This window comes from Bidens hawaiensis, unplaced genomic scaffold (assembly GCF_021521415.1).
Source record: "Bidens hawaiensis isolate Kalapana, Puna unplaced genomic scaffold, B.hawaiensis_p1.1 tig00010983_1, whole genome shotgun sequence".
Classification (NCBI taxonomy): Eukaryota; Viridiplantae; Streptophyta; class Magnoliopsida; order Asterales; family Asteraceae; genus Bidens; species Bidens hawaiensis.
In genome coordinates, this window is record NW_027491848.1 from 725749 (window position 1) to 797837 (window position 72089).

Sequence of the window (72089 nt, forward strand, 5' to 3'; positions counted from 1 at the left end):
TGGATCTTGAAAGCCCCTACAAGACTTAAGCGGTTAGTGAAACAAGGTAACCTAGCCTAATTGGTCTTGGGTTGTTTCATTTTATCAAAGCTATAATCATCAAAGTTATCATCATCACAATCAGTTAACGATTCAACTTATGAGCATGATTTAAACGAATTAGAATTAGAAGGCTCAGATTTTAAAGACTCAACATCTTTTTCATTGGTTGAATTAACTAGTTTATCTTTTATTTTACCCTTAACAACCCAATTCTTCCCAACAGAACTTGTTTTCTTATAAAAACCAACATTGGATCTTCTTTAACTTTGATGACTCACCAACTTCAAAATCGTTTTTCAAAAGTTCCTTCTCCACACCCCGTTTTTAAAATCTTTCTCTTCCTCAGAGGTCTCACCTTTAACAAAAACAATCTTTCGAAAACCATCTTTGGTTTCACATACTCTTTGTTAAAACCAGTTGATTTACCCTCTTTGAACCCAATACAATGTCTTTTGTGATAAAAACTAGCAAATTTGAATTTTTTTTTGCCGGTATTATCACTTGATTTACTTTCTGGTTTTGCTTCAGACAACATATGTTCTGCAGCTTTCTTACCCACCTCGCTCTCACATTTAGAGTTGTTGAAAGACTTAACAAGTTGCTCTTCACATGAAAGAGATGATGAAATATCATTATGTGGTGCACCAGTCACCACATTCATCGCCTTGAAGAACCCTTCCGGTTCTTTTGGAGCATAAGAACTCCATAGGAGGCGGTACAGAATGTTATTTCGGATCATCCTTTCTGTCCCTTGAAATATCAACAGATGGTTTTGGGACAAAGTGATCAAGAGGGCATATGATGAAGTGGAATAACTTTTCAATTTAGTGTCAACTCTTTCAGTTTCAATTTAAATTAGCTGAAGTTCCTTTTCAAGTTCCGCTTTCTCATCAATATGACTATTAATAGCAATCTGTTTATCCTCAACCGTCTGTTTAAGCATAGAGATCGTTTTCTCATCTAGTAGGATTTTCACCCACAAGTTTTTCTCACACGTTTTAAGCTTATCATAAGCTTCTTTAATACTTTTATAATCAAGAAACACATTATTGTAGTCGGATTTTAATGAATCAATAATAAAATATTTTTCAACACACGACTCACGAACATGTTTAACCATTTTAGTAAAAAATGTTACCTGCCCAGCCATGTAAGCATAATGAGAGGACTCTTCTTCAACATCATCAATACTCACTTCATCAATTGTCGTTGGAACACCTTTAGTTGGCATAGTTGGATCACTAATTTCTTCAATTTTTACAGCTGGAATTTCATCAGTTGTCTCAATCTCATCTTCTTCATCAACTCCAAAGTCAATCTTTCCGTGAGGCACTTCCTCTTTATTAAACCAACCTGAAAAACTTTCAAACACATCAGGTAGCAAAAATGATTTAAAAAATTAATTTGAAATTGAATCAAAACTCTTAGGAGATTATGTCTCCTCAGGATCACTTGACATCTCATCAGTGTTGTTCTCCTCTTGATCAGCAAGATTAGCTATTTTGATCTCAGCAATATCTTCCACATATTTCATTGCTTCACCTGCATTCACAACACATACATGTTCTCCAGCTTGTTGAACCTCACCAATTAACTCAGCTACATTTGCTCGGTGAACAATAGAATTCCAGTTGAAATCTTCATTTACTTGTGTGTGACAAGCTTTTGATGACGAAGCCTCGAGTTTTTGTAATGATTTTGCTGATGCAGGAGAGATTTGATGATAAATGGGTTACCTATTGTAGTCCCTACCAAAAGGATTATGACTAATTCCTCCAGCTTCTGGGTTCGTGCATTCCCTCTTGAAATTCTCTTTCTCCTTGCATCGAATACATCGGACCTTTGACTTGTCAAATCCGAGTTTTGAAGTCGTCCCATCCAGACGATTCTTTCCAATAATTTCCCTAAATCTTTGAGCTCTTCTGACAACAATAGCCATACACCAACGAATATGCAACATCTCCATCTCTTCAGGATCTATTTGGTCATAATCCTACTTTGTCATGTTGTAGTTTCCAATTCGCCCAGCTATTGAGCATTCATATGACTCGAGGATGGATCATAGGAAAGCCATATGTTCTTGAACATTCTTGACAGTAAGTCCATTGTTGTTTTTTAGGTTAACAGCTATGTTGCATTGCACAACATAAAATGATGGACTTGGAGGTTTTGATGCTTGATCAGGAGCAGAGTTAGTTCCAGTGTAAGAGCTTGTGTAGTGTGGTATGTTAGGTGGTTGACTTGATTGAGAACTACCACCAAAACTACTATTCGTGACAAAAGCGGTTTGGATTTTCGGGTTAGGAGCTACCACAGATTGTTATGAATTGAAATATAACCTGATGTCTTGAGTTACCATAGTACTCTTCATTTTCTGCTTCTTGCGAACTTCGAGTTCTTGTGCTTCCAATTTTTCAATGAATCGAGCTAGAGTTAATATGGAATATGCAATCGGGTTTGAATGTTGGATCATAATGAATGTCTCCCATTCTTCAGATAAAGAATCAGCAAGTTTGTCAATATACTCATACTCTTGCTTATCAATGCTCAATCTCTTCATTTCATTCACCAGATGGTAGTATCTCTGGATCAATTGAGCCATTGATTCTCCTTTGACCATTGTGAAGATATCAAATTCCTTCTTCAGCAGAGCTATTTTAGACTTTCTCATATCTGGATTCCCTCTGTCTTTGTTCAATAAAGCTTACCAAATCGAATGACATGAGCCATTGTGTTGTAATAGTTGAAAAATCTCAAACTTAATGGCTTGTTGGAAAATATTCATCATCTTCTTCTCTCGAATAAATCTTGCTTTATCACCCTCAGGAATTTGCGATAACCGATAGCTGGTACCATTCTTAGTACGTGGAATGGTGTATTCCACTTCAACCGCTTCCCATGCCTCATAATTCACAGCTTGCACATAAGGCTCATATTTATCCGCCCAACTTGGATAATCTTCCATCCTCAACAGCTTCGGGGGCTTAATAGGCATTCCCATTTCATTCTCTAGATTGATATTATGAAGTATTAGCGAAGGGTGTGTCACGAAAGCATTCAATTCTTCTATTATTGCACGAAAATCAAGAAAAACAGCTTTAACAACGTGTGTGTGTGTGTATATATATAATAGCGTGTAAGTAATGAAAGCGTATAAGTCTTTATAGCGTGTAAGTCTCTTATACGTTTATACTGGAACTTATACGGCGTATAACACTCATACGGAGAACAATCTGATACATATAACCCACTTATACGGCACGCACAATTTTATACGCCTCACTCGCTTATACGGCGAAACAACTTATACGTTCAGATAATCTTATATGTTGAAGCTGAACACTTATACGATGCACACACTGTGGACATGAAACATGATATGATTTTGATGAATCTGATTGAATTGATTAAATAAACTCTTGTAGAAATGATCCTTAGATGATTGCGAACATGATTCCAGATTGAATTCGAAATTAATCCATAAATGAGTGTGTAATTGAAGAATAAGAACCAGTTTATAACTTTGACTCTTCAAATCTTCAAATATAAACGAGTTGATGTGTTCAATTCAGTAGTAAACATGAGCCATATGCTCTGATACCACTTGAAAGACCAGGAGTCGGATCATCATATGTCATCAAATAGGTGTAGATACAACATGAAACGGATCGAAAATGTTGCGTTTACTATACTATGCTAAATGATGGAAACACGTAGCAGAGGAACTAAACACATGTCAACTCACTGTAACAATCACTAATATTCATATAACAATTTAGTACAAAGTTATTTCCAAAGATTACAAAACTGTTACAAAATATGACAATTCTAAGCATATATATACACATTTCCTATGAACCGTATAAGTTGATTGGCGTATAAGACTTATAAAGTGCGTATAGGTCTTATACGTTGGTTATTCAACTTATACGCTCCTTAAAAAAACTAATATGGCATATTCAGCTCGTTTTAACTATACAAGACCTAGCGTTAGACATTTTGCACTAACAATTTTGTTAGCTAAACCGACGTTTTGTTGATGATACGCCATAAAATTTTGATATCCTAATGGTAGTTCACGTACAACATGAGCTGAAAGTAAATACTCACACATGAGTACATAAGACTACCTGTAGTTGGCGACAAATCCCCCACTTTTGGGGCAATTTTAAGTTGTAGCATCGCCCCCAGGCGATAAGCGGGCCGATAGGGGGGGGGGGCGAGAGGAATTTGCCGACAGTGAATGTTAAAGGAATATTTTTATTTTATTTAATGGACCAATGGCAAGCTTTGGGGTTCATTTTTAGGCTACAACACTGCCACAACCCTAATATAAAAATCGCATCTTTGCTAATGTGGCGTCACATGTCATAAATCGTCCCCCTTTTGTAGCCCTCCTTTACACATAACCTTTAGATTATAGGAGTAGTAGTTATCTAACATAACCATAAATCTATGTCTATCTATCACACACACACACACACACACACACACACACACACATATATATATATATATATATATATATATGTGTGTGTGTGTGTGTGTGGGGGTGGGATCTAGAGAGAACTAGAGAACTACTCTTAATACCATTGATTTTAATAAACCAAAGGATTAAAAAAAAAAGAAAGGAAGGTGGAAAGGAACAAAAAAGGGGTTTTAATGAAGAAGGGTAATAATGTCTTTAACTTTCCATTGTTTCCTCTCAATTCTCATGCCTCTCATTCCCGTCGTTCATATCTTTCTATCAATCTAGGGTTTTAGTTGTAGATCATCGATATGGGTGCACAATCAAACAAATTGATTGTGAAATCAAGCACAAATACAAAGAACTCCATCAGGTAAATGAGTGTAATAGCTAATTTCACACATTCTATGATCCGATTAGGTGTATCACATGGAAATCAAGCCGATAATCCCTGCTTTTGTGTTTTTTCTTTAATCGAAGAACAATATAATGTAATAGATACATATAAAAGTCATGAACAATGCGTATGTTGACATCAGTTCATCTATATTTTGATTATTAGTCGAATATTGCATATATGTAGCATAAATGTATACGTTTATTTTTAATACATATGTGTAAATGATCTCGTTTTTGTTTTATTGCATATATTATTGTTCAATTTTGGTATGTATCTAAATTTATATGATTAATTTATCGTTTCATTTTGTATGCCCTCCAACTATTTGATGAAATGTCTAAATGAACACGTTTGGATAATAACGTGTTTGATTGATTATTTTTTAAATAATTCTTGTTTAAGACTTCAAGCTACCTATTCGTCAGGGTAAAACAACTTAAATAAAAATTATTATGGTTATAGTTGTACACTTCGGTTGTTTGTAATTGAATCATAACTCGTTGTACAACTTATTCATCACTAATTTTTCTAGAATATGCAGCAACATGGCAGGGGAGATACTGGCAGCACATCGGTAGAATCTCAGCTCACCTAAGGCCTCACAAACTGTAGGTTTTCTTCTAATCTAATTATTTGTTTTCGTCAATTTAGATGCTCGATACATATGTATGCTGGGAAACATAAATGCAGTAATATTGTATAACATATGTACAATAATGTTGTATAGCATACGTTCAACGCTATTGTATTACATATATGCAACACCATTGCATATATGTATTACTATTGTTTTAAGAAAATAATGACAAATATAGGAGTGCTGATGGCATGGTTTAGATAAGCTGATACATTTCATATATATAGTATTGTGATTACATATATTTGAATCGGTTATATTATATATATGTCATAGACATAAAGACCACGAAAATGTCAAAAAAAAAACTCTGTTTCAGAAACTCTGTTTTGATCGTCTAGTTTGTCCAAATCTGCTTCAAAATCAAACATAAATTAGAAGAAAAATAACAATTAAACGATTGTAATGTTTAATTTCACACATTTGTACCTCGTATAGTGTAATACATACTAAACATTTACATGTAATACATGAATTATTACATATATGAATTACTAATGTATTACGTATATGCATTAATGATGTATCACGTATACGCGATTATGGTGTATTACATATATGTATTATAGATGCATTACTTTCATTATTAATGCACTAAATGTATGCATTACTAATATATACATGTATACGCAGTTCTTGTGTATTACATATATGCAATACATCTTTGTATTGCAATACATCTGTGTATTGCAGATATGCACTACATCTGTATTTCATGTATATGCAATACTGATGTATAACACGTATTCGCAGTTCTGGTGTATGACATATATGAAATGCCAGATATATTACATATACGTAATACATGTTACATGTATATGCATTACCAATATGTATTACACATATACGTTGTCCAAATATATTGCATATATGCAATACAGATGCATTTCTTATGTATTACATGCATACGCGGTACTTCGGTTAATATTGGGTTGACCGTATTGTACTAATATATTGCATATGTGTATTGCTAATTGTTTCTTTTAATTTATAATCAGGTTATGAAGCGCATAAACCAGAGAAGGTGCAAATAAAAAAAAACACAATGTTGGGAAAAAAATTGGAGTTAAAAATAAAGGCGTGATAAAAAAAATACATTATTTGAAATGCGAACACGTTTGTCTCCATTCCAAGGTTTGTTGGTGTTAATGCGAGTTCAAATAAACGACGAGATTAAATGACGAGATGTTATCAAAAGCTTAGGAGTTGGAATTGAACAAGTCAAGACAATACGAATGTTAATATGAAACTTATGATATTTTTATATGATGGTGTTAGCTAATTTGATGATAATATTAATTCAACATTTTTTTAGGTATACAACGTATTATATTACATAAAACCTTGCACCGCTCAATCGTTCCGCCATCATCGCTCTCTGCCTCAAACCATCACTATTCGCATTGCTCGTCTTCAAATCGGTCGTCTAGGGTTTCAGTTAGTTCAATCTGATGCGAATGTTGAATATGTGAACGTTGTTAGAATATGATATGTTATAACGACATGAATAGGAATGTTGCATTACTTTTATGTGTTGGTGTTAATTGTTATATGATACACCGTGTTGAGTATATATTACACTATTATAAAGCATATACTCGGTACAATTATAATACATGTTCACTGGTTAAATCAACATAATAACAAAAAAAGACAGTAGAGTTTTGCACCAACTACAAGTAGGAAAAAAAATACTAATCCTCATTTGAGTAAAAAACAACACATGTTACACAAGATGGAAGATATAAAGTTGCGCTGAAGTAAATGAGCTATCTTTGATTTCATTCAAAATTGTTATTTGACTTGAAGCGCCCATAGTTCAACCAATCCCTACACACACAAAAATAAATAAATAAAACTTTAATTTATTTCACAAATTAAATTCTATACGATCTCAATAATTATGAAAGAAACCAATGGCCCTTACTTGTGTATGTCATCAAAGTCGACAATATCATTCCATATTACAGATGAAATAAAATCCAACGAAACAATGTTGGCATATGGCTTCTTTGTGGTCAATTGTTGGTTTGATTCAACTTGCTTCCAGCTTTTATACGAGTCTCGTGTATAAAGTTGTGAAGTAAGTAGAAACCAGAAATATAAAATTTGAAAAATGGAAATAGCATCAGTTTCTTATCACAAACTATAAGTATATACAGAACCAAACAAACTGAAATCTAATCAAAGAAATTGAGATTTCTTGTTGATCATAACTGTGTTATAGGAGTTGTATCCTTGTTGTTTTGTAAACCTCTAAGTCTTATGCTATCTAGTTGTCACCATAACTCAACATTTATGAAAAGATTGTAATACAAACCATCTAATCTGCAAAAGGGAAACGGGCCAGCCACGCATTCAAAGGCAAATTCAAATTGTAATGCATAAACATAATGATACATCGTAGCTCAACACCAATAAAATGCCTGGAATATATATACATATAATTTCCAGAATTTGAAGCAAAATAGGTGATGAACTGATTTATGCACTTATATAAAAAAAATATGGATTTTTCCTTGAGTAATAGGCGTTTATGACCTAGAAGCGCTAATATTTAAATCAATTTTACAGTAAAATGATTGAAATACCTTTAATTAACATGTTCAACGTCTTATATCGAATATTACATATATGTAATATATAAATAAAATGTTACATAGCCGCTTAACACGAATAATATGCAAGTAATACCTATAGAATTGATAGAATTTAACGCAAAATTAGTAGATGAACTCATTTAATGACTCCGATAAAACAAAATATAGTTTTTTTCCTCGACTAATAGTCGTTTCTGACATAGAATTACCAATATCAAATCAATTTCATTGTAAAAAAATTAACAACATCACAATAAATTAGCTGTAACATGACATGATAGCAAGTATACGTGTGAGCAAAAATACGTTAATCAGGTATATTATATTACATATATGTAATACTTTACATTATAATACATATATGCATCATATAATAAGATGTTATCATGTTGTCAAAACGACCAAATTGTATTAGAATACCATTAGAATTGCCATATATTGATTTAATATCGACATATGAGCTCGACTGGGCACACCAATCAACAAATTAGGTATCTACGTCAAGTAAAAATGGTGTCTAACCTTAAATCACCCAATTCTTGACTTATAGGGTTAATTTCGATTGTAAAACTGTCAAACGAAGCAACACTTAATCAATTTAACAGTGAAACAATTGCAAATCAGTAAAGAAAAACATGAATCAGTAGGATAACAATTGAATCTGAAATACCTTAAATTTCCATGTTAAACGATTGAAATCCTTTTGAATCGATCTCCAATAGAAATTGAGTTGTAACGATGCACAGATAGGGAATCGATCTTCAATAGAAATCGATCTGTTTGTTGAAACCATCACACATGGTTAGGGTTTTGTCAAACATGAACAGGGGAAAACATCGAGCGTGTCTCCAGGTCTATTGAAATACGAATTTACAATTATAACCCTTTAGTTAGGAGTTCCTTAGTTCTCTCCCAAATATAGAGTTCTCTCTAGATCATTCCCCTATATATATATATATATATATATATATATATATATAAACGAAACCTTTAAAAGCTCTCTGGTTACTTCCTACTTTTTCTCAAGCCACCATATTGTTTTATATGTAAATTGTGAATTCTCATGCATTTGACCCAAATTCACGTTTATAGGTCTCACCAAACAAAGATAATCCTTAAATGGGTTATAACATCTCATTATATTAAAAATAAATCTCACCAAATATTTGATATGAAAAATCTATAAAATAGGGATAAACAAAAAATTAATATGCATTTTTTTAAAAATATATATTATTTATAATTAGAGTTAATGGCCATTTTCGTCCCTGTGGTTTGCTACTTTCGCCACTTCAGTCCAAAATTTGTATTTTTGTTAATTTAGTCCTCATAGTTTTAAATATTAGCCAATTACGTCCTATCCTTCTAACGACATCCAGATATGCCGTTAGTTTAAGGGTATTTTTGTCTTTCTCCCTTTTATTTTGAGTTATTGGTCATTTTCGTCCCCGTGGTTTGATACTTTTGCCAATTCAGTCCAAAGTTTGAAATTTTGTCAGTTCAAGTCAGTTTTTTTTCTATAACCCTAGAGAGCGTTATCCAAGCCCAAAACAAGTCTGCATTTACTCTGTCGACAACAGTAATCATACCCCCTCCTCTCGTATTTAGTTTCTAGACGGTTCCTAAACTCTCCCCCATGGTGGAATTCAATGGTAAAGTGGTCAAAGCAATTCCGTGAAACCGAATTGTACGGAAAAAACTAAAAATCGTTTCTTTGATGAATGCATAATATTTAGGGTTTAGAGATTAACATATCATAACGAAATCTGGGTCGTAATCAACTATTATACATTAATCAACAAAACAATTTTTAGTTTTTTCTATATAATTCGGTTTCAGGGAAACCTTGACCACTTTACCATTGAATTCCACCATGAAGAAGATTTTAGGAAATGTCTAAAAACTAAATATATGGGGGGTATGATTACTGTTGTCACCAGAGTAAATGCATACCAGTATTTGAGGTTGCTCGATGGTTTTGGGCTTGAATTATGCTCTTCAGGGTTATAATAAAAAAATAAAAAAAACTGAATTAAACTGAACATTAAATTGACAAATTTTCAAACTTTGGACTGAATTGACAAAGATATCAAACCACAGGGACTAAAATGACCATTAACTCAAAATTAAAAGGAGAAAGACAAAAATACCCTTAAACTAACGGCATAGCTGGATGCCGTTAGACGGATGGGACGTAATTGGCTAATATTTAAAACTATGAGGACTAAATTGACAAAATTAAAAATTTTGGACCGAAGTGGCGAAAGTAGCAAACTACAGGGACTAAATTTACAATTATAACCCTTTAGTTAGGAGTTCCTTAGTTCTCTCCCAAATATAGAGTTCTCTCTAGATCATTCCCCTATATATATATATATATATATATATATATATAAACGAAACCTTTAAAAGCTCTCTGGTTACTTCCTACTTTTTCTCAAGCCACCATATTGTTTTATATGTAAATTGTGAATTCTCATGCATTTGACCCAAATTCACGTTTATAGGTCTCACCAAACAAAGATAATCCTTAAATGGGTTATAACATCTCATTATATTAAAAATAAATCTCACCAAATATTTGATATGAAAAATCTATAAAATAGGGATAAACAAAAAATTAATATGCATTTTTTTAAAAATATATATTATTTATAATTAATAAACAATTTTATAGTAAAAAAAATAAGTGGATCATGGGTCTCACCAAACCCAAATAACTTTTAGACAAGTTATAACATCTTATTTATTTGTAAAACCCTTCAATCATTAAACCTTAAGTATATTATTCACTCACTTATAATAAATAAAATTAAAATAAAAAATATTTAAATATTATAAACGAAAAAAACAATCCCCTAATACGGGGTGATAAAATCTAGTATATAATATATTTTCGAAAAGCTAATGCTCTAGTGATTCTTTTTAAATAGTTGAACCGTGTTTTTGAAAAATCAAATGTGAATAATATTTAGTTGATTTACTGGAAAATCTTTTTCTTTTAAAATTTCAGTAAGGTTTTTTTTTAGAAACTCACCAATCAAACTTTTAAATCTATACATTTTTCCATCAAATGACTGAAACCTCAACCACATAAAAAGAAACACCGCTATGTATATACTTGATATCGCTGTATTATAATTCTTTGATTACAGTGACTAACAGTTATATAATATGTGGCTTTGTTATAGGATTTATTGTCCTCTATTACGCGAATCATATGACTAGAACCCTCAATCATATGAAAAGAAACACCACTATGTATATACCTTGATATCACAGGATTGTAATTCTTTGATTACAGTAATTAATAGTTATATAATATTTGGCTTTGTTATAGGATTTATTACTCCCCTTTATTATGCGATTATTATGCGAATCATATGACTGGAATCCTCAACCACATGAAAAGAAATACCATGTATATATCTTGATATCACTTGATTAAAAATTTTATATTACAGTAAGTAATAGTTATATAATATGTGGATTTGTTATAGGATTTATTCTTATTTGATTCTTTTTTACATTTTTTTATTTACATTCTTATTTGTTTTTTTTATTTTTTTCAAATATGTTTTTTGTCTTTCTGTTTAAATATATTCATTTTACGAATTTTATTTTTGGTATAGTTTTGTATTGTAACAAACCTAATCGATATCGATCAAGTTCATGTTAAATAGCCGCCACAATGTCTGCTTTTTACCAATGTTCGGGTTTTACCGATTTAAATGTATTTTATTTTGTTTTAATTATGCGCATTTTAAGAGTATATATTTTTTTTTATTTAGATCCAATACCATAATAAAACTGAATGATACTGACCAAATTTGCGTTGAATAACCGCCATGACTCCTGGTTGTTACCAATGCTCGTGCTTTAGCAATTTTTTTATATTAAACATGATAATTTTATGAATTTATTTTTAGGTTTAGTTCCGGTACTGTAACGAACAAAGCTAATACTAACAAAATTCTCCTCGAATAGTCGTTGCAACGCTTGTGTTTTGTCAACGTCTGGGTTTCACTGATTTTTGTTGTTTTTTTTCAACATGAACATTTAAGCGAATCAAATTTAATTACACGTTTTCTTTTTTAATTAAAAGAAAAAATTAAGAACGAATTAGCAAAAATATATAAATGTTGACTATTAAAAAAAAGCTATTTTGGTTCGATTGGATATAAAATATATAAGAAATATGATATAAAATTAGATAATCGATTAACCAAATCCAAATGAAAAGTAAATAATATGTTAATAAAATGAATATAATTAAAAGAAAGGATTTAGAACGAGTTAGTTAAAATAATAGAAAAGGATGATTGATAACAAATATAAAAAATAAGTTGCTGGATTTATCGGATAAAAAATGTATAAGAAATATGAGACAAAAATAAATAATAGATTAACTAATAGAAAAACTAGATTTAAAAGTAAAAGGTGAATAAAAATAAATGAAAATATTTTTTGCTACCTACACTTGTTTGATAAATATTTTTTTATTATTACTAGAATGGTAAATATTTTTCCAAACACTAGAAGGACCCACACACCCACCTATTAAACTTTTAGATATATTCTATTATACGAATCATATGACTGGAACCCTTAACACATGAAAAGAAACACCATTAGGCTGAGGGGTGTGGAGCGCGAGAAAGGGCGCAAGAGGACAGCCGCTCGCGCCCGGGGCGCGAGCACCACACCACCGAGGCGCGAGAGGGGCGCGAGCGCGGAAAAAGAGGCAGGCGCAAGGGGGTTCGCGGGACCTGTGTGGCGTTTAGGGCTTGGGGAATGGTGAAAAGAGCCGTTTGAAAACTTAAATGAGCCGTTGGCTCTTTAATTTTTAAAAAAAAAAATTTTTTCTACTCCTATATATTACCCATTTTATACAACACTTAACACAACTTCAAAAAAAACCAAACTTACCCATTTCTTTATACAACACTTCCTATATATTACCCATTTCTTTCAAACTTTTTTAAAAAAACCTTTACAAAATCCTATATAATACCCCTAAATCAACCCATTTTTACCATATCAAACACAACTTCAATCTCCAAACAACCCATCGTCCCATTTTTTTTTTTAAAATAATGTCGTCGTACTCGTCTGATTCCGACTCCTCCGAAGAGGATGATTTGCTTCTTCATGTAGGGGGAGTTTTGACCGCAACCGTGGTCAATCTCTTGCAAAATCAAGCCCATCAACCCCGACTCCCGAGGGTTAGAGCACCACCTCGTGATCGTGATCGATCGGGTGCTAACGATACTTTGATGAGGCATTATTTTAGCCCTCAACCGGTATACGCGGAGTCGGATTTTCGAACTCGTTTTCGAATGAGCAGGCAATTGTTCACGCGTATAGCGAGTGATTTAGAGGCACGGTATCCCTTTTTCCAACAAAGGGAGGATGCTAGGGGTCTTCCCGGTTTTACCCCTCTTCAAAAATGCACGGCTGCTATCCGTCAATTAGCGTACGGCATCTCGTCGGACGCTTTGGATGAGTATTTACAGATGTCGAAAAGGGTTGCACGTGAATCCCTTCATTTTTTCTGCCAAGGTAAAAAACATTAATTTTACTTTTTATTAAATATTTATTACATTTTTTAATATATATTGTACGTATGAGTCATATCGACTTACGCTCGGAGATATCTGCGTAAACCTACAACGTATGACATCCAACGCATATATGAGGTGCACGTAGAAAAACATGGTTTTCCTGGGATGCTAGGTAGCATCGATTGTACGCATGATGGATGGGCTATGTGTCCAACGGCCTGGCGAGGTCAGTTCCACCGTGGTGATCATGAAGGGCCGACCCTCATACTTGAGGCGGCGGTGTCACAGGATCTTTGGTTTTGGCATGCTTTTTTTGGTGTTGCTGGGTCAAATAACGACCTTAATGTTATCGATCAGTCACATTTGATCAACGACCTTATCGACGGGGTTGAACCACCTCAATCTTTTCTTGCAAATGAAGAACTCTTCAAGTACGGGTACTATCTGGTCGATGGTATTTACAACGAATGGGCTGTGTTAGTTCAAGCTTTTACAGATCCAGTCGCCGACAAACGGAAGTATTTTACGAAGAAGCAAGAGTCTGCTAGAAAAGATATTGAAAGAGCTTTTGGAGCTATAAAAAAACAATATTATGTTCTGGCGAACCCGATACGTTATTGGACTCGGGAGAGGATAATGGACGTCGTCTACACGTGTCTTATCCTACACAACATGACGTTAGAAGACGAGGGCAAAGCTATATGCCAAAACTACCAAGGTGACATTCCGCCACAACCGTTCACAATCAGTGATCAACAAAAACTTCATAACATAGCAAATATCAAGAGCCGTGAGATACACGGGGATCTTCGACATGAGTTGGTTGAACATTTGTGGGCGAGGCGACCAGATGATCTTGTATTAGATTAGTTTTATTATTAAATATTATTGTTTGTTTAATTTTTAGTATGTTTTTTTTATTATGAATTTTCAAAAAAATGTGTGTTTTTTTAAATAATTTTTGAGTTTTTTTAATAATACGTTTTTTTAATACATTTATAAAAAAATAAAAAAAAACCGCTCGCGCCCCCTCTCGCGCCCCTCCACACCATGTCCCGGGGCGCGAGCACCACTACCAACACCCATCTTATCAAGTTTCTCTCTCTGTCACACGTCACAATATTATTGGCTGGCGCCCCCACTCGCGCCCCCTCTCGCGCCCCCCACACCCCTCAGCCTTATATATATTTCATGATATAAGTGGATTAGAAATCTTTAATTATAATAAGTAATAATATGTCGCTTTGTTATAGGATTTAGTGTCCCCCTTTATTATATTACACTAAGAGCATTCCCATCCCATCCCATCCCATCCCATCCCATCCCATCCCATCCCTCGTAATTATGTGAGGGGGATTGGTAAATTATAGGGTGAGGTTTTGAATGAATGTGAGTGTAAATTATAGGGTGGAAAGAAATATGTAGTGTTTTTTTGTAAATTTGGGGAAACATTTGGGGAAAATTGTTTGCCCCTATTTATTTTTTAATATTTGTTGGATTGGTTGTGAGTAGAGGAGAGAGAAAACTGTAATGATAAAAGTATTATTTAATTTAACAGGAAAGAGAAATGTAGTGTTTTGTAATGTAATTATAGAGATAAGGATGAAGAACGAGATGTGAATGCTCTAAATAACAAGTTAAAAAAAGTTAGATTAAAAAGAATTTCAACAAAACTTATGTGGTTGGTGACAAAGTTCCAAATTACATATTTTATTATATTTTCCATAACTCATAACTAAATGAAATGTGAAATATAGAAGTATATTATCTAATACATAAGTTATCTAAATATAACCTTACAATAATCTTTTAATGCTAATCTATACACACATGATATATGATCTTCAAACATGTACATATCGTATAAGTTTTGGCTCTTATGATTTGATTCGATTTGATATGATTTCGATCAGGGCGGCGGAGTCCCCTATGGTTGCAAAAGTCAAGTTTTCCTGTTGATTCGTCGTTGTATAAGGCGGTGATTGACTAATCAAGCGCTTGTGAGAAGACGAGGACAACATGTGTCAACTTTTACATTTAAGAGAAACAACGTTTCCGATGGGACACTCATTGTTGTGGTGTATGTTAAGAATGTGGTGGTCCCATGCAAGACAAGACAATAATATCAAGCTCGTTTATACTATGCACGTTGCTTTTGGTTTAACGTTTGATTAAGAAAGTGTGTTTTCTTCTTCAAATGCACGTGCCTTAATTCTTGTATATACCATATGCTTAATGATTTTTTGATGTGCCTTTTGGGGTTATAAAATAGAGTTTCATTTTCTTATTCTTCTTTGAAAACTTCAATTATTGATTTTTTTTTTATTTATTAACTATTTATTTTTAATCTTAGGCCGAGATGTAACTTTTAGGATTGTAGTTTGACTTTCTTCTATGCTAGGGCTTATTTCACCGCTATTTTCTTTTATAAACACACAAAACTTAAGTCAATGCTACGTTAATAAGGAGTGTTTAAGATTGGTACCGTAAATAAGCCACGGTTATCTCGTCAACCACTTGAGATCGGATAGTTAAAATCTTGAATCTAACCTATTGGAGCTCGAACTTTAAAGTAAGCTTATTTTATAAACAATTAAAAACTCAAGTTTCACTTGTCAAGCTCAAGTACACTATGAACCTACACAAACCTATAATTTATATTATTTAGTATTAAATATAAATCTACATAATACTTTTCCTTATATATAAAAGTATTATAAAAATAAATAATACATCTTATCTTATATGAAAATTATAAATATAACTAAAAATTTAAAAAAGTATGTATAAATAGATTAATAAATAATTAAAAATAGTAATAGCGCCAAGCCTATGCCGAGCTCAAGTTTTAAAACTACTTATGAGCCAAACTCAAACGCTAGAAATAGAAACAGAAACAAGCGAGCTCATGCTCTCATATGTTAGTGAACAGAGCTCGCGAGCCCAAATTAGCATAGTATTATTTACATTTAATATATTAAACTAGGTTTAAAACCATCGCGTTGCGGCGGTGGTTTGACCCAAATTCGGTTGGTATTGGTTAAGTTCGTCACGCCACCTGCACTAAATCAAAAAATTATATGTGAACGCCCAAAATAGTGTTAGCACGCGTACAACTTATGATGAAAGAGACACATATACGGTTGGTATCTAATAGAAAAATAAATTAGTAAACGTATAGCTTATGACACACAAAATAATATAAGTAAAACGACGTTTATTCGGTTGGAAAATTACAGGAGTTGTGACAAAAATTTGGTTGGCATCTATAGGTTCGCCACAATAATGGAACTAAACCCAAAAAATAATTTTGAAAAATTGACATATTTAAAAAAAACAAACAAACACGGGAGTTGCAGTGGCGAGTCAACATACATGGGGTCAGTAATGATTTACCATAAGTAAACATATAAACGAATTTCGTTATTTGCTAGGTTTGTTACGGTATTGAAACTGAATAAACAATAACACGGTATCAAAACTGAATAAACAATAACACGGGTGTTGCAGCGACGATGCGTTGCGTTTTTAGTTAGCATCGCTTAAATTCGTTACGACACCGAAACTAAATCTAAAACTCAATAATACTTAAAAAAAACATTGAAAATAATCTATATTGAAATGCCTTTAAAAAATGTGATGTGATAAAATAACAAAAAGATAAAAAAATGATGTATATACACAGCCAAAGGGATTCGAACCCTGGCAGACAACATAACCACCAAGAACTTAGCAAAACAGACTTGAGCCAACACACCAACACTAATAAGCTTATTTAAAGGATGAAACTAAATTCCTAAATACTAAAAAAGTGAGTTTTTTAAAAGTAGTTGTGACACAAAAATTTGATCTTTATCTATATATATATAATATATATTTATATAATAATAATAACAACAACAACGATATAATAATAATAATAATAATACAACACAAAAAAGCATCTATGATTTCAATGTGAAGTAGTAATGAAGTTTTAAATATGTTTCAATTTGGTAATTCATATACTTTTTGTCTAAATAAGGTCACCAAATCTTCAAATCTAGCCGCATCAGATTTTTTATGCGTTAAAAAAGCAACGGCGAAGAAGTTGCGGGGGTCCAGATTTGCAACATATGTAGTTATGTTTAAAAAACTAGAAATAAAAAACATTAATTATATTGAAAATAAAAACAAGAATCCATCGCACCTCCACATCAACATAAAAAACAATAAAAAGGTTTCCTCATTAAAACAAATAAAAAAAAAGAAAAAAAAAACATGTTAAAACCTATAATTTAAATAAAATATGAACATTGAGTGACTTAATTACGGAAAATGGAACGAGATCTCGATTACCTCATCTCAAAGGGGCTTACCGAAGAGGCTGCATTATTGGAAGAACTAGAAGTTCAAAAAATATGCGAAGTTTACAACCTAGGAAAATAATTTTTAGTTTTATTGGGTTTTTTTGTTTTGTATTTTTTTATTTCGGTATTTCTTTTTTAATTTTAATGAATTTATTTATTTACTTAATTTAATGAGTTTTTATTTGTTTAATTTAAATATAAAAAGAAAATAAAAAAGATGACGTGACGATGTGATGAGACTACAAACTACTACACTCTTAAAATCAAAATCTCATCTCTGCTGACGTGGCGTCACGTGTCGAAAATCCCCCTATTTTATAGTCTCTACACACTCTTATTATATATGTACCCAAAAACGTACTCATACATGTCATTAACCAACCCCTATGCACACTATCCAAAAAACATGTATAAAAAGGATCTAGAACTCACATATTCTCTCAAACTTTTATAAGACGTGTGAATTCCTTCTATGCCGAACACTTGAAAAACTTTACAAGGTTCATGTGTGAAATAATCATTAATGTTGTTTATAACCATCAATGTTCAAGCTTTAAAGCCCATGTATTTCATGGGATATGTCAATGTGAAAATTAATACAGTGAATTATTTATAAAAAGATAAATAAATGTTAAATATAAGAACTGTTTTGGACAAAAATCTACTAAGGATAATATATCCAAATCTGTAATTGTGAGGTTTAGTGCAACGATAATAATAATAATAATAATAATAATAATAATAATAATAATAATAATAATAATAATAATAATTGTATCAACGAAATAAGGATGAACACCGTGATTTGTTGCGAGGAAAACCCCTTTAATTTTAATCAAATTAAAGGAAAAAAAAACCCCGGGTGATGACAAATCGTCTATCACCACTTTATTAATGTAAAAATCGGGTTACAAGAGTTGGAGATTATGATCATAAATACAATACTTGCTATGTGTGTGTGTATGTTGCTAGAGAGAATTATGAGCACTGCTGGAGTGTGTGAGGTGATAATTGTGTAACCCTAGCTGATCACAATCTCGTTTATAAAACAAAAAATAACAATACCTAATGTCCTATTTATCTGCCACCTTCCCACTAGCTTAGTCCATCACTTTGACCACGTGTTGAATAAGACTTGTAGCGAAATCTTAGGTGGAACAGGTCCTAGAGCCGTTATATCTATCAACTATTAATCTACACATGAGATACAATCGTTAGTAAATAATAAGTACTGAGGATCCTTGATCCTGACAGGATCTGACTAAGGATAACTGATCCAAGAACATATGCCAGGATAACGTATCCACAGTGTCAAATTTCTGTGCCCTAACAATTGCCCCCAAAATAGCGATTGTGATAAGATCACAGCTGTCATTTTGCCTTTGAATTCAGACTTCCTGCAAAAATAGATGAGATTTGACAAGCTAGATATAATTATCATATAGCTATATAGTTTCCTTGAGAACTTCCCTTCAAGCTATATATCCAAAACTTCTTATTCTCCCTGCAAATCATGGACAACCAGTAACACCTGTTTAACCCGGGTGGATGGTCCATCTTTAAATGGTGAAGTCTGGGTTAGCTTTTGGTAATTTTAAGTAAGTTTTTAACGAACAATATCTTTTGACTATTTGCTTGTTACTTATTATTTTGAAAGTTTGTTTGATATAGCTTTAGATTTAATAATAGTTTTGAGAAAAATTCAAGGGTAAATTATCCTTATAAAAACAGGTTAAGAATAGTGTATCCTTACGTCTATAAAGATATAAAGATTAAAACCGAATAAATATAAATTGATAAGTAGAAATCATACCATAAGATATAATTAGTTCTAAGTTACCATAAGCATTGATCCTTCTGCGATCCTTGTAGTTGAACTTAGGATACCTTATGCAAATAACTTATGATATTAACTGGGATTAACCCAAACAAACTGGGGACAAGCCCACAAAATAAACTGGGGACAAGCCCGTGCAACTGGGGACAAGCCCGTGTAATCTGGGGAGAAGCCCGTGAACTGGGGACAAGCCGAAAAACTAGGGGCAAGCCCAAACTGGTGTTAAACTGGGGACAAGCCCAAACTGGTGTTAAACTGGGGACAAGCCCAAACTGGTGTTAAACTAGGGACAAGCCCAAAAACTGGGGACAAACCCAAACTGGGGACCGGCCCAAAGATACGGATGTCAACTGGGGACTCGCCCAAACCGGGATTTAGCCCAAACATGAGTGACGTGAAAACGTCAAAACCTTAGCTAACATGAAAATATTAGAAACCTTTGTCTTGAGATAACGTGAAAACGTTATAAACCGGTGGTATGGTACGTCTACCATAAATCGTAGGATCCTCCATATAGCCAAAAACAACGAAATTGTTAGCCACTAAGCGTGTACTGGTCCCGTTGCCCCGTACTATACGTTGGATAGCGTGCGCTCCAGGCGAGAGTGTAGAAACTCTAATTTATAAGAAATGTGAAAACCTTTAAACCTTGGAGGATATGACCATCGGGGGTCATACCCAATCATGGGCTAGGCCAAGGGAAATAGTAAAGTACCTTAAATGTAAAGGAGAGGTGGCCAACCTCTTGATCATCGAACATATTACTAGAACCCTGCATTGTTACTTAAAACTTGGAAAAAAAATAAATGTTAAGAATATATTATCCTTGAATTAACAATAAGAATCTGAAAAGAATAAGTAATACCAATTTAGGATCCTTGATCCTTAGAGGATATTTGATCCTGATCAGAAAAAAGTACTTCTTGAGGTGGATAGCATTCCATGCTCTTGGCAACCTGTTGCCTTCCATAATGAGCAAATGATATGCCCCCTTCCCAGCTTCTGACTCGATCAAATAGGGACCTTCCCACTTAGGAGCTAACTTCCCATATGCCGGATCGGTTGTGTTTTGGAAGGCTTTTCTCAAGACCAGATCTCCTTCTTGAAATATTATGATCCTTGCCCCAGCTACCTTTTGTTGGTATGCTGTCATTCTGATCTTGGCTAGATCTCTGAGTTCTTCAACAGTATCCAAGTCTTCTAGGAGGATCCCATTGTTAGTTTCAGGATCACAGATGCTAGTTCTGGCAGTGGGAACTACCATCTCCGTAGGGATTACTGCTTCTGAGCCAAACACCAATGAGAAAGGTGTTTGACATGTTGCATTCTTTGGCGTTGTCCTATCTGCCCACTTTCCTTTCTTGGATCCTAGTTTCTTCTTCAAGTTGTTGATGATTATCTTGTTGCTAGACTCCGCTTGACCATTCGCTTGAGGATGCACTGGAGTAAAGGTAATCATCTTGATGCCCCAACTGTCACAAAAGTTAGTGGTTCTTTTCCCGATAAACGGGGAACCATTGTTGCAAATAATTTTTGAAGGGATACCAAATCTAGTAATAATATTTCTTTTAATGAAAGATATCACCTCTTTTTTGCGTACTTGAACAAAAGCTTATGCTTCTATCCATTTTGAAAAGTAGTCAGTCATTGCAAGCATGAATACTTTTCCTCCTGGTGCCTTAGGCAGTTTACCCACAATATCCATCCCCCACTTCATGAAATGCCATGATGAGGATATAGGATACATAGATTCCGCTGGTTGATGTAGGATGTTCGCATGTCTTTGACAAGCATCACACTTCTTTGAGTATTCCATGACATCTCTTTTCATTGTTGGCCAGAGTATCCTGTTCTTAGAATCCTAGAAAACAGAGCTCTACCTCTGGTGTGATTACCACAATCACCTTCGTGAAAGTCTTTGAGAATCTCTTGGATTTCAGGATCCTCGATGCACCTCAAGTATGGACCTGCAAGAGATTTCCTATACAGCATATCATGTAATAAAATGTATTGTGATACCTTGAGTTTGAAAGATTTAGGATTCTCTGTTGCTGGAATCTCTCCAGTTTGAATGTATTTTTTTATTGGGAGGATCCAGGATCCTTGGTTGTCTGAGGATGATGGATCCCAAAGTACGATTTGTTTGTCAGTTGTTATCTCCTCAACTTCTTGTTCTCCTATTGCTGGCGAGAGTATATGAATGATTGGGATCTTCGTGTCTTATGGAATCTTCAAAGATGAGGCTAAATTTGTCAAAGCATATGCCCCAGCATTCTCTATCCTTGGTACCTGTATAATACTAAACAATTCGAAGGATTTTGATAATTCCTTCACAACATCTAGATATTTGATTAGTTTTTCACCTTTAATAGCATATGAGCCATTAAAGTGGTTAGCTATCAATAATGAATCTATATATACTTGAAGATACCTGATCCTCATGCATTTAGCTAATTGAAAACCTGCGATCAGAGCTTCAAACTCTGCTTCATTGTTCGTTGCTTGGAACTCACAGGCTATAGGCTGGGGTAATATGTCCCCCTGTGACGATTTTAGTAGGATCCCCAATCCTGTTCCTCTTACATTGGAAGCTCCATCTGTAAAGAGTATCCAAGGATCCTTGGTTTCTTCTAGTTGTTGAACCTCCAAGTCGGCGTCTTTCTGCATATCGCTACTGAAATCAGCCACAAAGTCTGCGAGTGCCTGTGATTGGATGGCTGTTCTGGGCTCATATTGAATATCATACGCACTCAACTTCACAGCCCATTTCGCCATTCTTCCTGATAACTCTGGCTTTCTAAGGACATTCTTAACAGGATTATTAGTTCTCAAAATAATGGTATGAGTTTCAAAGTAATGTCTCAATTTAGTAGAATCCATAATAAGTGCAAGAATTAATTTTTCTAAATGAGAATACATGGCTTCCGCATCTAGAAGACTTTTACTTACATAATAAACGGGATGTTGTTCACCTTCGTGATCCTTCACAAGCACAGCACTTACAGCATTTCCTGAAACAGCTAGGTACAGATATAAGGATTCTCCATCCACAGGCTTCATCAGAGCTGGAGCTGAGGATAAGTAATCCTTCAAGGCTTTAAGTGCAGCCTCATGCTTTTCCGTCCACTCGAACTTCTTATTTTTCCTAAGAATTTCGTAGAAATCTTTGCACTTCTCGGAGGATCTGGAAATGAATATGTTGAGAGCAGTTATTCTTCCTGTCAGCCTTTGGACATCTTTAGAATTCACAGGGGATTTTAGATTGATGATGGCTTCTATCTGCTCGGGGCTTTCTTCTATCCCTCTTTTAGTCACCATGTAACCTAGAAACTTTCCAGCCTTAACACCAATGTGACATTTTGACGAGTTCAGTTTCATGTTGTACTGGTCGAGGATATTGAATGCTTCTTCAAGATCTCTGAGGTGATCCTCAGCTCTCTTTGACTTGACAACCATGTCGTCTATGTAGACTTCCATGGTTCTGCCTAACTAATCCTTGAACATCATATTCGCCAATCTTTGATATGTTGCCCCTGCATTTCTTAGTCCAAAAGGCATAGCAATATAACAGTATATGCCGGTAGGAGTCATGAATGTTGTATCCTTTTAATCAGATGGTTCTATCTGAATTTGTTGAAATCCAGAAGAAGCATCCATAAAGGTAAGCATCTCATGTCCTTCCGTTGCATCCACCATGGAGTCTATATGTGGTAACGGGAAAGGATCCTTGGGGCATACCTTGTTTAAATCAGTAAAATCGACACACACCCTCCACCTTCCATTCTTTTTAAAAACAACAACCACATTAGCTAACCATCGAGGATACTTAACCTCTCTGATCATACTGGCCTTGAGAATTTTTTCAACTTCTTCTTGTATGATCGCGTTCCTCTCAGGAGCGAATTTCCTTCGCTTTTGATGGACGGGTTTAACAGATAAATTAAGGCATAACTTATGAGTAATTACCTCCTTAGAAATACCTGTCATGTCTGAATGTTTAAAGGCAAAGGTGGATTTTCTTCGCCTTAGGAAGGATACTATATCCTCCTCGATCTCACTAGGGATACTGGATCCTAGGAACACTTTTACATCTGGATCCTCGGGATCCAAGGATACTTCTTTTATGTCTTTCTCCCGAGCGTCCAGCACGTCCCTAGGATGTTGCTGTGGTTGCTATGTTATCGTCTGCTTGGCTGACGACTTCATAGATGAAGAATAAAGTTCTTGGCTTCCACCTGATCACCCTCTATCCTTACAACTCCCCAAGGGGTCGGTAGTTTGATGCATTGATGGTAAGTAGATGCCATTGCCTTCATCCCATGTAGCCAAGGCATGCCTAATATAACATTGCAACAAGATAGGTTATCAATAACACGGAATCTTGGCAAGAATTTAACCCTTCGATGTATATTGGGAGGTTGATGTCCCCCAAGGTTTTCTTGGTTTCTCCACTGAATCCAACTAATATCGACGTCCTCGGGATGATCTCTGAGTCTGGTATGTTCATCTTCTGAAGCACATCGTGTTGGATGATATTGACCGAGCTTCCACCATCGACTAGGATCCTGCGTACATAATGGTTAGCAATAAATAAAGTGATAATCAAACCGTCATGGTGTGGATCCTGGATGTTAGATTTATCTTCTTCGTCGAAGAAGATCCTTTTGTCAGTTGTCAAAGTGGTGGATATAACCGGTCGTTCCCCGTTATCCAACTTGGTCTCCTTGGCGAGCCTCTTAGCAGCAGAGAAGGAAGATCCACATATGTCCGAGCCACCAGAATGAAGTTGATCACTTGAGCATCTGGTGGGAGGCGGAGTTGCTTTTTGAGGAACCTCTTCAGGATCCTGGATCCTGGACATTTTTCTTCCCAAGAGCTCCTTGAAGTGGCCCTTGCTCAGGAGGTACCCAATTTCTCTCCTTAAGCCAATACGATCATCGGTCAAATGGCCAAAGTCCTCATGGAATGCACACCATTTGGACTTGTCTTTAAAGGATGTTGTTTTCTCAGACTTTCGAGGCCACCTTGCCTTCTCACCTAGATCCTTCATGGTACAAATTAAACCATGAGTATCCACTGAGAAGCAGTATTCCGAGATGCTCAGGTAGTCTTCGTCATCATCTCCTTCTTCAACTGCTCAGACGTTTTGGTTGTTGAATTTGGAGTAGGGCTTTGAGTTTTTGTTCTTGAACGAGAACCCTTGTTTCTTGTCGGGAGATTCTTGCTTTGTTTGACCCCCCAAACGATCCTGGATCCTCTTGTCATCTTCCAACCGTATGAATTTGAGTGCCCTGTTTCTGACTTCATCTAGAGGCCTGCAAGGAGTCATCACAAGATCATAATAAAAGGGGGAGCCCCTCTGAAGTCCCATCTTGAATGCTTCAACAGCAGTAGCCATGTCAAGATTTGGGATTTCCAGAGCTTCCCTGCCAAACCTTGTAACAAAATCCCTAAGGGATTCATCACTAGGCTGGATAACTCGGTATAGATCACTAATTAACTTTTTAAATTTCCTACTACTGGAAAATTGACTATTGAATAAGTTAACTAAGTGTGAAAATGAAGTAACAGAAAAGGGAGGAAGACTTAGCAGCCATTTCAAAGCAGATCCTGATAGTGTGGCTCCAAAGCCTTTGCATAGACAAGCCTCCTTGAGCCTCTTAGAAATCGGGTTGATTTCCATCCTTTCTCTGTATTGAGCTACGTGCTCTTCAGGATCAGTGGTCCCGTCATACACTTTCATGTTGGGGATTTGAAAGCGTTTCGGGATTTCCGCGTCACAGATTGGTGGAGCAAATCTGGACAATTTGTGGCTTCCCTCCGGTATCTCGGGGATTGGACGGATCACCCCATGTACGCTAGATATCATATCCTTAAGTTTCTGCAGTTCTTTAGCCATGGCTTGGTTGATACCTGCATCCTGCATGGAACCATGGTTAGCATTTAAGGATATGGGATCATGCAGGTTACCTCTTTGTTGTGTAAAGGTCGGCATTCAAGAAAAATGGCTGAGATAAGAAGCGTCTGCTACAGGAGTTGGTCCACCAGAAGCTATGGTCTGCATGGGGATTATATCTCATTCATGTACCTCAGAGGACCGCTGATGTCGAACCCCTGAGAATCCTTGATCCTGAAAGAAGGATCCTTGATTATGGATGAAGGATCCTAGTGGTTGGGAGTTGAAGGATCCTTGAAGATATGATCCGGAGGATCCTGGTTGAAGAATCATTGGTCCTTGCTGAAAGGTTGAGGATCCTTGATTTGGTTGACCATGGACCTCTGGTGAAGGATAGATGATCCTTGCTGAAAAATTGAGGATCCGTGAGTCTGTATATTCATGGCTCCCGGTTGAAGGATGGATGGTCCTTGTGTAGGTTGAGCCAAGGATATCAAAGTGTTAAAATCCAACATCCTGGGCATCAGGGGAGTTTGATCCTTCGCTGGCCTCTTAGTCTTCTTGAGATCTTCTATCTCACGAAGGATCCTCTGGTTGGTTTTGTTTTGCTGCTCCATGTATGCTTTAACCTGCGAAAACATAGATGAAACATCATTGTTAGTATTAACCACCGAGGTGGCAACAGTGGTTTTCGAGCCCTGAAAGACTGGTAGTTGCGTCTTGTTTCCAGCAGCAGCAGCCCGTGGTGCTCCCGTGATTGGAGGAGGCATCGGCGGAAAAGTTCTTGATGAGAGAGGAGCCGAAGATGGCACGGTTGATGAAGCAGAGGTTGATTGAGAGGCCATTGACGGTGATATGGGTACGAAAGGTTGAAAATTGATGGGAATAATATGGATTATAGCACCAATCGCCCCACGGTGGGCGCCAAGTTGTTTTGGACAAAAATCTGCTAAGGATAATGTATCTAAATCTGTAATTGTGAGGTTTAGTGCTACGATAATAATAATAATAATAATAATAATAATAATAATAATAATAATAATAATAATAATAATAATAATTGTATCAACGAAATAAGGATGAACACCATGATTTGTTGCGAGAAAAAACCCTTTAATCTTAATCAGATTAAAGGAAAAAAATCTCGGGTGATGACAAATCGTCTATCACCACTTTATTAATGTAAAAATCGGGTTACAAGGGTTAGAGATTATGAACAGAAATACAATACTTGCTATGTGTGTGTGTGTATGTTGCTAGAGAGAATTATGAGCACTGCTGGAGTGTGTGAGGTGATAATTGTGTAACCCTAGCTGATCACAATCTCGTTTATAAAACAAAAAATAACAATAACTAATGTCCTATTTATCCGCCACCTTCCCACTAGCTTAGTCCATCACTTTGACCACATGCTGAAGGAAACTTGTAGCAAAATCTTAGGTGGATCAGTTCCTGTAGCCGTTATATCTATCAAATATTAATCTACACATGAGATACAATCGTTAGTAAATAATAAGTACTGAGGATCCTTGATCCTGACAGGATCTGACTAAGGATAACTGATCCATAAACATATGCCAGGATAACGTATCCACAGTGTCAAATTTCTGTGCCCTAACAAGAACATAATTATATAAAAAATGTGTTACAAATATATTCGAATATATATATATGGTGGAGTTATAATAAGAAGTGAAGTGTTTCTAAGAAGTGTAAGAAGTAATCTAGTGCGTTAGATATGTTGATCTGACGGTGGATATAGAAAGTGAGTTTATTGCGCGGTGTGTTTTATTTTAGTTGCGGTGTGTTTATTAGAACTAATGATGAAAACACACTTTCTACACATCTTAGAAAAATCTACTTCTTATTATAACCTGGCTATATATACACACACACACTACAGGTACTAAGAAGTTTATAATTTACAAATTTGAGAAAAGTAAAAAGGATTACTTGGCAGATAAAAGTTAAAATACAAAGGACAATAAAAATGAGAAGGGTGAGAAGGAATCTAATCCATTGATCTTAGATTTGGATGGTAGAGATTAATTTGAAAATAAAAATTGATGAAAAGGGCATGAAGGTAATAACCCACTTATGATGACTCTCTCTCTCCACATGCAATGCACATGTCAATTCCTCCATCATTTTAAAACGTCTATAACTTTTTAATACGTCGTTTTTTTTAGAATTTTTTTTACCATAATAACGAGCGTTTTTTTATCTTTAATATGAATATCATATTGTTATATAAAAATAAAAAAAAGTTGGTGGGTTTTTTTTTATTGTGTTATTTGGTTGTCCATTGTGCTTTTTAATTGGGTTTTTCTATGCATTGTGTTATATATTTTGGTCATTGTGTTTTTCAACTGATACTCATATTAAAGATAAAAATTAAAACAAAGATTACGTCATTGTTTCTTTTGTTTGTCACTGTGTCTTTGTGCTCAACATTTGCTTTATTTTATTGTGTATTACGTTCAAGCCATTGTGTAATATGTAGATTACATTGTGTTTTACGTTTAAGGTCATTCTGTTATATGTATTTACCATTGTGTCTTACGTTTAAGGTCATTGTGTTAAATGTATCTACCATTGTGTCTTACGTTTAAGGTCATTGTGTTATATGTATTTACGATTGTGTCTTACGTTTAAGGTCATTGTGTTATATGTATTTACCATTGTGTCTTACGTTTAAGGTCATTGTGTTATATGTATTTACCATTGTGTCCTACGTTTAAGGTCATTGTGTTATATGTATTTATCATTGTGTCTTACGTTTCAGGTCATTGTGTTATATGTATTTACCATTGTGTCTTACGTTTCAGGTCATTGTGTTATATGTATTTACCATTGTGTCTTACGTTTCAGGTCATTGTGTTATATGTATTTACCATTGTGTCTTACGTTTAAGGTCATTGTGTTATATGTATTTACCATTGTGTCTTACGTTTAAGGTCATTGTGTTATATGTATTTACCATTGTGTCTTACGTTTCAGGCCATTGTGTTGTTATATTATATGTATTCGTTATTGTGTTTTACGTTTCATGTTATTGTGGAATATGCATTCATCATTGTGTTTTATGTATTAGATAATTTGTTGGTATTTTTCATTATATATATATCATTACACAACGGTGTTATTAGTATTTAAAAAACACAATGATCAGTTCAAAGACACAATAACGAAAAAACACAATAATAAACATAAAGACACAATGACGAAAAAAGACACAATGGTAAGCAAAAAGACACAATGACGTAAATTATTTTTTATTCTTATATAACAAAATTATACTCATATTAAAGGTAAAAAAACGTTTGTTAATATAATGAATTTTATTTTAAAAAATATTATACGAAAAAGTTATAGACGTTTAAAAATGATGGAGGGATTAACATGTGACTTACACGTGGAGAGAGAAAATGTGTAATATTACTTTTATATCCTTTTTCCTTTGGTCCCTACTTAACACATGTCAATTAATTATGGCTTCTCATCATTCTTATTTTTATTCCCTTTTGTAGAATAACTTGACCCTACTTGGCAACTTCTTGAAGGAAATTATCTTAAGAATGGAAGTAAAGTAAATTTTCTATAGACGCAGTTAATCTGTCAAAAGTAAACCTTCCGCTAAATAAACTAAGCCACCAAAATTAATGATCACAACCACAAAATGCATTTACTCTAGCATTGGGCTTACCGTTAAACATACATTTTTTTATTGTGTATTGTTAATAAAATAAAATGTAAGTTGACACAAACATAGAGTTCAATGTTAAAGCAATACTTGAATACAAGAAGTGGCTTACAAGTTATGGCAAGCCTATAATTTTCAAATTTATAAATACTTACACTTTAATCTCATTAATGCCAGTACCCCAACTGCCACGCCCAACGCCTTCACATTTTAACCCATTATTGCAAACCATAAGAAATAATTAAAAACATATGACCATTTATTAAATTTCTATCAATTTAGTAAAAAAAGTTATCAATAGAAGTGCTCCCCAGCGACCAATGTCACTGTGGCGTTAAAGTTATAAGGCTTGAAAACAAAATTAGTGGATTATGAGACCATTGAGTCATTGATTTTCGTTGAAAAGTTTGATATGTAATTGCATAATAAATCAAAAGAAGAGACTTGGATATAAAAAAGAAATACAATAATGAATGTGTGATATACTTATAATCCAGAATACATTGATCAATTGCAATAGTAATATCCTCAATTAAAATTGTATATTTACTAGCATTATTACCCGCGCGTTGCGGCGGTGTAATTTTTGTTTGGTTACAAATATCATTTATGTTTGGTGCCACTTATAACTATTACATTTAAATTTATATAACTTATATAGATCTAATCGAAAGATTTAGGTAAAGCCGTTAACAAAAATTAAAATAAAAAGTATTAGAATTACATTAAAAGAAAACAATGCAAATGCAAAAAATATAAATAGATAATAATTTGTAACATTTAAATATAGCTAAAACATCCTTGACAAATATGTTACAATCGAGCAAGAGCAATTAACTGTCTACTTTGATTATCATATCTCATTTAAGTAAAAATAATGTCAGATATAATTTCTCGTAATGTCCCTTCGATGTCTGTGCTTTATTGTAAAAATGTTTGCCCTAATAAAGCCTCATATTGCCTTAAGGATGTTGTAGGAGCTTTATCTATCAATTTATGTCCCATTACATATGGTATTACTAAGAATCTTATTCTATCAATTTACATATATTCTACTGTCATTGGAAAACTAATTTTGTTGTAACAGGAACAAAAGCACAATTCACAAATTATTTACTAAATCAGTTGCACGCATGTGTCAGTTTTCTAATTAAAACCTTAAATTAAAACCTTCGTATAACATGAACAATAGAAATTGGATTGCCAACGCATCATGAATCAGTTTTTTACTTAAAACAAACAAAAAATAGTTTATATGAAATGCATCTGACCCATCTGATAAAAATAAGGGGTGAGGGGAGAATCAGAACGTTGTCGTTGAAGAAATTTCTTCAGTGCGATTCGAATCCGTCACTGTCGGAAATTCGACTAATGTGTATAAATGAAATCGGAAGGTTGTTATTTATAGGCTTATTTCCGGGAAGTTGTGCCTTTCTCAAAAGAGGCGTCTGTTCGGAAAGTTACTCTCAAAGGGTGCGTCGGTTAAATTAGAAGATAGATAGAGAGATTAAACTTTTTAAATTTGTGTACGTGGCATATGATTTAATTAAACTTAAAAAACTTTATAAATAATATGTTTTGAAGTGACGGCGGTTGGCATATGATCTAAGTGTCTATAAACATAAATAATTTATTTAATGTGACATTAATATAATGATATGTATGGCGACGGAAGTGATGAAAGGGTGGGTATTATTTGAATAATGTAATTTATAATGGTAGGTTTTTTCATTAAAAATGTTGAAAAATAAATCTACAACCAATTTTTGTTAGCCATAATTTGGTTTGATCCGGTCCATCGAGCCTATGGTGGATCGGTATCTTGGAGATCAAGTCGAGCATATGACTTGGGCTACAAGTTATTTAATTAATTGTTTGAATATGTTTTTACTAATTAGTATTTTAGTATGATAAGGAGTTTGTATTCTAGTTTAATTAGGTTTTCATATTTAAACTAGTATATATACCCGAGCTCATGGGTTATATCATTAATGCATTGTAATTTTTAAGGATCGAGCTTATGATCTAAATTCGTTTTGTGTTTTCGATTCTGGTTACCAAACCCGTTGATGCTACCGTCTACCGAAGAATAATCGGGTGTTTAAGGTATTTGTTACATACGAGACCGGATTTGAGTTTTTCTGTTGGAATAGCGAGTCGGTATATGCAAGAGCCAAAGGAATCTCACATGGATGCGATTAAGCATATTCTTCGGTATGTTAAAAGAACCGTGTCTAACGGTTTAAAGTATTCGAGGGGTGGAAATCGTCACCTTTACGGGTATTCCGATAGTAGCCACGGAGTTGATGATGACGATGGCAAAAGTACTACCAGGTATGTTTTTTACTTTAATGATGCTTCGGTTACTTGGTGTACTCAAAAACAGCCAACGTTAGCTTTATCTTCGTGTGAGGTGGAGTTTATGGCAGCAACCGCGGCTGCGGGTCAAGCCGTTTGGCTCCAAGAATTACTTAGTGAAGTAACGGGATGGCCGATGGAAACCGTAGTATTATATGTTGATAATACATCTTCCATTGCACTTATGAAGAACCCGGTGTGGCATGGTCGAAGTAAACATATAAAAACAAAGTATCACTTCATACGAGATTGTATCAATAACGGGGATGTTAGAGTAGAACATATTCCCGGAAGCGAACAACGAGCTGACACGTTGACGAAGGCTCTAGCTCGTATAAAGTTTGCGGAGATGCAAAAGCTACTTGGAGTGGATGATCTCTCGAAGGCCAAACCGAAATTAGAGGGGTGATTGTTAGCCATAATTTGGTTTGGTCCAGTCCATCGAGCCTATGGTGGATCGGTATCTTGGAGACCAAGTCGAGCACATGACTTGGGCTACAAGTTATTTAATTAATTGTCTGAATATGTTTTTACTAATTAGTATTTGAGTATGATAATGAGTTTGTATTCTAGTCTAATTAGGTTTTCATATTTAAACTAGTATATATACCCGAGCTCATGGGTTATATCATTAGTGCATTGTAATTTTTCAAGCTAAAAAAAGTAATTTCAGACTCAATTCACAAGTCGGTGAACTTGAGGGACTAATATTGACAAGTAGGTCATAGTGGTTATGTTTTCTAATTGTAGTGTAATTATAATTGGTATCAAAGTCAAGTTCAAGAAATCGATAAGGAGGCCGAAGACTCAAGACATCAATCACAGTTGTGATTGATACGGAGGGTTCGGTCAAGTCGCGAGATTGGTAAGGGTTGGCGATCGAGAAAAGGGTTGGCGACGGCCTAAGATTTTGTGACGCAAACAACAAGCGGTTGTTTTACGGCAGAGATAGGAAGAACAAGAAGGTTTTGTCGATCTAGTTGTGTAGCGGGAGCATCGCATACGGCATCGGAATTTTGATAGGAACCAAGTGGGGTTTTTCCGATTGGGTATTACATAGCAATTCGGTTTTTGTTGGGTTTCAAGTTGGAATTTGGAAATCTTATGAGAACCGACAATTTGCAAGGGTTTTTTGTTATGATGCAAAGTCAAGTCAACATGAAGGTTGTTTGTTGAAGTGAGCTTCTGCACAGGTACGAAAAAAAGGGAAAAATAAATTATAAATAAACCATTGGAGGTAACACAAAAGGTTTAAGGAATTACTTTTGGTGACTTTAGATTCAAAGAAAAGTGGAATTCTAAAAGGACAAGGAAATAAACCAAGAGGTAGTTTATTTGTGTTGCTGACGAGAATTATGTGCTCATGTTTTGATTTGAGAACAAAAGAAGATTAAGGAAGATTGTTGTTCGCTCGATTGGATGACCGGGATTGCAGCCAAAGGAGTGGTTATGCGAGTTCATACGACCGATTGAATGGTCGGGGACAAGGTCACAGAGATAGTCGAGTTCGGGTGAGCCGAAGAACACATCTATGGATCAAGAAAAGTTCCAGGGAGATCAAGGCCAAGATGGTTGTGAAAACCTGTAAGGCCCCGTTACCGGTAGCCCTACTTTCGTGTTGGATTTACTCATAAACATAGTTCTAAATATCAGAGTTAATTAAAACTTTTGCGGAATATAAAAGCTTTCATAAAACATTTCATAACAAAACACGTCTTGTCTTAAAACATCATTTTGTCTTTCAAAATAAAAGAAACATTAAACTTAAACGTCTTGAGTCTTCCGATGCCAGCCTCTTATTCAGTGCCACGTGTCTCCTCAAGCGAGCTGCCTCATCCTACTCACCTGCGTGCATACTAAAAGTCAGCTACGCTGAGTGAGTTCTAGTTAATCATACATTATACAATACACATAAACTTATATTATTTCATTCATACTTTCATACATTCATACTTTCTTTTGTATTAACTTACTTTCATATCTTACGTTATAAAGAGCATTACGCCCTACATTCCTCGAGTATTATTAGGGCTCGGTACCCTCCTTCCTCGAGTATTATTAGGGCTCGGTACCCTCCTTCCCCGAGTATTATTAGGGCTCGGTACCCTCCTTCCCCGAGTATTATTAGGGCTCGGTACCCTCTTTCCTCGAGTATTATTAGGGCTCGGTACCCTCTTTCCTCGAATATTAGTAGGGTTCGGTTCCCTAGTTCTCAAATATTAGTAGGGTTCGATTCCCTCTTCGTTACCATACAACCATACATCATACCTCGAGTATTATTATGGCTCGGTACCCTCTTACCTCGAATATTAGTAGGGTTCGGTTCCCTAGTTCTCGAATATTAGTAGGGTTCGATTCCCTCTTCGTTACCATACAACCATACATCATACCTCGAGTATTATTAGGGCTCGGTACCCACTTACCTCGAATATTAGTAGGGTTCGGTTCCCTAGTTCTCGAATATTAGTAGGGTTCGATTCCCTCTTCGTTACCATACAACCATACATCATACCTCGAGTATTATTAGGGCCCGGTACCCTCTTCGTAACCATACAACCATCCTTTCCTTTTTTTTTATTAACTTTATCACATTCATACACATAAGCATACATATCATACTTACCTTATACTTAGCATTACAACCTGACAGTACGTGCAATATCCGAAGATCGTTCACGTACCGTCAAGCCATCATTCCTACATATCACATTATTCACATAAGGCATACACTTATCTCTTAGGATAAGCGTATTAACAAACATATCGAGTATGCACACAGCCCCGAAAACATAACACATAAATGGGGCTAGAAACTCACCTGAATCCTGTTACGCTCTCCGTTAATAGTTATTCCCTTCTTGAGCTGTGCACGGCTAACTGTATAATATTTACACGTATCAATTAACTACTACTACTCATGTTGTATTTCTATCTTTATATGACCCACAACGAACGGGGGTCCGGGGGCAGCGCCCCAGGCAGCGGGGTCTAGGGGCGGCAGCCCCTAGCAGGGTCCAAGGGGCAGAGCCCCTGGCTGGGGTCGAGCTGTCAGGTCAGCTTGGAAAAATTTTATTTCCATTAACTGTCTTAACACATTTTTCATTAGGTTTTTAATTTATTTTCTAAGCGAACATAACTTTAGGCGAAGTTAAACCTTAAGCGAACTTAGCTTTAGGAGAAGTTATCAGTTATGCGAACTTGGCCTTAGGCGAAGTTATCAGTTAGGCGAACTTGGCCGTAGGCGAAGTTATCATTTAGGCGAACTTGGCCTTAGGCGAAGTTATCAGTTAGGCGAACTTGGCCGTAGGCGAAGTTATCATTTAGGCGAACTTGGCCTTAGGCGAAGTTATCAATTAGGCGAACTTGGCCTTAGGCGAAGTTATCAATTAGGCGAACTTGGCCGTAGGCGAAGTTATCAATTAGGCGAACTTGGCCTTAGGCGAAGTTACCAGTTAGGCGAACTTGGCCGTAGGCGAAGTTAAGCTTTGAAGGCGAAGTTAAGCTTTTGCAGGCGAAGTTGCCCAGTTCGCAGACGAAGTTGCCCAGTTCGCAGGCGAAGTTGCCCAGTTCAGCTACGGTTTGGTTTTTATCAAGCATTTTGGCGATTTTAATACCCTTGTTATGGTTCGACATCACCCACTAACGTTCCCTAACCATTTTCGGTCGTATATATATCCCGTATATACTATAAAGCTTGGATCTTTAAGCTTAAGGACATTCAAAAGGCTAAACGTTCAATAAAACGTAAACTTTAAAGGTCAAGAACATACCTTTAGCGCTCGTTCGATCTTGGTTAGCTTGTTTATGCACTCTAGATCTCGTGTAATAAGATCTAATACCAACTAACGTTTACTCTCTCTCGGGTCTTTCTCGTTTATGGTGTGTGTGTGTGTTTGGAGTGTGTAGAGATTATGATGGAAATGAAATGAGGGTTTAGGGTTTTAGGTTGGTTTAGGGGATATTTATATCCCTTAAAGCCCATGGACCTAAGGCCCATTCTCATTTAACCCATCTTAATTAATCTAAGTCCATGATCCGTTCTTTACTCGACATTAATTAATTAATAACGCGAAGTCACTAAACGTAACTTTCTTTATTTAACATTATAAATTTTAGGATGTTACAAAACCGAGAAGGTTCAGTTCATTGGTCAAATCAAACAAGGCAAAAGAGACATGCTCGAGGTTGAAGAACCAACTATTTCGAGTCAGAAATTAGGGGGTGATTGTTGGAAGTAATTTCAGACTCAATTCACAAGGCGGTGAACTTGAGGGACCAATATTGACAAGTATGTCATAGTGGTTATGTTTCCTAATTGTAGTGTAATTATTACTGTCAATGTCTTGGCTAGCAAGTTAGGTTAGTCATATAAACCGATATATGGTTAGACATTATAGAGTGTGGTGTGAGATGCAACCGAGTTAGGGTTCATCTGGATGTAACCGAGTTAGGGTTCATCAAGAGTCAAACCGCGTTAGGGTTTGAGGATTTGTAATCAGTTTCTTGAGATAGCTTTTCTGATTAATATAAACGAGAGTTATTCGTTTAGCTTGTGTGTTGATTATCGATACGGGATTTGAATTTTAAATGTAGTAAAGATAATATATAAAGCGGACTAGAGAAGAGTTTGTATAAACAATTCGGATTTTGTTATATTAAATAAATAATTGGTTGATCAGCTATTAATATCACAAATCTATTAAATTCATTTTTTTTTTCTTTTTGATTTAAATCCATTTTTTACACATGGAAAGCTTTTTAACATATTTTTATTGTTATATTACAAAATATAGATATTTAGAACGTTAGGATATTAAGGAAAACGATTTAATTTTTAAATAAAAATGTAATCTAAGAAATCGTATATTATTATTATTATTAGTATTATTATTGATACATTCTTTTTTATATTATTATATATGACGATATTATGTATTATAAATTAAAATTGAGACTGGTTAAATATTTGAATTCTATTTTCAGTTTTATATTTTTTCATCTAAATTGCTATAAGCATTATTTGTTTTATTAAGAATTATTCGATTTTAGAATATATAATATTTATTTATGTGAAAAGTTCATAGAATGTCTATTAAAAGATATTAAGAATTCGAGCGGAAAAAATTAACCAAGAAATCATATGGGACTACTACGTTATTATTATTATTTTTTCTTAGTAATTGTAAAGAGGTTAATGATTATAACTTTGAAAATAAGTAAATTTGCACAAAAGTTGGTGTGGAAAACCGTTTTGACCACCGAGCGAAAATCAACCAAAGACTTTTGGACCAAAAGAATTGAATAAAATCCAGTTAAGGCCCAATCAGAGATGCTGAATATTATAAGTTTGTAGCGAAGCCCAAAAGTCGCCTAATCAAGCCCACATTGGTTTGAGGCTTTGAGCTGACAATCTGACATAAGATTCAACTCTCACACAACAAAAGAAATAGCCAATAGTTTCTATGGATCAAGTCATCAGGTCAACAAAATCCGTTGTAAAATCCATGCTCAATTGGGCCTAATCCAAACATGTTCATCACTTGTCAATTTTGTTTCTTACGCTAGAACAACAAAATAAATACAGGCAGTAACTTATATGCAACTGAGACTTGATAATTAACATTAACTACCAATTTGCATGCAATACATTCTTACAACTTAAAGGTAGTTAATTAACTACCTATACGGACCCATCTACTTCTACTAGGCACTCCATCATATACAACCGACAATTGATAATACCCCGGAGGCGCCACCTCGGCCGTCTCCGGAGCTAAACACACTACAACATAATTGTCACCAAACCGCCGCCTTGTCTCCGCCACTTCCACCATCAACAACCTTTGATGCATTGAAAACGAATGAGTAGTAAACGATGGCGCCATCATCATCACATAAACTTTCCCACCGTCAAATCCAGACCCGTCCCGTTTCAACCGGAAATTAACCGCCATTTTTTGCCCGTAAACCAAATTCGCCCCGGTTTCAATTCGGGTTATGTTGGGTCGGGATTTCGAGCTAAACAAATACGGGGGCGAGAATGCTTCAACACTAAGCTCGGTTGGGAAAAGAGCCGAGAAATTATAGTTATAATTCGGGTTGCTACCGCCAATGAGAACCCGCCCATCGGATAACAAATGAGCACTCGAATGATACATCCGCGGTATCCTTGTCGGGTTCATTTTCCGAAACATTTTCGAACCGGGCTCGTATAAAACCGGTTCTTGCACAGGTTCTCGTGCATACTCCCACCCGGCGGCCCCACGACCCGCTCCGTTTATAATCAAAACGTCACCGTTAGGTAACAACAACATGTCACTCATTATTCGTCTCATGGGCATTTCAGTCATATCCCATTGTGGGTTAACATCGTTTAATCTCAGCCGTCCACAACTCTTGCTACCCTCCACAAACACACCAGCAATAGCTTTATTAACGGCGTCTGAAACTGTCCCGCCGCAGATAAAAACCTCGGCAACTGGAGGAGATGTTTTTGTCGTGCCAGAAAGATTCATGGGAAGTAAAACTGAGGAACCAGTGCTGGGGTAGTTACGAGATACTCCACCGGGCATCACGGGGTACTTACGTAACACCTTGTTATGCACGTAATCGAGTAATATTGCACAGTCGTTTGCGAAGATAAAGAGGTTTCCGTCAGTGTTTAAGTGAGTAAACGGGTAGAGATTGCTCGGGAACTCGTCGGTTCTTAGAGTCTCGCGAAGGAATGGAAGCTCGTATTCCACTGCAATTTTATAAGATGTTAGAAACTTTGTGATGGTGAACCAACGCGAATTCAGTCGGTATTAGTAAAGCCCATTACAACGTCGGAGCGTTAATAAAAATATAAAATGTAAACGTCGAAAATAGTACGGCACACGTATAACTTATGATCAAAATGACAAAAACTTTGGAATGATATTGGAACTCGTATATCTTATAATGCAAGAAACATATTTAAAATGATGTTTACTCGATCGTTAAAATCCGGGCATTGCGGCGATGAACCGAATTTGGCTAGTATCGGATATGTTTGTTACGGTTATGAAAATAAACCCAGATAATTAATTCTTCAAGTTAAAATATTTAAAACAAATAGAGTAATAGAAAATGTATATATAAGAAAAAGAAAGCAAATAAAAAAAGGAACCGTGCTCCACCAAAATAAAAATACCAGGTAAATACTAAAAAAAAAGTTTCTTGGTTCCCTGTTTGATATGGGCCTCGAACCCGGGTTAAAACATGGACAATGACAAAACAAATAGGACAATAACCATCAAGTTACATAACCTTGTTGTATAAACATCAAATTTATTTTATTAAATATCATAAATGTTCATGAAAAAAAAACTTTTATGACACCAACATTCAACTTTTATCTATATATATATATAATTGCAATCGACACGATTTAGAAACATGTATATTACAAAATAAAAAGTAAAAGTTTATTTTTAGCAGTATTACTTTTAACTACAAAACCATTAATTAAGCTGTAAGATGGCAAGAATAAGAGAAGATAACTAATACTGATAATAAAATTGCTAATAATATATAGCAGTAGTCACAATAATAGCATTGGTAGGTAACAATAATAAATGAAAAATAATCTATATATTAATACACGTAATAATAATATTAATGCCAAAAACAATAAAATCACTTGAATAGTTGAATAAGTAAATAACAATACTAATAAAATCAAAATAAAAATATCCATAAAAAAATAATTTGGATGATAATAATATTATATAAAAAAAAGTTTACAAAGAAAGCTGTCATAAAAGAGGGAAAAAGGTTTGGGGAGGGAACCAAACATGTGACAGCCCCTATGAAATGAGAGAGGCAAACGGCAAACCAACTCATCATGGTATCAATCCTTCCGTTCACATACAACAAACTAGTAGCTACTAGAGTACATAGATTTAATAGGTGATAGAGTCATTATTAACTTTTATACTGTTATATGTAATGATATTATTGACATGTGTCATGTGTGTAATTTTTAAGCAGCTTGTTTTTCGTTTATTTGTTTCTCTGTTATAATTATATAACTTTTTTTACAATATGGTATTAAAAAATATAAGTAGATTGAATATAAGTAAATTTGAGCTAAACCGTAACTACAATATTTTTTTAAAAAATCAACCAAACCAGGTTGGATGACTCTGTCTTACTGGCCAATTAGCCAAAAGGGTTCGGTTTTGCTGGTATGCTGAATTGACCTGGCTATTTTTAGCACGCTATCGCACATCTTATATTCAAACGTTTAGTCCTATGGTAGGTTTAAAAATATTTTTATTTTTTACCTTTTGTGTATTAATGGGTTTAAAAAAGTAAAAAGAGAAATTTAGTAGCTAGATACTAGCTAAATAAAAAATGTAAACATGTAATAATTAAAAATTGTCTAAACACAATAAAACTTATTATAACTTTGTGATTCCTATACTAAAAAAAACATATTATTTAATTAAAATTATGTAGATTAAAAATATACTTTTTGATATCTCGGATTCAGTTGCTTCACGTACGACCGATTCCAAAGTCCAAATACCATGACGGTCCATGAATCATAAATCAAGCCAGCTTTCTAAATATAGCAAGAAGAAATTCATTAATGTTTAGTTGACATAATGACATGCTTACCGGAATTTAAGGCCGTCTTCGGAATAAACTCATACGTAAACTGTCTTCTTCCTCCGACGACAATCACTTTCCCGTCCGGCAACAATTGGTTCGAAGCATACCATCTCGGCGACACCAACCCATTTCTTATCTCCACCCAATCACACTCCTCACAAGGACTAAACGTCCGAACCACACGTTCACCCGCATTATTCCCACCGGACTGAATCAACACACCGTCCGGCAACAACGCCCCGGACGAACACCACGTGTCCGACAGTATAGTAAGCGGTCGAACCCCGCGTTTTGCAGGGTAGAATTCGACCGAATGGGCGTAACAATCCAATCCCGAGGACATTTTTCCTCCGGGAGAGTGATGTTGGATGGACCGAAATCGGTCCGATCGAATGTTATTATTCGATCTTTCGGTAGCAAAGCCATGTGCATGGCGGATACACCGATGTTGCTCTTCAAAAGCTTCCATTTGCCTTTGGTGGAATAATTAGGCATTGATGATGATGATGATGGTAATGGAAGTGTTGAAAGTAATAATATTATGACCACAGAAGCCATTGATGACATGCAAATTTAGTTTGGAGAATGAAATGATGAAATGATCAAGAGACAGTAATGACTAGTAATGGAAATATATAGAGGGTAGAATAGGAATGGTCAATGAAAGTCAATGCTTTGCTGGTTTGCAATGAAGGCTATTTATGTCACTTGCATATATCAGAAAGTTTTGGACCCATGTAAGTAAATTTTTCTGTTCACGTTAAGGAAGTAAGTTACCTTGTCAACTTCATACTGCAAATGTTATAATTATAAATATGTATATATATGTAATTCTTGTTTTGTCCATTTTAGTTTTTTTTATTCTTTTTTATAAACTTCTAGGTTAGAAGTTAGAACATTTCAAGGTTAGTACATAAATAACATTGAGTTGAAAAATGACAGATTTACTCAAAAAGAACAGAAGTACCAAAAAAACAGGGAGAGAGATAGGGTGAGTGTAAAGGATGAACATAGCTTTATCGTTTAAAGTTGTCCTACCCACTCCTATATTTGCTCACCAACACCAAACTTTGTTATGTGTTCGTTAATTTTTTTTTAATGTGTTTTAGGTTAACGTACTTCTTTAATTTATGAGACTTATTGTCTCATTCTGGCTACACTATATTGTCTTAACCGAGGACGAGTTGGCTTTAGAGTTTGGCTTGGGTGTCATCCGGGAAACTATACCATTGGTTGCCACTTAACAATCGTGCCGCCACAAGAGCATAACTCTCTGGCGTAACACACAGTGAGACGAAAATCCGGGTAGGCTCAAGATTTAAACTGATAACCTTACACATAGCCTATCTAAATCCTTCATTGGCTTAATCCATCAAAAGTGACACTTTTATGTATTGAACTTGGATCTCCACTATACAATTCAAGCCTCCTACCACTAAGTCACAAATAACCGATATTCCTTACTATTGTTATGAAATAATAGTTCATAAACATTACATTATATTTATTCAAAAATGTTATTTTATAAGTTACTATTGTTGGGTGCCCGTGTGATGCGGTGGAGTGTACGTACAAACGTGACATCAAACGTATAACCGGTGTTTAACATGTGTGGAACCTTGCAACAAAACGCCAGTAATCCAATGATGGTATGCACACAACGTGACATCGGTCGTGTAACTTGTGTCGGTAATTGCGTTACACAACGCTCATGCGCGTGCAATCCGATGTTGATACGTGTGTAATGCAGCATTTAACGTGTAACTGGAGTCCGTACGCATAAACAATGTTATCTACGTAACTGGTGGCGAAAATAAAAAAAGCAAAGATGAAATATACAATAACTTCAAAGAAATCATTTTTTAAATCAACCCGTTTTAACCTGAATCATGTCCCGACCAGACACCGTTTTAACTCGAAACCTCTTCTGACCTGACCCCTTTTGACACGAACCCCTGAACCAACCCGAATCAAATTAACCATTTTTGTAATGACTCTTTCCGACCCTAATCCAGTCTTAAATAGCATCCGAGCACGTCTGACCTGTTGCCGATCCTAACTCACAATCACATAACATGTAACATTTAAAATGTAAAAAAGTATAGTAATATCATACTCAAATTAAAGAAAATAAAATGCTCATTTTTATAGTGTAATTTAAAAAAATTAATTAATGGGTGAAAAAGCTACGACCGTTAAAAAGTCATAGAGATAGTTGGTTTAAAATAAAGTGTATATGTAAAAGCATTCTCATCAGGTCCTCTATCACTATAATTACACTAAAAACATTACATTTTCTCTCTTATATACAATTAAATAATATTTTTTTCACATATTTATCATTATCTTTTTTTCTCTCATCCACTCACAACCACTTTCAAATATATCAAATACTCCCTCCGTCCCTCTACAAATGTCATAGTTTGAAAAACACAAAGTTTAAGAAAGTTTGAATAATTGCACTTTTTGATTAACAAATGACTATAATGCCCTTGACATATATAAAAAGACAAAAAAAAAATTTAAGAAAGTTTGAATGATGATTTGTGTAAGGGTAAACATGGAAATTAGTTAATAAATTTTGAAAGTGAACATTTGTAATTGGACAAACTAAAAAGGAAATGTGGACACTTTCAAATGGACGGAGAGAGTAATAAATAGAGGATGAACAGTGTTCCTCCAAATTGACTCAAAAGTTACTCATCTTTTTAAAATTTCTCTCTTCTCAACTCACAACCACTTACCATTATCTAAAATTTTTTAGAGATTCCACTCACAAAATTTTTGAAGAACCTGATAAGAATACTCTAACTACTCTATAAACTTACACTAATTTATAGAGATAAACCAAAGTTTGTCTTTAGTTTTTGTAAATGAAAATTTATGGAGGACATTAGTGAATTAAAGACTATTTTAGCTCTAAATCCTCAAAATTTTATGCATTATCACTTCTACCTAAAGCGACAAGTTTTGTATCTCTTAAAACTATGTGTGAATATAGTTTTCAATAACAAATCACCGACCAAATGGCCAATGGCTGTCAAGGGTTCAAGATGAAAACCCCATCAGTGGATAACAAATACATATTAGGGCATTCCCAACATATATTATACGTGTTTTCTTATAATTTAGCTAAAAAACACTATTTCATAAATTTATTTATCAATTTTTAAAAGTCTTTCACATTCTATTCCTTATTTATATCCATAAAAAAAATTTCTTATTTTTTTCTCTTTTGTTTTGTTGTATAGTATATGGTGATTGACGATAGTTGATATATTATATGGTATGGATTAAAAGTGAGACCCTACATTTAGATTTGTATTTTAGTTGCCATATAATTCATCTATATAATAGAGAATTGATAGGAGAGGTGATTTTGATGGCTTTCTCAAAATTACTCTAAATTATATGAGTTTAATAACTTTAAAGAATAGACTAAGAATGCTCTTAATAGCTAAACTTTATGAGAATATAAATGGCAGATTAGTACAAAATTTTCTATGGTATCTCTATGTAGAGGTGCACAAATCGGGTTTTTTCTAATACTCGGGTTCGGGTATTGACCGATTTCGGGTATGATCGGGTATTGAAAAATCTGGTATTGAGAGAAATCGGGTAGGGTTCGGGTAGGGTATTGAGGAGAAAAACCCAACCCTATGTACCCTGGTAGGATATGATCGGGTTCAGGTATTGGAACCAGGTACGACCGGGTATTAATACCCGGTTTTGAATTTGTAATTTTTTTAAACATTTTTAATTTGTTTAAAATTTAAATTTGCTTATTAATGTATAAAAATAATTAAACTATATTACAAAAACTATAAATCCACTTAATTACAAATTATTTACTTAGTAATATACATTTTACAAAAACTTAAACATAAAAGTTGTGAAGTAAACAAAAAAATACACTATAAAAACTCATGTATTATATCGGGTATTAGAAAATTGGTATCGGGTATCGGGTATAAGGTATGACCGAGTCCGGGTATTTACGGGTATAAATCGGGTACGGTTCCGGGTACGGGTATTGACCTCAAAATGCATACCCTATCCATACCCTACGGGTAGGGTTAGTTCCGGTTTCGGGTATAGAATACCCGGGTATAAAAAAACCGGTCCCGGGTATTTTTTTCGGGTTCGGTTCCGGATACTGGTTTTTTGTGCACTCTATCTCTATGGGTAAACGATGAAATACAAAATTTTCTATGGTATCTCTATGGGTAAACGATGAAACTTTCATCGACAAATTGACATGGGTTTACTCATAGCTATTTTTTAAAAGGAAAATCAATAAATAAAAGTTTGTTGATGATTACCTACAAAAGCAAATATATTGCACATTCCAAATGAATAAAAATAATATTAATATAAATTTTTTCAAATCAAAATTTGTTCCATTTAAAAAGGATTGAAATTTTCGAAACTAAGTGTCATTTTTTTGGTTTGGTTATTTACACAATTTTAGTTAAAAAAAAAACTTTTTATTTTTATAAGTGAACCCACGAGACAAGAATCATAAAAGATCAAGGATCCAAATGTAAAAAAAAAATAGTTTTTAGATTAAAGCTGCATAAGACCACCCATAGTGGTGGCGGTGTGGCCAATAACGCCGCCCCCCTCCCGGGCGTTTTGGGTTTGAGTTTTTGTATTGGCATTTTGTGTGCAATGCTTGATGGGCACGGTTTTTTAAAAAGTTATCGTTAAAAATTCGACTATCTGATTAAAAAAAATAAAATTACTTTTTATTTATTTTAACACAAACTCAAACAATTCTCCTATAAAATAAACTCAAACTTCAATTTTTATACACACTCCATCTACTAATTCTCTATAAAACACTCAAATATATATTTTCGATCACCAACCAATATGTTTCTGTACAACAACCAAATGCCCGGTTTTGCTCTATACGCCTGACAAGACAACGCAAACAATCCCGACCCAAATAATCCACAACTGAACTCATCTACAATCCTAACCCCTCAACCCCGTATTCATTCGACCCGCAAATGACTGCCTACATACAATAATCGATGCTCCGATGCTCGAAACTTCAACTTAAGCGATAATGAAGAGGAGAATCCCAATGTAGATGTTGCCGAGATCCCTCGACCGCCGGGTAGAAGAAGCAAGGGAAGGGGGAAAGGGGTCGTGTCGTCGTCAATGGGTTCGAATGCCGAAATAGAAAATCATTTCTAAGAAATGAACATTCGACTATAAGATATATATACAAGAACTTGAATCTCAACGTCTTCAAGTAAATCTGGATGTCGTCGAAGTACTTAAAAGGAAGGAATTGGACCACGACATCGATATTTTAACAAACGAGTTATCCGAAGACAACCCGAGAGTCCAATCTCTAAAATCAATTCGGCAAAATAAAATTTTTGAAATATACAACATTTAGTCTTTTATTATTATTGTATTTTTTAATTTAATGTATTTTTTTTATTTTAATGTAGTTTTTATTTTTAAACTTAATGTATTTTTTTTATTTTAATGTAGTTTTTTAATTTGATATTTAATTATTTAATGAATTATTATTTAAAAAACAAAAAACAAAAAAATAATAGTGACTGGACGTCACATGACGCATAATGTCTAGGGGTAGGGCATTATGACTACACATGGTCTAACAAGTGACCAAACTTAAAGGAGAAATCTGACACATTGCTCTTTTGAAATATATTGCATCTTATCTAAATCTACTCTATATCTATACCATATATAAAGCATGAGTGAGAGACCTCTTAATTTTTAATATCTACCAAACTTGTTGCTTTTATTAGATACTATAATGAATATGATTAAGACATTTTATGACTAATTTTGTCTTTTAACAATTTTGTCTTCTAGCAAAAGCAAAATATGTTACTGTTGAATTTTAATTTATTCAAAAATAATTATAAGTTTGGTCATTTAACTTTAATCATATTTTGTTAATTTATATAATAGTTACATATATACCTCTTATTTTAAACCAACTAACCTAACGGCGTATAAACGTTAACTTTTTCACATGTTAATATATATTTTTAAAAACATTATACCATTAAAATAAATATTTTATTCTCTTTAATTTGAGTATGGTATTGCTGCACTTTTTCATTTTAAAAACTTAACGTGTTATGTGATTACCATTAAAGACCGACAAACAAATTGGGCGGGTTCAGCCGTTCGGGCCATGGGCCTAAAAGGTTAAGGTTGGAATGAGTCAATACAAAAAAAATGGTTAATTTGGTTTAGGTCGGGACGGGTTTGGGTTGAAAAGAGTTACGTCATAACGAATTTCAGGTTATAACGGTGTCAAGCGGAATGGGTTGCGGGTCAAGACGAGTTCAGTGTAGCGTTACGTATGCACCAACACCTGATTGCGTGATACAATTGTTGTGATACGTGCTTACTAACACCGATTAAGATTTCAATGCCGCAATACGAGCATACTATCGTCGGGTTATACGCGTACTATTGTGAAGTCACGTACATACAGAAACGATAACACCGGTTACGCATCCGATGTCATGTTTGTGCGTGCATGTCCCGTCGCATCGTACAGACACACAACTAGTCTTTAAAATATATGTCGGTGACTTCTAATTCATCACTGATAAATATGTAGATAGAAAACCACAATTATTCCCTTTTGTCGGGTATTATAGGGTATTATGTTGGTTCCCTCCAAGATCTATTGTTTGGTCATTTTTCCAATCAATAACGGGCATAAAATGTTATTCATGGGGATGAAGTTTTTTAGGACAATTTTTTATCACTAAATTAAATTTCATTTTTCAAGCTAATAGTAATATTCAAATTGTCAACTAATAGTTCAAATCAAATCTGTAAATCTACTATTATAATAAATAAAAATCTATTTGTGTCACTTGCACCTAATTGTACTATATTTACGACACTTGTCAAAATTTTGTTCAATCATTAAAACATTTTTTTTCTTTAATTAAATTAAAAAGATAATCAAAATTGGTAAATAATTTCGTAACTGACACTTTCTTTAAATATGTCCATCCATTCATGAATTAATTTATTAATTAATAATAATAATAATAATAATTAATAATAGTGGTGTAGTATTGCAAGGTAAAATTATTGTAATTTTTGAGACTCCAATAATAGAAGTATCTCTACCGAACATGAGTTACATGAGCGCATATTGTTCTTCCATGAATCTTCATCATCATAATTATTTAAAAATACAAGATTTATGGACTTAGCTTAAAGAATCAGTGCTCGATTTTTATCATTTCAGTATTACAGTAATACTTATAATTAATCATATTATATATACAAGTGTTCAATTCAAAACTAATTTGAAGTAGAAAATTATGAAAATCGCACAAACACTTATACACAATGCAATAAAAATATAATCACATGTAATGAAAGAGAGTATATATGTCTATATTTGTGTTTGTGCCATTTTGCAAGTTTTTATTTTCAATCATTAAAACTCTTTTTCTTTAAAAACAATAATCAAAATTGGTAAATGGGTATCCCGTAACAAACCTTTTGTTATAAAAAAATTATATTAATTTTCATATAATTTATAACACGCATGTTGACTTTTCATGACTCCCTAAATCATATATGACGTAATTGACTTTCTCCCTTAATGATATCATACACATAACCTTAAGCAATTCCATATATCAAATTACAGTTTGAAATTTTATCTTGATAATCACATAATCTCAAGCTATTCCATCTATCAAATCATAGTTATGTCGATTTAATGTAATTACTTTCATAATTTCTCCAAAACTCGATAATAACGACTAAGGTTTATGATTTGTTTGCATGTTTGATTTTGGTTGATTTTATGAAAATCTATGTTAACGTCTTAAATTTTTTACATTGTTAAATAGTATTTTCTAATTTCTATCACTATATATGTGTTTTTAATGATGATTATGTTACATTTGCTTATATCAATGGATCTTTGAACCCATAGGGTTTTCCATGTAATTTTCAAATTGGGGAAAAAGTTTATGAGACTTTACAAACTTAATGAATTTGATGTAAATGTTACGCTTATGACTAATTTTGAGAACCGAGCACTGATACATTTGTAGAATATGTCTACTTTGTTGATATAATTGATGAACCGTGTAATATTTTATCTTTTTATATCATAAACGAAACGGTGTTAGAGATCTATGTATTACTTCTTATTTGTGTAACTAAGTTATCTGCAAATTTGACGTACATTATTTCTTGTAAAGAGTATATAAGTAAAATAAATATATGTATTCATTTATGGATAATCATATGTATTTCATAGTTTAGCATGAGTAATCATCTGATCATCTTTTTGGTTGTTTCTCATATATTGTTTGTAAATCAAACATATATAATTTAATGCTACTAGCATAAGCACATACACTTGTACAAACTTTTTCAGTAGGACCAAGTTTCTTTAGGGTTGTGATGTACCCCGAAAGACTTTATATGAAAAACATGTTAATACATTTATTTTTTTATACTATTTATGAATCAAAATATTTGACTAATGATATTCTTTTCTTATATAATGGGTGTTACCAATTACGCATGCACAATCACATATAAACAATCTTTTTTTAGATTTTTGATAACTTTATAATGATTCTTTTTTTCTTTTGTAATTTGTAATTTATTTGAATTTATAAAATCTTTATATTCATTTATTAAAAATCAAAATATTATCTATCCAACCCGTGTATCACACGGGATACTAATCTAGTAACTAATAAAGTAAGATTTAGAACTTTTTTGTAATTAGATTATCTGAATATTTGTTGTTTAGAATCAACTCATAAGCGACCGAGAGTGGAAGTTGGATTGGAGGACTAGACAATGGAGGTCGGAGTGGCAGTCGAAGTTGTTGGCGGACTAAAATCTTAGCAACAATGCTTCACGAATCACAAATGGCATATCAATGAATGTTTGCCGACCGATTTGCGATAAGATGCCTCCCGTAGATAAATGACGGAACTTTCACCGATACATCATCAGGGATCTACTCTCTATCATAGAAAAAATCAATTATTAAACATTATCATAGAAAAAATCAATTACTAAACTTATTGACTATTACAAAAAGAAACAAAAAAAAATTCAAACTAAATCCTATCACATTCAAAAGTGACTTAAAACTTATGTATATATAAATCTTACGGTATGTTTGGCAAAGAACTTTTAGGAGCTTTTAGTTACGAGCTTTTAAGAAAAAACTCTTATTTAATGAAAAGTCTTGTTTGGTTGGAGTATCTTGAAACTTTTATGCGTACGGTATGTTTGGATGTTTGGTTGATTGGGGTAGCTAGGCGCTGGGTATATGAGCCTATTGATACCAAATTTGTTTTTATTCATCGTGATTCAGGGGTTAATTGCAAATCTGGTGCGTGTTGACCATTTATGTTCTTGACGATTTTGACTTTGACAATATGAGTCAAAGATTGGATAATAGTGATGTTCATTCATTATGTGAAGTGAATCGCTAGTCATTCGTTGAAATGTCATAACGAATAAGCCATACTCGTACACTCTTATAACAAATGAACCTCTCATTCGTCTTATATAAGTCTCGAATGACCTTATTCATTCGTTACTCATTCATTCGTCATGATAAGTCAACGAATCAAGCCATTCGTTATAAGATAAACTCGTATGCTCTTGTAACGAATGAGCCTCTCATTCATCTTATATATGTCACGTAAGTCACGAATGGTCTTATTCATTCGTTATCCACTGCTTCGTCTCGATAAGACTCAGATCAAACCATTCGGAATGGAACCATTCGTCATGACGAATGGGATAGCGAATGATGCTTACCCAGAATAAAAATTATTACTTAAATATTTAATGAAAATTGGGTTTTTGATAAAATTTTAGCAATGTACCACTAATGAAAATATATAACTATAAAAGAAAAGTAAGGTACGTATGAATGGTAAAAGGGTGACAAACCCTAATAATATCTATGAAAGGATGGTGGCAGACCCTAATAATATCTGTGAAAGAGGGTGACAAACCTTAATAATATATGTGATGGAGGGTGGCAGACCCAATATATGTGAGGTTATAGGACAAAAGACTCTTTAAAACGTATAAGTATGTATGTAAAGTAATATATACTACGTAAGTATGAAAGAAAGAAAGTATGAAGGTATATACTTATGTATGTACGAAAGAAAGTAAAGCAGGTTAAGTATGTAATATATGAACGTATTGTATGCCGTCTGATTAACTAGAAATCACCCAGCGTAGCTGACTTTTAGTATGCACACAGGTGAATAGGCTAAGGCAGCTCGCTTGAATGAAGACACATGGAATTGGACTGAAGATACTGGCATCTTGAGAAAAATGTTATGTTGTCATATTTAATTATGTTTCTATTTTGAAAGACAAATTTGAATGATGTTAAGACAAGATTTGAAAAGTTTATGTAATGTATGGTTGACTTTTTATATTTCGTGAAAAGTTTTAATTAACTCTGATATTTAGAACTGTGTTTATTAGTAAATCCAACGCTAATGTAGGGCACCGGAACCGGGGCCTTACAAAACCTTATGGACAATTTTGACAATTTACTTCATGATCTTTTAAATATGTTGGACTTCAGATATACTACCAAATTAAAATTTCAAATTTTTAACTAACAAATACAAATATAATTCACAGACAACATTGTAATTAAATTGAAATACAACATATTAATTTAAGATAGAGATATAGATTTTGTTCTTTAAACGTAGTTGATTTATGAATCACATCTTTCAAAAAGTTTAACTTCAATCTCTGTCCTTTAAATGGCAAATGGTCTCGCCTTTTGTCCTTTACATTAACGGTCGTCCAAAAAGTTAGTTAAATATTTACTTGTGACAAGCACATAAGGCATAAAGGTAATTTTACTTTAACAAGCTAAAATTAAAAACTTAAACAACAAACACAACATATTAATATTAAAAATTGATCTAGTGCTGCCTCCCTCACAACCGATTTGTTTTTAGCATGTATGAGATTGAGTTTGAAAATTGTTTATTGGCTTTTTCAAACTGCCATTTTAAAAAGCCAGGATTTGAGGCTTTTGAAAAACTGCTTTTTAACCCTATCAAAAAGCTAAAATACAAAAGATCTTTGTGATTGCAAAACACATTTTAACTTATTGGCATTTTGAAAACACCAATAAGCCAATAAGATTTTTTCAAACACAATCCCAAACATGCTCTTTGTTTCCAGCCAATCACCAGCATTTAGTTTTCTGGGCAACCTCTACCTCTTTTCAAATGTAGTTTAGGATGTTTCTTTCAAACTTGATCAAGCTAAGGGAGGCTACAGACGTACAATTGGGTCAATAATCTTAGCTTTATGGTTCCATCTTCAATATTCGTCTGCAATTACCAGTGGGATGGCGTCGAGACGGATTTGGTTAGAAAGAATATCGGGTTGTTTGATCGATGTACAAAACATATTTGGCAAACAAGCAGGCAAAAGGAGTTGGCAACGTCTGATCATAGGTTGTTAAAGCATGTGTCGGAGACAGTGTTGTTTACAGCGGTGATAAGGAAAATTTATGTTAGTCGAAAGCCTACGACAGTGGGGATTAAAATGATGGCGAAATAGAGGTAGCAAATGGCTAAGATCTAGGGTTTAACCTACTCAGGGAAATGAAACTGGGGTCACCTATGATTTCAATAATATATGGCAATTGAGGGAGAAAATGGCTAAGATCTAAAGGGTGACGAGGACGGTGGTGTTTCTGGGGATGGTTGTAGGCGAGGTTGTGGTGGCTGCTATAAGCAGCCGGAAAACTAATCATGGCGGTGGCGGTTGTTAGGCTATGTGTAGTGAAGGGGCTACAAAATGGGTCGATTTGCTCCATGTGGCGTCCGGTCAGCAAATGGTAGGTTTTGTTTTTGAGGTGTGATGGTGTTATAGCCCCCTATATATATATATCACATATAATAATAATACACACACACATACACAAATAGGTGAGGAAAACTCATCACTCCCCCCTATCATCCCGTTTTGTCGCCGGGGGGCGGTGAAGAAAATTAATATCACCTTAAAATGGGTTGTTTTCTCGCCCGCTACGGGCACCCTTAGCAGATCAATATATGGATGTGGGTGCGGTGTTGATAATGGATGTAGGTTAATTTTAGTGTTTAGATGAAGTGCAGGTTTATATGAAGATGATGGTGTGTGGGTCTAATTTTTTTATTTTAATATATTTGTAAAAATAATGTGTCTTCTTTTATGGTGTTTAAATTACTTTTATGCCCTCAGTGCTTGTCACATGTCAAGACTTAACTGAACTTTTTAGATGATTGTTAATGTAAAGGACAAAAGGTGAGACAATTTATCATTTAAAGGACATAGATTGAAAGCAAACTTTTCAAATGATATGATTCATAAATCTGCTATGTTTAAAGGACAAAAATTGTATTTATGTCTTAAATTGATGTGTGGGAATCAAGTAGTGTAGTTATATATACAATATAGTGTAATTATATTGTAGTTTAATTACAACACAGTGTAATTACATTACGATATAATTAGATAATTACACTACTTAATTCACATAGTTAGCAGAGTTCTTTAGTTTGTACGTTAACTTTCTCCCAAATAATCTTATCTTATCTTACTATACTAATAAACAAAAATAATGATGCTTAGTTATCATAACCACATTCAATCCTAGCATAAATCATCTAATCACTCTTCTTCTTAATCCATGCTATCCATGACTCATTGATAAAAATAATTTGAGCCATGAGTTACCATATTTTCAATATATTTGACCACGTTAATGACCATTTACAACAATTTAATATCTAAAATATAATTATGCTTAATGTATACCTTAGTTTTCATTAAAGAATTCAACATTTTTAACAATAAGAGCTCGTGAATTCATTTTAAATGATACAAAACTTCTCACTTCATACATGTACAAAGTTTTAATTATGCTATTTAATTGTCACACCCCGACTTACGGCCTAAGCGTGTGACCAATAGTTGGTACAAACTTATCTTTCTTACTCTTGAAGAAATATTATTTTAACTATATCCCCATGTATATGAATACTTATATTTCTTAACCATAAAGAAGTTAAGTTTTTAGTTATAACATTTGTTTATATAAAATTTTGTATTTATTTAATTATAAAGAAATTTTATTTTATTATTATCTTTTAATTTGATTAAAGTCTAGGTTATACCCCAGACTAGGGTCTAAGCCTTTATTATTTTATTAATATTTTATTCGGGCATTATGCCTACATTGTTGGGCTTATTATTTTCTAGATTCTCGAGCAGCACTTCGACGCTTGCACGTATATTATGAATCTTGATCAACAACTCCTCGGCACGCAAATAAAGACAACGTTCGGGGGTTGCCGGGTCGTGCACGTACTTCAAGGCAGAATGTCGGATCGTCTCAGGTCGGCACGTTTTACGAGGTCGTCACGTGTTACGAGGTCAGCACGCAAAAAGAGGTGCGCCGGTCGTCGGGATTGTCGGCACGAACTTCGAGGTGTCGTCGGTATATGGTACGGATTGCAAAGTGATGATTTTTCGAGTCGGTGGCACGGAAACCGAGGTAGAGAGAGTAATCTAGAGAGAGAAAATATTTCTAGAGAGAGAGAGTGATTTTGGTGTGAATGAAATGAGCCATGAAACCTTCTATTTATAGCTGAAATCTGGTCCCATCGCGATACGCGATGGAACTTTTCTTTTGGTCATCGCGTATCGCGATGACACGTGTTACTCAAAGAGTGCCACATGTCGCCAGGTGGCGGACACGTGTCACTTTCTTAAACACCCTCTGCCACGTGCTGACACGTGGTGTACACGTGTCATTTTCTGAGACACCTTCTGCCACGTGTTGACACGTGGCGTACACGTGTCACTTTCCTATTATCCTAGTCATCGCGTATCGCGATGGCTTAATGTCTTGGGTCCTAGCGTATCGCGACACCACCCTTTTTGGATTTATGTGGCGTTCCCATCGCGTATCGCGATATCTTCTTGGCTATGCCCATCGCGTATTGCGATGGGTTAATAAATCAGAATTTTTTATTTTTAATCCCTTTACTTCTATTAGCTTGTCATATATGGATTAAAATTTTGGGGATGTTACATCCTCCCCACCTTGGAATGAATCTCGTCCTCGAGATTCGTTGTAAGTGATTCCTTGCTTATCGATTTGTTATTAGTCTCTTTATAATCTGCTACCTGAGCTTATCTTGAATTCTTTTGAACATTTGCAATGATATGTTGTTAACTTACATCTTTGGATGATGTATTCAGTCAATAGCTCAGAATATCATAAGTAATTGTAAATTGCTAAGCACAGTGGCTAGTTGTGTTTAACTATTTACCTTACATTTGAATTCTAAACATTTACTGATGTTAACAAGATTGCTTCTTGGATTCAGTCTGTCGAATCTTTTAATTTACTTATCTTGATACTTTTCAAGATATTCACACTTGAGTAATGATATTCCTTTACTTCATGATCTTGACGGATTCATTCTGTTTATTTTCATCAATTATACTCTTGAACTTTAAATGTTCGGATAACTGATTTTCCTTGAATAGACATGTTCTTATGTCTTAGTTTAATTCATTCATTTCATCTTTAGTTCATCTTTCTATAGATGATGAAGTATAATATAGTCTAAATTTAACTATCTCCTTGCATAGGTATTAGCATTCTTATGTAAAGACACGATCTATATGCTAATATATTTCTTTATAAAGATTAGGGATTTAAATACCCTTATACAGTTACAAAATTTCTCATTTAAAACGAGATTACAAACACTTTACAAGAGCTAACTAAACTATTAGTTATTTCTAATGCCTTTAGATCTTGACTTTTGTTGGCATACTCTTGTCTACTTCTATTCTTGATTGTCAAATGCTTCTCGTGTATTTAACATATTAGCCTTTCCTTTCTTAGCACCGCTTTCATTTGCGTTGTTTGTCATATTCAGACATTCTGAGCTGAAGTGTCCGTTTTCTCCACAGCTAAAAATACAACTGTTTTCCTTCTACAATCGTCTTTCGAATGACCGATTTTCTTGCAAAAGTTGCATGTGATCAATGGAATATTTTTGGGAAAGTTAGTTGGTCTTAAACATTTCCCGTGATGTCTTTTGCCACAGTTTTGGCAGATTGGTCTTGTAAATTTAAAAGACCCTTCATCCTTTTCTTTGCCTTTCTTTATTTTCTTTTCCTCGGTTTCTTCCTTCTTTCCTTTGTTATTCTTATCCTCTTCTTGATTTTTAATAAGACCGTTCATAAGATAACCGGCTAATTCCATGGCTGAATCAGCGGTTTGAGGCAGATGAGATCTTACCATATCTCTAATTTCCCGAGGTAAACCCCAAATGTAACGGGTTATTTTGTTGGATTCGGGTATTACCAAGTGTGGTACCAATCTACAATACTCATGAAACTTAGTATTGTATTCCATAAGATTAGTGCCTTCCACCTTGAGGTTCAAAAACTTAGTTTGAATAAGATCAATTTCATGCATGGGAGAGAACTTTCGTAACGCCAGTTCTTTGAATTCTTCCCACTTCAATTGGTACATAGTTTCTCTACCCTTTGACATGATAAGGGTATTCCACCATTCTAAGGCTTCACCTTTAAAGTATTGAGAGGAGTATTGAATCTTTTGAATCTCAATACATTTGCTGATGATAACAATGGACTCGATTTCTTCTAGTCATCGTACAGCTGATATAGCACCTTTATCGCCATAGAATTCTTTTGGTCCAAATTCCTTGAAGTTCTTAAAACTACTGCCTTGACTTACTAGTTGTTTCTTGAATTTACGATTGAATTTGCTCTCAGCGTTGGAGCTATGAACACCTACTTCATGATGAGAAGGATTTCGATATGGATGACTTCTAGAAGATTTGTTTGAATGTTCATATTTACTTTTACATGCTTCCCCTTTCATTGCATCGACGAAAGGAGTCATTGCGTTATGAATCATTTCTTGAATTTGAACAAGTACTGCGCAGGAATCTCTTGTGCAGGTTATGTCATATATTTGTTGCTTCTGTGAGTTGAAGCTTCATCATTATTCTCTTGATTGTTTGGGTTCGACATTCTGTAAACAGAATAAATTTTAGTATGAACGGAATTCTAATGATAAAATGTTTGTTACTAAAGTGTGACATTCTTATTGATATGTTTATAGAATGTTTAATTAAGTCTGTCAACATTTCGTGTATTTTTCTTTCTAATCTTTCTTGAGGTTGTTCGTCTCGTAATGACACAATCTAATTGTTTATTCTTTGCTTTGAGAATTTTGATGTTTGAGATAATTGTATGAAACGATAATTATTTAATATTACTTTCGAAGTATTTTAATGACGATAGTCGATGGGGTTCTTGAGAGGCATCGATATTTTCTTGTTGTATATTCTTGAAATAGTTAGTACATACCTTGTGTACAAATAGACCCCAAGAATTTCTATAATTCTTATTTCTAGGTCATGTTTCATTTAATCCTTGCTAGTTATTTCACGTAGCGTCGACTTGAGTTTAGTCATCTTTTAGACTTTGTCCACCTAGACCTTTCCTTTATTTCTTAGCTATTACTCTCTTACTTCCAGATGTACTTGGAAGAATTATCTTGAGAGTTTGTGTAATATTTCTTGACATAATTCTTTTTAAAAGATACATTACTAATTTTGAGGAAATTTAAATATATCTTTTATTTATGTTATTACAAGATTACACGGTATTTATTATACTTGCATTCGTTTACATTTACTAAGATTCTTATTTCTTCCATCGAATAATCAGCTTCTTGATCTTGTTTTCCTTCTTAGCGTTTTCTCCTTTCTCCTTTTCTTTTCGCTCTTCCTCAGTATCCATTTCTTCGTTGAGCATTTCTTCCGCTAGTTTGGTGACATTGATTTCATAATGAGTTGGATCATCTCCAATGTCATACATTTCCGTGTTCTGACGTTCACCTTCGGTGTGGGTTGAATAATATTCCTGTCCTTGAGAATTTTCTTTTGAATCAGTCATTACTTTCTTTCCTTTCGGCACCATTGGTTTCTTGGATCTACTTGATACGTCTCCATACGTGTTCCAATTTGGAATAATCTAAGCTAGTGGGATGTTAGAATCAAACGAATCTGAATCTTCCTCCATTGATAAGAATTGGGAGAAAAGATGATCCCATATAGCCTTTCCCTTGACCGGATCGAAGCTTAACCGATTCTTCGCTAGATTGACGATCACACATCTGTACAAGGTTATATTAGGGATAGGAGCGTGTTTTTCTATCTTATCCATACTTGTTATATTTTATTTGTATTTAATTTTGAATCATTTAATTATGTTAATATTCTTGGTTGAATATTAATAATTATCATAAACTTGAATATGATCAAAGCCTAGGTATGACTTAAGTACCTAATTCGCTAAGATCGATGAATCTGATAACAACCTGTTACACCCCGACTTACGGCCTAGACGTGTGACTAATAGTTGGTACCTGTTTTGAAAATATATAAGAGTTTTAGCGGAAGTCTTTAGTTTATAATAAAATATTAATTTATATTTTAAAACATTAGTTTATTTGTAAAATATAATAAATTATTTGATTTAATAGAAAGCTTCTCTAATAATAAATATTCGAGGGTTTGATTTATAAACCCTTGTTTGATTTATAAAACTTGGTGAATATTGTTTGCAATATTTTAATAATTTAAAACCGAGTCATCTCTATCTTGCGAGCGTCTATCTCCTTGAGTGGCTCTAATTCCTTGCTACCTGTACTAACTTTAATTCCTGTAATAGGGGGAAAAATACGTCAGCGATATGCTGGTGATTCGTTGACTCTAAAAACATTTTGTAAATCTTTCTTTGACTGACAAGATAGTTTTCTAGAACATCCTCAGCAGAAACGTCTCTTATTTCTAGGATTTGTACCACTTGCCATACACACACAATTACGGTTCTCCGGGAACTGACGCCCATTGGGAACTGACGCCCATTGGGAACTGATGCCCACTGGAGAACTTTTATTATGATATCTAGTCTGCGGCCACGTAGCCTTGATTGATAGACTAGATTAATTATATTTGGATCCAGACACATGTGTACTCGGTATGAGTTGCTTTTATTTTCTATCTTGTATAAAATAGGGATCACGTAATCCCATAAATCTTTACTTGACTGACTTTGCTTAAGATAAACAACCCATTTATCTTGACTGAAAAAGGTTTAACGTATTCACCTGTGACTGTCTGTTGTGAATGATGTGGTGATCTCGTTTGAAAACCTTTGTGAATGAATAAATGATTGACCTATAATAAAATAGGTTTATATAAATACCCAAATCGTCTCTTAATCTGGCTACAGACCTTTAGTCTGGTTTTGATAGCTTAAACCTTGATTGATCATTTGTTTGTATAAAATACTTTGGACATGAATCCTTTCTCTTTATTGGCTAATTATGTGCTATGTTTCTTCTTTAAAAAGAAATGTCTATGATATGTTTCTTCTTCAAGAAGAAACGTCATTTGTCTATAACCTTTGTATATATAAAATCTCATGTTTCTTAATCATAAAGAAACACTATTTTTCTAACTATACCTCTTGTAGGTAAAACTTATTTTTCTTACTCTTGAAAAAATATTATTTTAACTATATCCCCATGTATATGAATACTTATATTTCTTAACCATAAAGAAGTTAAGTTTTTAGTTATAACATTTGTTTATATAAAATTTTGTATTTCTTTAATTATAAAGAAATCTTATTTTATTATTATCTTTTAATTTGATCAAGGTCTAGGCTATACCCCTGACTAGGGTCGAAGCCTTTATTATTTTATTAATATTTTATTCGGGCATTATGTCTACCTTGTTGGGCTTATTATTTTCTAGATTCTCGAGCAGCACTTCGACGCTTGCACGTATATTATGAATCTTGATTAACAACTCCTCGGCACGCAAATCGAGACAACGTTCGGGGGTTGCTGGGTCATGCACGACTTCGAGGCAGAATGTCGGATCGTCTCGGGTCGGCACGGTTTACGAGGTAGTCACGTGCTACGATGTCAGCACGCAAAATGAGGTGCGTCGTCGTCGGGATTGTCGGCACGAACTTCGAGGTGTCGTCGGTATATGGTACGATTGCGAGGTGATGATTTTTCGGGTCGGTGGCACGGAAACCGAGGTAGAGAGAGAGTATCTAGAGAGAAAATATTTCTAGAGAGAGTGATTTTGGTGTGAATGAAATGAGCCATGAAACCTTCTATTTATAGCTGAAATCTGGTCCCATCGCGATACGCGATGGAATGTTTCTTTTGGTCATCGCGTATCGCGATGACACACGTTACTCAGAGAGTGCCACGTGTCACTTTCTTAAACACCCTCTGCCACGTGTTGACACATGGCGTACACGTGTCATTTTCTAAGACACCTTCTGCCACGTGTTGACACATGGCGTACACGTGTCACTTTTCTATTATCCTAGTCATCGCGTATCGCAATGTCTTGGGTCGTAGCGTATCGCGACACCGCCCTTTTTGGATTTATGTGACGTTCCCATCGCGTATCGCGATGTCTTCTTGGCTATGCTCATCGCGTATCGTGATGGGTTAATAAATCAAAATTTTTTATTTTTAATCCCTTTACTTTTATTAGCTTGTCATATTTGGATTAAAATTTTGGGGATGTTACATTAATTTAAGTATTCAATTATATGATTATATAATTTTGAATCTTTAATTCAATATTCTAAACATAATGATTAAAAAAAAACTTTTAAATATTAAAACCATGATTAATTATCTAACATGTATAATTGATAAGTTTGGCGCCACAGATCTAATATGTACAACTCATGTTGCAATATGTACAAGCCATTTAGTTCCGATTTCTTCTGTGGTGGTGCTTTATGACGTGCTTGTATTCTGTTTGCCCTTCTTGGCGGTGCATCACCTGTTGGAAGCTTTATGCAAGGGGATATAACTTGCTTAGCTCAATCTCACATGTCTCTATCCTTTATCGGTGATGTTTGCCTACCGATTTTTAGGTTTTGTTGAATTTCCCTGGTAATTTTCTATCCATTGATTTTAATTTAGGGTTAATCCAACCTTTTGGAACTCTAGGTGGCAGTTGTGAGGTGGTGGTCTGTTGAAGCAAAGGCTGTTAGCTACAGTGGTGTGAGCCGATGACGATGTTCTTAGCTGCCCATCTTCATCATCGTCGACTGCTGTTGACGGGTCTTCTGTGGAACCCTAGGTGGCGGCGATGTCGTGTTGGTGGTGGTGTGGTGGCCGGGAGTGGATACCGCCTGAAATTCGAAGCTTTTTGTGCATGTGCTTCTCTGCAATGTAACACTTTGTTACTGATTTTGATTTTGTTCAAGGCTTAACATCTAACCCTATCTAATTTGGGCTTTCAGTCGACGGCGACTGTTGGTTTGTAAACTTCACATGTGACTGAAATTTTGGGTTCTTGATACTCAATTTGTGATTTTGAACACACTAAGGTGTTACATTGGAGTTCTTTATATTTGTACAAAAAGGATCAGTGGCACCAAACTTCTCAATTATACTAATTAGATAGTTTCCGGTTCTTGGCACTTAATTTGCGCTTTTGGGCTTCTCTGAAGCTACGATCCAAACAGGGGCATTTTTGGTATATGCTTTTATATATTTTATTAATTTACATGCAGACTATGATGATTGTTTTAATTTAACGAGATATCTATGATCTGAGTTGTGGCTTGGCGGGGCAATTTCTGTATGGCAATTTTAAGATCTATGCCACTGCGATTTTGCAGCCATGAGGTATCCCATATATTTTTTTATCTCTATCCATGAGATACAATCTGAGCCTGTTCGTTTTGTTGTGTTCGGTTTAATCTAGGAAAAGTCAACAAAATAAATCAATACGTGAAAACCTATTGTAACCACTTAATATAAACAATTATTTAGTTAAGTTTCTATTTTTTTTTTGAAAACTAAAGCAATTGTAGAGTTTAGGTATAATATGTATTCGACCATGTCAAACTGTTACCGACAATGCAGGCTATATAGATCAAATAGGAGGCAAAGGTTGGAACGGTTTGTATAGGTGGAAGTGTTTTTTTGTTTTTGTGGGTTTTAAAAAAAAGGTAATTCATTTTTTTTGTTCATGATTCGGTTTTCTTGGGTTGGAATGTTTGGGGTTGGGGTGATGATTAGCTACGTTTTGGGCTGCTTAGGATCAGTTTTGAATCTAGATTTATTCTATACTCTACTTTGTATAATACCTATGCAAATGCTGTTATGTGCTCAAGTTAAATGTTTGTTATGATTAATTGATTTATGGAGTCTATTAATGGGATTAATTTATTTCATATTCTTTTTTCTGGTTGGTCTTTTCTTTCAGGTTTTCGTTTACGGTTGTGTTTGCTTTATTTGCTCCTAATAAAGGTAAACTTTATAGGTTAAAGTTGTAACTAATTGTCTGTTTACAGTAGATATGCAAGAAAAAATGGTGGTGCAGGTGGTGACCGAACAAGGAATGTAATAGCAACGATGGTTGCATCTAAAGTCTTGTAATATCCCGAAATTTCTATGAATAATATTTAATATATTATTATGTTAGAATAATTAATTTGAGTTAGTAGAGAGAAAATAATATAATAATAAGGATAATAGGATGGTAGGCCAAATTAATTATGGAATTAAGATGAAGATGGGCCTAAGGTCCATGGGCTTAGGGAGTATAAATACCCTTAAACCCTAAGTCCTTTCCATCTCCATCATTCTATACTTTAGCCTACGCCATTAAAAACACAGACTTAAACCAAACACTCTCTACTCTATTCCATTCAACGATCCAAGACCAACCGAAGGTAAGAAATCATTTATCTTAGCTAATCCAACAGATTAAAACTTGACACCACAGCCCCGTGATGCCTAATGAGTCGTTTGAACCTAGATCTAGCTTTATCTGGGTGTTTAAAAAATGAGCTTAAGGGCCACCTTAACTCAAATCTGGACACCCCGAAGCTACCTAGGTCATAAACGATCAACCTTCGGCCAACCATGGTTGTTAAAGGCGGCTGACGGCACCAAAATCGAAGAAAAACCCTTAAAACGCGAAATAAGAAAGCTGAACTGAATATATGGCATATAAGTATAGACCGTATAAGTAAGTATAGAACGTGTAAATATATGCAACGTATATGTACATGTAGTGTGTAAGTATATGTAGCGTATATGTATGAGCAACGTATAAATATATACGCCGTATAAGAACATGTAAAACGTATATGTATATGTAAGCCGTGTATGTATGTAGCGTGTATGTATATGGTGTATATGTATATGTAGGCCGTATAAGTATGTAGCGCATATGTATATGGCATATATGTATATGTAAGCCGTGCATGTATGTAGTGTGTATGTATGTGGCGTATATATATGTCTAAGCAGTGTATGTAGGTAGCGCATATGTACATGTAACGTATATGTATATGCATACAATGTATACGTAAGTATGTAGCGTGTACGTATTGTCACACCCCAACCTACGGCGGAAATTCCGGGGCGCGAACTGATTGTCACAGCTCTCAAGGTACTATCATGCAATATTTAAATGACAATATCTATTAATTTTATTCAATTTTCAAATAAATCAAATACAAAATACAACTCATTAAACAAATAATAAACACAAATTTAATTCTTGATTTTATATTTTCTAACATAATTCTTCACTAAATCTTCACAAAGTCTTGCAACTAATTCAAGCGATAACCTGCATATGCGTATAAAATAGAATTTTGTCAACAACACATGTTGAGTGAGCAACACACCAGTTTAGTTGTACATATAGTATATATAACAAAATACGTAGCTGCAACAAGTCATATGAGAATAACAAAATAACCAAATGAGCAAGTATAACTGAGATGTCGAGAAGCACAAAGGCTCACGATTGGCGTATAATCATACTAGACTGAGATTATGTTGGACCTCTCCGAATGCAGAAGCATACAAAGCAAATAAGCACATAAACAAGTAAGGTATAAGTTTTTAACACATAAGACAAAGTTGCAGTTTTGTGTATAAGTATATAAGTGAAATACAATTTACGCATATGTCCCAAAAACGTGAGAAAATGAGTAAAATAGGGGAATGTGGTACTCACCTCGATAGACGAGCAAAAGTGGAAAGGGAATATTAAGAATGATGATTGCGGGAATCACGCTCTTCGGAAAAATATAGACTAGAAAGTCACCAATGTATAAAATAACTTCAAAAGTTGCAGTGGATTTTAATAAAGCAAAGAAATTTTAAGACGACTTTTAAACGTAAAGATATAAGTATTTAAAATTTAAGAAGGGTAGCTTATAAATAGTGAAGGTAAAGAAATAAGATAGAAGTAGGCTTAAATAAGCAATCTATTTAATCAAAAAGAAACTTTATTCATAAGATAGATTATATAAGATAAATAGTTCAAATGGCCATAAGAGGTGTTACAATAATTAAGAAAAAGTTAAAATAAGGTAAGATAGATAAAGGGAATGACAGAGGTCTTAAATGTCGTTGAGTAGCTTGATTGACGTGACTTGAGGCACCACGAGGAGTTGCAGGAGTAGGAGCAGTTGAGGTAGATTGATTTTAGGTAACTTGAATAACGTGAGCTTGAACTGTTTGCAAGACGGTTGTTTGGTGGAAATATGTATGGTAAACTTGAGCTTGTGGTTGCGAGGTTTGGTAGTGTTGGGTTAAGTAAGGTTGACCTTGATTGATGAGAGGAGCTTGAGGGACATGAGGTTGATTGGGTTTGAATTTTGTGAGCATGGGTTAAGCAGTAGGGTGTAAACATGGCTTGGGCTTGATGGACATGGATAAGTTGAGGGCACATATCACGAAGATGATTTGGGTCTCCACAATTATTGCAAGCACGGTTATTAGGAGCAACAGGTTGAGAAAGAGCGGTAGGTTGTTGCGGGACAGCTTGTGCAGTAGGTGGGACACAACATGTGTTAGCAAGATGGTTGTAACGATTACATTGGATGCAGCGACGACATAGGAATTTAACTGAGTGATGACGGTTACAAATGGAACATAACGCGAAAGGACTGAGGTAAGGTTTCTTGTTCGAGGAGACTTGCGGGTGGGTAGGATTTGTTGCAGCAAGGTTCTTACGTTTCTTGTTGTGAGGATGAGTGGAGGTAAATGATTTGTAGTCACTATCAGAAGAATTAGTGGGAAAAGTTGAATCGGTTGCATTGATGTTTTGAATTTGCGTCACTATCCTAGGGATCGCAGCAGCTATCTCTTTGGCGATACATACAACCATACTGTGGTCGTGAGAATCAAACGATTGATGTCGAGGATAACGTTGGTTTGTTGAATGAGAAATTCTATAGGGACCAAAAATGAGGATTTATAAAATGAAGGATAAATTGAGAAACCATAAGAATAGTAAAATGTTTAACTATGAAGAAACTTATAATAATGTTGTGTTAAGAAGTAAGGGAATTGCGTCATGAAGAGTAAAAGTAAAAGTTTATAAGATGAGGGGGTACATTGCGTAAATAGTTGTTACGTGATGTAGTCAATAAGATTAATGTGTGATGACTACATGAGGAGTTATGTCAGTTTAAAAATTTTGATTATTAAGTTAACAATAAACTAACGAAATATAAATTGTGGATGTTGGCCTCCCATGAGTTTTCCATGGCAATTTAAATGGCCCAACGAACTAACGAAAAAAAAATTGAGTTGGACAGCCCATGAGCGTTACTTGGCAATTCGATTGTCCTAACTAATTAACGAATTAACAATGCAATGAAGTTTTTCGGCCCAATGAGCGTTACACGACGTTTTAACCGACCAAACTAAATAACGAACTATCGAAATAAATATGGGTAGTCGGAGAATCTTGTGAATCACCACGTTGATTACTCCAACAAAAATACGAAATCAAGTTAAGAAACGAATAGTAGGAGTGCCCATGGATTTCATGAATTTTTCACCCAACTAACCATTTAAAGAACGGGACACAATAATCGGGAAAACCGAGTTTAGCCACGAATCACCGTGAATTCGGTTAAAATCAACTTAAGGTGTCGGTCATATGGCATTTATGGGTCTCGCTCGGGTCCATAGGGTTGAGTATTGTGGTCAGGTTATCACCCAGGTAAGGAATGGCGTCTTACCTTTGGTTCTTGGAACCGTTTTGCCAGTGCCTAACTCACAGATTCTCTTCCCCTTTCATTTATCATATGGACATGCCACATAACCTAGCCTTAAGGTTTATGAGGGAAAACAACAGATGGGAATTCATTAGGAATTTCCCGAAAATAAAAGCAATCTAATTTTTGAAAAGTTTGAGGCATAGCCTCGGAGTTTGTGGGTGTGTGCATAACAATAATAATAGGTAATTATCTAAGAAAGCTGTAAACAATTTAAAATTGAACAGATAAAGGTAAACAGATAGGCACGTATAGGGTTCCTAAACATGTGTCTAAGGCAATTTCTAACGACCTATCTTAAACCTTCGGCTCTGATACCAATCTGTCACACCCCAACCTACGGCGGAAATGCCGGGGTGCGAACTGATTGTCACAGCTCTCAAGGTACTATCATGCAATATTTAAATGACAATATCTATTAATTTTATTCAATTTCAAATAAATCAAATACAAAATACAACTCATTAAACAAAGAATAAACACAAATTTAATTATTGATTTTATCTTTTCTAACATAATTCTTCACTAAATCTTCACAAACTCTTGCAACTAATTCAAGTGATAACCTGCATATGCGTATAAAATAGAATTTTGTCAACAACACATGTTGAGTGAGCAACACACCAGTTTAGTTGTACATATAGTATATATAACAAAATACGTAGTTGCAACAAGTCATATGAGAATAACAAAATAACCAAATGAGAAAGTATAACTGAGATGTCGAGAAACACAAAGGCTAACGACTGGCGTATGATCATACTAGACTGAGATTATGTTGGACCTCTCCGAATGTGGAAGCATACAAAGCAAATAAGCACATAAACAAGTAAGGTATAAGTTGTTAACATATAAGATGTAACATCCCCAAAAATTTCGATCCAAATTTGACAACTAAGTAAAGTTGAAGGATCAAAATTCCCTAAAATAAGTGTTGGGAAAATTTATATAAAACAAGATCATTCTATAAGGAAATAAAAATATTCCTTAAACAAAGTTATCTTATGTTAAGGATATGGAATAAGGAAATTCCATCCCACATGGAAAGATGTAAGAAAGTGGAAGCATTCCACATGGGTATAAATAAGGAATTTAAAATCCATCTCACATGAAAAGTGGTAAAGAAATGGAAGCTCTTTATAAGTAAGAAAGTTTTAATTATAATATTCTTATATGCCTAGCATACACCAGTGGTCCTAGCGGAGGGTGCGAAGCACCCGACGCGCACGCGCACGGGCTCGGTCGAAGGGCGATGGGCGCAATGTGGCGCTTTGATGTCGCACGCTCGCATCGCCGCGGCGAGCCGCTTAAGAGCCGCCTTAGTATTTTTGGACAATGGGAGTTAAACCCAGAAGTAACAAGCTACCAAAAGACAAGGGACTAAAAATGAAAATTCTAAGTTCAGGGACCCATCGCGCTACGCGATGAGTTCAGGGCACAGGTCATCGCGTACCGCGATGGGCCTGGATGAGTCAGCGGACACGTGTCACAAGCTAGGATGGCGGCGTTAAATTACGGCGTCGCGATACGCGACGGGTTAGAGAATACCCATCGCGTATCGGGATAGGATGCGGGATCAGCTTATAAAAGGGGGGCTACAGCTCATTCATTTTCACATCAAACCCTTTCTCTCTCTAGAATCACTCACTCACTACCTCGGTTTCCGTGCCGACCCGACAATCGTTGCCTCGTAATCCGTGCCACATACCGAAGATACCTCGAAGTGCGTGCCACCCGAAATAACCCGACAATCTATCTCGAAGTACGTGCACGACATGACAACCACCGTATGTCACCTCATTTTGCGCGTCAAGCATCGTAGTGCGTTCCAAGCTCTGAGGTTCTGACAGTTTAAGCCCTAGAATGCAATAGAAAGTTGAGGTGCTGCCTAAGTCATTATTTTATTAATATATTATATGGCTTAGACCACAGGCAGGGGTATAGCCCAAACCTTGATCATAAATATGTTTACATAAGCTTTAAACATACAAGGATTTTAGTAATGTTTCTTTACAATTAAGAAACACATATTTTTCATTCATAAAGATATAGTCAAGATGTAGTTTCTTAATGATTAAGAAACGTAGCATTTCATATACAAGGAATATAGTAAATATATTGTTTCTTTATGATTAAGAAACATAAGATTTTACATTCAATACTAGCAGTCAATGAATGTTTCTTCTTGAAGAAGAAACAAATTATAGATGTTTCTTCATGAAGAAGAAACTCAGCATATGATTTGGTAAATAAATAAAAAGACTATATGTCTTAATATTTTATTCAACAAATGATCAATCAAGGTTCAAAGCTATCAAAACCAGACTAAGGGTCTGAAGCCGGATCAGATGACGATCCGAATATTTATATAAACCTATTTTATAATAGGTCAATCATCAATCAATCAATCAGTCAATCATTCACAATCAAGGTTTCAAACGAGATCACCATATCATTCAGAACAGTCAATCACAGGTGAATACGTTCAAACCTTTTATAACGTGAATAAGTTAACCCTTTCAATCAGTCAAAACTTATTTATACTCAATGAGACGAACGGGTGTTTGTATTAACGAGTCAATCAATGTCTACATGAGATCGTGTAATCTCTAAAACGTTATAGTACAAAGTAGAGGATAAAATCAACTCAGACCGAATACGCATGTGTCTGGATCCAAACATAACTGTTAAAGCTCAATCAATCAATCAAAGGCAACGAAGCCGCGAGCTTAAATGGTCATGACCAGTTCTCAGTTCAGGGCCATTTGGCTCGGGGAATACCGTTATGTGTGTAGGGCAGTGGTACATATACCGGAAGTAGAAATGATTCCGCTGAGCTTGTCAAGAAAACTATGTTTGTATTATAATGGCGTTCAAATGTTTTATAGAGTCATACGTGTTCACCAGCATATAGCTGACGTATTTTTCCCCACATTTCAGGGAAACATATTAGCACAGGTACCAAGGAACATAATCATTCATGATGATAGACGCTCGCAAGGTATAGATGGCTCAGTTTTAAACTATTGAATTATTATAATCAAGATTTAAACATGATTTATAAATCAAACACTCGGATATTTATTATCCGAGATGTTTTCAAATAAATTAATATTCTATTCAAACCAAAGTCTTCCGCTAAAATAAACCGCAACTCTGATGTATTTACAAAACAGATACCAACTATTGGTCATACGCCTAGGCCCTAAGCCGGGGTGTGACATAAGACAAAGTTGCAGTTTTGGGTATAAGTATATAAGTGAAATACAATTTACGCATATGTCCCTAAAACGTGAGAAAACAAGTAATATAGGGGAATGTGGTACTCACCTAGATAGGCGAGCAAAAGTGAAAAGGGAATATTAAGAATGATGATTGCGGGAATCACGCTCTTCGGAAAAATATCGACTAGGAATTTTTATTTAACAATAATTGCGGAAAAATAAATATGGATTGAATACGAAGCTATAATTAGATAGTTCAGAAAATGATGGTCGAGTGTGTTCTTGCGAAAGTTATATATCACGTTAATTCATTATTAGTTTATTAAATAATATATCTTTAACTATGAAAAATTTCATTTATAAATAAAATACGTAACTAAATAAATATTTATACCTTTTGAATCGATTAAATAAAGAGATTGTTTTAACATATTTATTTTAAACTAAAATACTTTTAATACATATCTTTATTTTTAATAAAGATTTATATTAAATAAATATTGTAAATAATAAAGGATAAATAATAAATAATATTTATACAAATATGATCAGGAACACTTGAATATCTAATATATTTTAACATGTTTAGTAACAAGATAAATTTTAAGTATATATTCTAAATTAAAACTCTTTTTTTTAAATTAGAAAGTTTTAACAAATTTTAATAACTAAAATACATATACATATACATACATACATACATACATACATATATATATATATATATATGGTTTTTATCCAAGATTCGGAAACGTGACTAATTAGAATGTTGGTTTTAACAAAATACTAATTCGTTGCAAGTTTTACAATATTATTAATTAAATTGGTTAAAAATATTATTAATATAATTTAAATGGATAATAATCCAAAAATACCAAAAATAAGAGCTACTGCCATTCGAACCCGCGCCGGCACCCGTACCCAAGAATCATAAACACCCGTCCAACCAACTGAACTAAGTTGACAGATGTTAATAACTCAGGAACTAAATTATAAAAACAGACGGACGAATTAACCAGAAACCCTAAGAACCCTAACACATCAAATCGGTTAAATCCGTTAACGATTGTTACAATAGATCGTAGGGTTTTCATTGTCTGCTTGATCGCGAACTAGAAGCACCAGATAGTTACCTGTAACGATGAGGAAACACGTGTTGATTGAGAGGGTTTACGACCGGCTACTCTTGATGACGAACAACAGATTAAACAGTAAGGAAAAAGAAATTGATTTTGGGGTTAAGTACAGCGTTGATATAAGGATCATATATGTAGGTTTAATTGCATTATAACTATCGTTTATATGTAAAACGAGTTAGTGTTAAGATCGGCTAGGTAATAAGAGCAATACGTATCAAATAATTCTAAATTCCCTAATTAACTATGTCGGTACGTATAACGTTTAAGGCAAGGTGAATCAAATGCCCAAATAATTTTCAAGATTAATAAACGTATTGTCCACGGTTTGGAATCCGGTATGAAGATCCACGAACTGATCGGGTTTGGTAACGGGTATATGGATCTGGATATTGGGTATGGGTTACAAGATATTAATATATTACAAAATGGTCCCTCTACTATGTTGTTGGAAACTTAAACGGGTTAAAGGTTTGTTTTAGATTAAAATTGTACATTTTTCAAAGAAGTTTTATATATATTAAATAAACATTATAACGAATAATAATAATAATAAAATAATATTGACTCAAATAACGCGATATTTGTCGCTTAAATTTCCTGAATTTAAAAACGGGTCGGGTCTTGGTGTTTAATACATTATATGAAAACCCGAGTTGTTACACGTATGTATGTAACGTGTATGTATGTAGAACGTGTATGTATGTATGTATGTATGTATGTATGTATGTATGTATGTATGTATGTATGTATGTATGTATGCATTACTTATACGTTGGAGCAACTTATACGCCTAAGGACTTATACGGGCTTGATTGATTTTCCAAATAAACGAAAGATAAACAACGTATACGTACATAAACGATAGATATAGACTTATATGATATATGAGCTAAAAATAAGTAATTAAGTAATAAGGAAAGGTAACATTTAAAATGGGAAATGGCATAGAAATATGATATAATTAGGAGTAGTTAAGTGATGCTTGTTAATTGTTACACAGTTAGCCGTGCACAGCTCAAGAAGGACATTACCGAAAATTCAGAAAGAAATCGTTTACAGGTGAGTTTCTAGCCCCATTTCCTTGTTATGTTTTCGGAGCTGTGTGCATACTCAATGTGATTAGTAAATACGCTTACCCTAAGTGGTAAGTGTATGTTATGTGATTGTTTTATAAAGTATGTATTAAAAGGTATGAAGGATAGTATGAAGAAGTATATGTATGAAGGTATGAGTAAATGAAGAGGATAGTGACCAGACCCTTATAATATCTGAGAGGATAAGGACTAGACCCTTATAATATTTGAGAGGATAGGGAGCCGACCCTTATAATATCTGAGAAGTTATAGGGCGAAAGACTCTTTAAAACGTGTAATTTTATATGTAAGGTAAAATAAATATAAAAGTATGAAAGAAGGAAAGTAAGGAGGTAAGAATCAAGATATATATATATATATACACACACACACACACTTATGTATGTATAAAAGAAGGTAAAGCCTGAATGTATGAAGTATGTGAATGTAATGTATGTTATCTGATTAACTAGAACTCACTCAGCGTAGCTGATTTTTATTATGCACACAGGTAAATAGAATAAAGCAGCTGGCTTGAGGGATACACATGACATGATCGGAAGAGGTTGGCATCTGAATAAGAATTGTCATGATGTTTTAATACTATGTTTTATGTTATGTTTTAAAGACAAGATTTAAATGATTGTGTAATATATGGTTGAAGTTTTATATTCCGCGAAAAGTTATAATTAACTCTGATATTTAGAAATGTGTTTATGAGTAAATCCAATGTCAATGTAGGGCACCGTGACCGGGGCCTTACAAAAGTCTGTTTATTGGTATTAATATCATTAGTTGGAGGGGTGTACACAGATCCTAATTGAAGTCCATCTTATGTTGTTGAGAGCTTCAAGAGTGATCTAGAATTCTGCAAAAATTCCGCACACATAGTAGGTGTTTTTTTAAATAGT

General features: G+C 34.4%; 1 pseudogene across 1 annotated transcript; it reads right to left on the reverse strand.

Annotated features, from left to right (window-relative positions):
• Window positions 1-37470: 37470 nt before the first annotated feature.
• On the reverse strand, window positions 37471-41200 carry LOC143536881 (aldehyde oxidase GLOX1-like; annotated as a pseudogene). Its single transcript, XR_013135953.1, has 2 exons — window positions 40498-41200; window positions 37471-38596 (listed from the first exon to the last, which is right to left on the reverse strand). The product of XR_013135953.1 is annotated as an aldehyde oxidase GLOX1-like (transcript).
• Between the last annotated feature and the right edge of the window lie 30889 nt (window positions 41201-72089).